Source organism: Eleutherodactylus coqui, chromosome 3 (assembly GCF_035609145.1).
Source record: "Eleutherodactylus coqui strain aEleCoq1 chromosome 3, aEleCoq1.hap1, whole genome shotgun sequence".
NCBI lineage: Eukaryota > Metazoa > Chordata > Amphibia > Anura > Eleutherodactylidae > Eleutherodactylus > Eleutherodactylus coqui.
In genome coordinates this window covers 25607995-25680083 of record NC_089839.1, presented here as the reverse complement: position 1 = coordinate 25680083, position 72089 = coordinate 25607995, and the positions used below count along the sequence as shown (strand labels likewise).

General features: G+C 46.7%; 1 protein-coding gene across 2 annotated transcripts; it reads right to left on the bottom strand.

Moving 5' to 3' along the window:
- Nucleotides 1-32317: 32317 nt before the first annotated feature.
- Nucleotides 32318-67975, bottom strand: LOC136620523 (class I histocompatibility antigen, F10 alpha chain-like). Of its 2 annotated transcripts, none has more exons than XM_066595358.1 (8): nt 67829-67975; nt 47912-48172; nt 45308-45586; nt 42255-42527; nt 39834-39926; nt 38200-38229; nt 37068-37113; nt 32318-36630 (listed from the first exon to the last, which is right to left on the bottom strand). In XM_066595358.1, exons 1-7 carry the CDS (start codon nt 67884-67886, stop codon nt 37070-37072), a joined length of 1038 nt encoding a protein of 345 aa, XP_066451455.1. In that variant the 5' UTR covers nt 67887-67975; the 3' UTR covers nt 32318-36630; nt 37068-37069. The 2 variants fall into 2 exon arrangements, with proteins under 2 accessions (XP_066451455.1, XP_066451456.1); XM_066595359.1 differs by lacking the exon at nt 67829-67975 and adding an exon at nt 52016-52137.
- Nucleotides 67976-72089: the final 4114 nt, after the last annotated feature.

Here is a 72089-nt window from a genome sequence, read left to right as displayed (position 1 = left end):
TCAACAGAACTTGCCTACCACGGTCCCTGTGCCCCATGATGGCCCAGCTGATGCACGGAAAGACACACCTATCAAAGCAGCAATGATGTCGGCGCTTAAACGAGGACGGGTGGCTCCTGGGTTTTCTGTAGCTGCTGCATCATTTGTCCAATTTTGCATGATCTTTGCCGTAAGCAACAGGGCAGAAGTAAAATTTGCCACATAACACTTGCCAGGGCCACTCTACCCATTTCAGGGATTGCAAATGGACTACACTCAGCTCCCACTTGTTGGGAAGTATGAATATGTGCTTGTTGTTGATTTCTTTTCAGGTTGGAGGCCGACCCTGTTACCAAAGTAAATAAGCAGGTAACCGCACGGAACCTCATGAATGAGGTAATCCGCAGATACAGGGTACCGGAAGTGATTGAGTCAAACAAAGGTACACACTTCATAGGTGAAATAATGCAACAAATCATGTCTGCTTTGGGTATACCTAAGTCCTTTCACACACTCTACCATCCACGGAGTAGTGGGAAAGTAGAAAGGATGAACGGTACCCTGAAATTAAAAATACGAAAGGCAATGGAGGAATTGGGCAAACCTTGGACTGAGTGCCTTCGATTAGTCCTTTTCTGAGTTAGGTACATACCTAATAGAAAGACAGGATTGTCTCCCTATGAAATTTTGCTTGGCAGTGTCCCAAGACTGGGCCGGTACTTTCCTCAACAACTGCAGGCACAGTTTGGGATACTGACTGAGTATGTACAGTCTATAAGCAAGCGTCTGAAAGTAACACACAACCAAGTGTTCTCTTACATTCCAGATCCTAATTCTCTAGAAGGCTCTAAATGCTACTTCTCAAGCACAACTGTTCGGGTCCTGGTTCAGCCTATCTTGGCCCCGACAGTTGTTTGGAATAGTATTTGGAGTAGTGGTTATCTGTATATTACTGAATTGCTGCATACAATGTATACCTTAATTAATATCTCTATGTATGGGATGTTTTGGGCACACCAGAAACAGTCTTGACAAAACCCTTAGCCTTATTGTACCCTGTGGTAATTTTGTTTTGTTTTTCTTTGTCATTTTATGTTGGATAAGCACTTTGGTTCTGCTGAGTATGGAGACAAGCAAGGAGACTTCAGACCGTCTACCTGTACATAAAACAGCCACTGAAGAGTCGGTGACAGTGGGAATCTAGCAGAGACACAGCTGAATGTACCTTTAGTGCAACGTCACCAAGAATCTTCAGATGATCTGTTTTAAATGGGGGAATGTTAAGAGTGAAGCTCTGTTGAACTCCATTTGTCTCGTGCAGCACTGACTATGAACTTTGGCCCAATTTTGTCTCTCACCTTGGATGAGGATTTATCAATGTATAGTCATTCCTTTGTTTTTCCAGAATCTCTCATGAAATATAGCTTGCTCAGTTATCTCAGCATTCCACAGTAGAAAATGTTGCATGTTTTTGTAGAAATGTATTGTCTGTTCGCTTCACAGTTAATAGTTTCCCACGAGACCTTATGTGAAACTTTGGCATAAACCCATGTATACTCCTTTCCTTTTTTTCTCTCTCTTTTTCTTGATAAAAACACTTGTTCGTAGTAATAAACGTAGAGTTCTTTGGTATACAGCGAACTGACTGTATCTTATTGATTCCATCCGGCCGGATGTACAATAATAATTTGGAACTTGGCAACATATCATTTGGGGTCCCTGGAATATCCCTAACAACACCATCAGAGATGATCAGTGTATCAAGAAATTGGATACTTTCTGAAGATGAATTCAATGTGAATTGAAGTTCTTCACAGTGGGAATTTAGAGACTCCTGAAATTTAATCAAATCATCACGGGAACCTCTATGTAGCGGAGCCATACTGTCAGAACCAGCAATTCTCGGGGGCCCCGTGCCCACACCACCGGTCCTGCCACCCGGGTTACAGGAGTGCGGCGTAGGGGAGCCCCGGTTCTTGTGATCTCCCCGGGCCGCTGTCAGACTGGTCGCCGCCGGGTTGCTAGGGAGGCAGCAGGTGCTTCTCTAGGCACTTGACTACCAGGCTGGCTTCCCTAGTAACTGTCTGTGCTGCAGACTGGGGGTGTGTCCCCAGCACCTCCCTGATTAGCCCTGCTGCTGTCAGGCTCCCCGCCCCAATCGGCTTCTGGGGCGGGAGCGCTGACAGCATTTAAAAAGGTGTGTTTTCCTTTCAGCCCTTGCCAGTGTTAGTTTGGTCTTCCAGCTGCACCCGCGTATTCTTTTGACTCCTGTTTGTGACCCCGGCTTTCCTGACCTCTGCTTTTGGACCTTGACTACGTTTTTGCCTGACCCCCCTGTACTGCGTACCCTCTTGTTGCCGACCCGGATTGTCTGACCATTCTACCGTTGTTTGTCTTCAGTGTCTGTTTGTCTTCCCGTGTCCCGCTTCCCTAGTGAGGGTAGGGACCGCCGCCCAGTTGTCGCCCTGGGGGTTAGCCCAGGGGGGCAAGTAGGCAGGGACAGGGGTTGCGGGATATCTCAGGGACCCCCATATCCCGGACACTGTCCTGACAGTAACACTGGCCGAACGAAGGTCAGACCCTTGCATCCGCCCGGCAACTCTGAACCCCTCGATGGAGGCCATGGCAGCTTTAGCGAACCAGGTCCAGTTCCTTACGAACCTTGCCCAGGACCTAACAGCCCGCTTGCAGCGACAGGAACAAGCGGCAGCTGCAGGTCCCATGCAGCCCCCTTCCGCTCCAGGAACAATGACAGAACCTCGAGCCACGCTTCCGGATTGTTTCTCCGGAGAGAGAAGTCAGTTTTTCGCATTTAGAGAGAGCTGCAAGCTCTACTTTGATCTCCGCCCCCACTCCTCTGGTACTGAATACCAGAAAGTGGGAATTGTAATTACCCGCCTGAGGGGAGAGCCCCAAAATTGGGCTTTCTCATTACCTGCTGGCTCTCCCGCCCGACTATCCCTTGACGCCTTTTTTTCCGCCTTGGGTCAAATTTATGACGAACCCGACCGTGCCGGCTACGCAGTCTCCAAGCTTCTGGCCCTGCGCCAGGGTTGCAAGATGGCGGAGGACTACTGTTCCCAATTCCGCCAGCACTGTACAGAATCCGGGTGGAATGATGCCGCCCTAAAAGACCTATTTTTGACCGGTCTGTCTGAGGGTCTTAAGGACCTACTCGTGGCCCACCCGGAGCCAAGAACCCTGGAGCAAGCCATGTCGCTGGCTATTCGGGCTGACCGACGTTTGAGGGCCAGACACGCCGCTCGGACCACTCCACTCCCCACGCCCACTTCTTCTACTGACCCGACTTTTCCACCTCCCACCACCGAGGCCATGGAGCTGGGAGCCATGAACCCCAAGCAACGACGGGAAAATCGCCTGAAGAAGAACCTCTGCTTCTACTGTGGGGAGCCGGGTCACCGCATTGCAACCTGCGCCAAGAAGCCATGGCAGGGAAAACGTCCGCTCCTAGGCAGTTGTCCGGAGGACTGTCTAGGAGCCAAGGTACTCCCTGTGTGGTCCAAAATGTTATTGCCTTGCACCCTAGAATTCCATTCTTTCCACCGTACTGGGCAAGCCTTCGTTGATTCTGGGGCTGCTGCTAATTTCGTTAACTTTAATTTCGTTGCTCAACTGTCCGGGGTTCTGTTACGTTTAGAGACTCCGATTCTTGTTTCAGGAGTGGACTCCACTCCACTGCAAGCAGGGGTAGTTAATCTGGTTACCCCTGAGGTAAGGTTTACTATAGGAGCCCTACATGTTGAAACCTGCACATTTCTGGTGATGAGAGATTTGTCTGTGGACGTCGTCCTAGGTCTCCCCTGGCTCCGGGAGCACAACCCGGTAGTAAATTGGGACACGTTGGAACTGGTAGAGTGGGGTCCCCGCTGTGCCAACCACCTATGTCCGGTGGAGGTGGGGATCTCCACCTGCGAGGGGATTCCCCTACCAGATTACCTCTCCGAGTTCTCGGATGTCTTCTCCAAGCAATTATCTGAAGCCCTGCCCCCTCATAGGGAATGGGACTGTAAAATCGATTTGATTCCTGGGGCCAAACTTCCTAAGGGCCGCATTTATAATGTTACGGTTCCAGAGAGAGAATCCATGAGGGACTATATCCAGGACAGCTTGGCCAAGGGGCACATCCGGCCCTCAGAATCCCCGGTGGGTGCCGGGTTTTTCTTCGTCGAGAAAAAGGATGGGGGTCTCCGGCCCTGTATTGACTATAGAGAGCTAAATAAGATCACAGTCAGAAACCAGTATGCCCTTCCGCTCATTCCTGACCTCCTCAACCAGGTCGCTGGTGCCCAATGGTTTTCTAAACTTGATCTCAGGGGGGCATACAACCTCATTCGCATTCGGGAGGGGGATGAGTGGAAAACTGCCTTCAATACGCCTCTCGGTCATTTTGAATACCTAGTAATGCCTTTTGGCTTGTGTAACGCCCCCGCCATTTTTCAGGGGTACATGAATTCTGTGTTTCAGGATATCATGGGGGTGTTTGTCGTTGTATATCTAGACGACATTCTGATTTTTTCCTCCGACTTGCCGAGTCACCGTACTCATGTTCAAACCGTGCTAGCTCGACTCAGACATAACAAGCTGTTTGCTAAGCTCGAGAAATGTGTTTTTGGGGTACAAAAGATATCATTCTTGGGGTATATTATCACGCCATGCGACTTCCAGATGGATCCTGGGAAGGTGAAAGCCATCACGGAGTGGGCTCGGCCAGGTACCTTGAAAGCTCTTCAACGCTTCCTCGGCTTCGCCAATTACTATCGCAAGTTCATCAAAGACTTCTCCGTGGTGGCTAAACCTCTAACGGACCTCACCAGAAAGGGAGCAGATGTGAGTACCTGGTCTTCTGAGGCTCTGAGGGCCTTCGATAACCTAAAGGCGGCGTTCTCTTCAGCGCCTGTCCTGGTACAACCGGATCTGTCCTGCCCATTTGTGGTGGAGGTAGATGCCTCAGAGTTTGGTGTGGGAGCGGTACTGTCCCAAGGGCCCTCCACACTCACTAACCTTAGACCGTGTGCCTATTTTTCTAGAAAGTTCTCTTCCACTGAACGGAACTACGATATAGGCAACCGGGAATTGCTGGCTATTAAGTGGGCTTTTGAGGAGTGGAGGCATTTTTTGGAAGGAGCTCGTCACCAGATCACGGTACTCACAGACCATAAAAACCTCACCTATTTAGATTCCGCTAAGAGGGTAAATGCTCGGCAAGCCCGCTGGGCCTTGTTTTTCTCTCGGTTCAATTTTGTTGTTACCTATAGACCCGGTTCTAAAAATGTCAAGGCAGACGCCCTGTCTAGGAGTTTTGGTTCTCCGGAACCTTCCGAGTCTGAGCCTGAGAGCATTCTCTCTCCTGGAGTGGTCCTCGCTGCTGTCTCCTCCGACCTTTCACCTCTCATACACGCTGCTCAACAATCCGCCCCTGAAGCCCTTCCGGAAGGCAAATTTTTTGTTCCGTTGTCACTGAGATTGAAAGTGTTAGAGGAGACACATGCTTCAGTCCTAGCTGGACACCCCGGTATCAGGGGTACACTAGAGTTAGTATCCAGACTCTATTGGTGGCCGCACATGGCCAGGGATGTACGGTTATTTGTGTCCGCGTGCCCGGTTTGCGCAAGGGGGAAGAATCTCAGGAGACGTCCTGAGGGTCCTCTTCTTCCCTTGCCCATTCCGTCCAGGCCATGGTCCCATTTGTCCATGGATTTTGTTACTGATCTGCCATCCTCGCTGGGGAATACGGTCATTTGGGTCATAGTTGACCGTTTTTCTAAAATGTCACATTTCGTTCCGCTTTGCAAGTTACCTAACGCCAAACTTCTGTCTGAAATGTTCATCAAGGAGATTGTTCGGCTACATGGGATCCCCGAGGATATTGTGTCAGATAGAGGGGTACAGTTCGTCGCTCGCTTCTGGCGAGCGTTTTGTAAAAACCTAAATGTCAATTTGTCTTTTTCCTCCGCCTTCCATCCCGAGAGTAACGGACAAACAGAACGGATGAATCAAGAACTTATCCAGTACCTGCGACTTTTTGTCTCTGATAACCAGTTTCAGTGGGCCAACTACCTGCCTCTCGCCGAATTTGCTATTAACAACCATGTTAACTCGTCATCTCAAGTGTCACCTTTTTTTTGTAACTATGGGTTCCATCCCCGATTCTCGCTTTCTACTCCCCTTGTCTCGAACAATCCGGCCGCTGACATATCCTCTGAGGAACTGTGCACAGTTTGGGCCCAGGTTCGTAAGAACCTTCAGGGCTCCCAAGAGAAGCTACGTAAATACTCTGAGAAAAGATGTACTATCTCAGCACCTTTTGTGGTCCGGGAAGCAGGTTTTATTGTCATCCAAAAATCTGAGACTTAAGGTTCCCTCCCTGAAACTTGCTCCTCGGTTCATTGGCCCATTTACTGTGTCGCAGGTTATCAACCCGATGTCATATAAGTTGTCACTTCCGGACTCCTGGAAGGTCCACAAGGTTTTTCATAAAAGCTTGCTTAAAAAATACGTGACTCCAGTTCTACCCACCCAGAACCCGCCCCCTCCTTCTTTGGTACAGGGGGAACTGGAGTATGAAGTAGAAAGGCTTGTTGACGCCCGACGGGTTAGAGGTGTACTGCAGTACCTGGTCCACTGGAGTGGATTTGGCCCTGAGGATAGGACGTGGGTCCCTGCCAGGGACGTTCATGCCCCACGCCTAGTCCGATCATTCCACAGGGCCTTCCCGCTCAAGCCCGCTCCTGGCCATGGGGGTCCGGTGTCCCCCCGTAGAAGGGGGGGTACTGTCAGAACCAGCAATTCTCGGGGGCCCCGTGCCCACACCACCGGTCCTGCCACCCGGGTTACAGGAGTGCGGCGTAGGGGAGCCCCGGTTCTTGTGATCTCCCCGGGCCGCTGTCAGACTGGTCGCCGCCGGGTTGCTAGGGAGGCAGCAGGTGCTTCTCTAGGCACTTGACTACCAGGCTGGCTTCCCTAGTAACTGTCTGTGCTGCAGACTGGGGGTGTGTCCCCAGCACCTCCCTGATTAGCCCTGCTGCTGTCAGGCTCCCCGCCCCAATCGGCTTCTGGGGCGGGAGCGCTGACAGCATTTAAAAAGGTGTGTTTTCCTTTCAGCCCTTGCCAGTGTTAGTTTGGTCTTCCAGCTGCACCCGCGTATTCTTTTGACTCCTGTTTGTGACCCCGGCTTTCCTGACCTCTGCTTTTGGACCTTGACTACGTTTTTGCCTGACCCCCCTGTACTGCGTACCCTCCTGTTGCCGACCCGGATTGTCTGACCATTCTACCGTTGTTTGTCTTCAGTGTCTGTTTGTCTTCCCGTGTCCCGCTTCCCTAGTGAGGGTAGGGACCGCCGCCCAGTTGTCGCCCTGGGGGTTAGCCCAGGGGGGCAAGTAGGCAGGGACAGGGGTTGCGGGATATCTCAGGGACCCCCATATCCCGGACACTGTCCTGACACATACCACCTCATTGGACCAATGCTCAGAGGTATAAACAAAAGGCTCTTCAAAATGACGCATGGATATGTTTGCATAAATGGGCGCGACATTGGACCCCATGGCAGTGCCCTGCTGCTGCTCGGAGTACACCCCCCCAAAGGAAAAATAGTTCCTTGTGGGAATGAACTCGAGCAGCGACAGGGCAAAATCAACACACCCCGGGGCCCAGTCGCATCTCACTATGTAATGCCTCACGGATGTCAAACCTTCCTGATGTTGTATTCAGGTGTATAAGGAGACAACGTCCCACGTGGCTAGTAACAAAGAACCTGATGTTTCAACATTTCTCAATTTCTTTAAAAAAAAAAAAAAAAAAATCGCTCGTATCCCGTACATAGGAGAAAGCCTCCTCAGCATATGGGCGAAATAACTTATCAAAGAACCTAGCCATGTTGCAGAAGACAGAATCACGGCCGGAAACAACTGGATGCCCTGGAGGGTTAATCAGAGCTTTATGTATCGTAGGCAAAAGATACAAGATCGGAACTCAAGGGTACAATACATCTCAAAAGCAAAGCAAATTAGAATCAATAACGCCTGCCAACATAGCATCCTTCAGCATCCCCCTTAGTTGGATTTGAAGTCTCAGAGTAGGGTCCCCCTTAAATCTGGTGTACACGTTTTCATCATTAAGATGCCTATATGCCTCATTATTGTATTGTGTGGTGTCAAGAATTACAATGGCACTGCCTGTGTCCGCCAGTTTTATTGTTATATCTCTGTCTTCAGAAAGGGCAATAAGCGTGGCAGGTTCCTCCTTGCTCAAATTATTAACACCATGAGTGCGGGCCACCCGAGACCTCAAATCCTTAATATCATTTTCAACAAAGTTGAACTGATGTCCACTGAAAGAAGCAAGTACAACCGAAATGAGCAAGCATAGCTGTGGGAGGGGGTCCAACCTAGGAGGCTTCTCTAGAGGGAAGTGTGGGCCCTCTGGGATGACAGTCACTAGGGGCCCTACCAATAAGGCCCCTGACGGGAAATTTCTTTGTGCAACTCTTGGAGGAGATGGGCATCTCTCCTCAATGGACAGCAGCTGCAGGCTGGGGCAGAGTGTCTACTTAATCTGCAATGCGCCAGGAAATGTCCCTAATTATAACCTTGCATACTCAGGTAGAGTGGACAGTGGCGGAAAGGAAGAGATTCGTTAGCCATATTGTTGCTTAATCTCTGTGAAAGTAACCCAGAATAATGTTGTATTATATCATTCCTTCCCATCACAAAGCAACACCTTATGATGAACTGTTCTTTTGAACTAGACAAATGTAATCATGTTATTTACTAAATGTTCTCTTTCAAGGCTTTTAGTTATTTTATGCTTCATCACTGATAAGAAATTCTCTATGAAATGCTTATTAATGTAAGGACTGTGGCTGCAGAGCACTCATCCTGATAAGGATGACCCCACGGTCTTCCTCTATGCGCTGACTTACAGCTATATAGGACGGTGATTAGAAAAGGAGCAGCAGCAGAACAGGAAACCAGAAGCTATAAACCCTAGGAGTGCTGGAAAAGAGTGAATATAAGCTCAGAGAACAGACAGAATGGGATTACGATGCCCATATTTGCCAGACCTAGAAGAAGAAGATTGTGTCTGAACAGTGCACCTAACAGTTAATGTGAAAACACCAAAACTTTACTATAATCGTCTATGAAATGCTTATTATATTTTGATCGGATGCTGATGGGGTGGGGCGAGCTCGTGATCAGCTCCTGGCAGTACTAAATTTACTATGTAAGATTTACTTAATAAATGTACTTCAGAAGAAAAGCCTGGTAACATTACTTACTCTATGTGTTTCTGATTGTTTTCTTCTCCAATGCATCGACTAATAATTAGGCATACCTGATTGATAAGGCTACTAATACCCCTAAATTAATTGATTACTCTAGCACTAAAACAATTTATCAAAGCTTTAATCTCTTCCGCTCTTCGGGGGTAAGTTAGTAAATGCTGGAACCATTGCAATGATAACAACAGGATAAACAGAGTCCAGACCTCATGGTGCTTGGCACTGGTGTGCACACGTGGTGCCAACTCGATCTCCATAGGACGGAGGGCTAGGTTAAAAGTAGTAGTCCTTTTTGGTTTAAATTCCTGAATCTGGGTCCTGCCAGTGAATCACAGCCACACCGTTGTTCATTGTGTCACAGTCTGTTACCCTCAGTCTGGGGGTTTTCTGGAGAGTGGTGGGAGGTACGTGGCAGGCTGGGTCGGAAAAGACAATGTGGACTTTTTGGGCTATATTAATACTTTGTATCTGGGTCTCCCATAGTAGTCGGGGAGACCTTCTGTGCTGAAAAGCAATTTTTCCACCTAGACTGTGGCTGAACTGGAGGCCCTGATACAGCCGCCAGTTTTACATCCGTACAACAAGGCCACCTGCACACGAACGGGTCAGATTCTGCATCCCGTAGCCCGCAGCTTAATCCGACCCAGGCAGCCGTCCATGTGTACCTATTTTTTTCTTCTTTGGTCTGTACTGCAAATGGCTATGGTGAGCCGCCGTCAGACATGTCCAGTACAGATTTTTAAAAAATGTTTACTTTCCCCATGCCATCACTAGGTGACGACACAGAATCTGCGACCTTTCCGCAATGTCAGTTACAAAAGGGCTGCGGGTTGGATGTCTTGAGTTGACTTCAACTAAAATAGAACATGCTGCAATTTTTCCTCCACTTACGGACATTGCAATTTGATTCCGCAAGTGTGCAGTGAGACTCGATTTTCCATAGCATGTAACAAACGGTATTTGTTCTGGACGCTGACCGCGGATTCCACAATGCAAATCTTTATGTGATTTCTGCTACTTAGATCCTACTTCGTGCCTTGGCCCAGACCGTCATGTGATCGCCACTGCCAATCAAAAAAATCATTGTACATCACATTAAAACTGCATTACCAGAATTGGCCAGAAGATGGCAGCAAATTACCAAAGATAGTAGAGCCACACCGGAACAAGCAATACATACAGTTTTGCCTCTTAGGAAAAATGCTAAATGACTTATTTTCAGACATCGGTAATTCGTTTTCACGTAGCATTTTGTCGCAAACCAATATCGTTAGCACTCTACACAGCCTAAACCCAAGTGAGCAAACCCACGCTGCCTAAACCATATCTAAACCTAGAATGTGTGATACGGCCTGCGGGGAAAATGTATCTAAGCCTATCCTGTGTGATACTGCCTGTGGAGAAAATGTATCTAAGCCTATCCTGTGTGATACTGCCTGTGGAGAAAATGTATCTAAGCCTATCCTGTGTGATACTGTCTGCAGAGAAAATATATCTAAGCCTATCCTGTGTGATACTGCCTGCATAGAAAATGTATCTAAGCCTATCCTGTGTGATACTGCCTGCGGAGAAAATGTATCTAAGCCTATCCTGTGTGATACTGCCTGCAGAGAAAATGTATCTAAGCCTATCCTGTGTGATACTGCCTACGGAGAAAATGTATCTAAGCCTATCCTGTGTGATACTGCCTGCGGAGAAAATGTATCTAAGCCTATCCTGTGTGATACTGCCTGCAGAGAAAATGTATCTAAGCCTATCCTGTGTGATCATTTCTGCTGAAAGCAGCAAACAGCCCAAGCCCAAACAAGAAAAGACATCTTAAAAGCAGCTGCACACGAGCGTAATCTACTGCATGCCGCTCGCATGTGACAGTCGTGCAGCACGCAGCGAGTACACAATGACATTGCATACTTACTGCGGGCCGCCGATCACCATGCACTATCCTGACATGTATGTGCGCCAAGATAGAACCTGCTGCGATCTTTATTGCCCGCGTATTCCGCGCAGTATGTGCGCTCTGCAGCAGGGGAGCCCATGGCGGATCGGTACAATGTATTCTACACGCAAAACCTGCACTGTAACAATACATTAGTGTGAAGGAGCCCTCAATCCAAAAAAGCAAAGCACAACCTAGGGGCGCCTTAGTGCATGGCGATCAGCGGTGCGCAAAAAGTACACAATGTCATTACGTACTTGCCACACATCTGTCTCATGCGGGGGGCGCACAGTGAATTACGCACATGTGAAGCTGCCCAAACACAGCTTAAACCCAAGTGAGGAAAAAACAGCCTAAGGCCGGTCGGGCGTATTGTCATTTCGTGTTGGGCGTACAATTTTCCTGCGCGCAGCAGGTGATGGCAGCAGCCCATTGGTTCGTATAGGGCCCCTCACACCTGAGATTTATTTTGCGCACGCCATCTTTTATCTCGACTCGTATTATGTTCAAATACCCACCGAGGTAGTGCATGGGGATTGACGGCACATAGCAAGTACACGTCATTGTGCACTCGCCGCGCACTTGTGGTGTGCAGCTACCTACAGATATGTGAGCCCGGCTTAGACCCAAGTAAACAAACATCCCAAACCATCTCTAAAGCTGTGTGATACTGCCCATTGGGATAATGTATCTAAGCCTATCCTGTGTGATACTGCTTGCTGAGCCACCGTATCTAAGCAGATCCTGTTTGATACTGCCTGTGGAGCCAGGGTATCTGAGCAGACCATGTGTGCTGACTGTGAGGACGCACATCACTGCACGCCATCGTCATGTTACCGGTCATTATTATATGGGTTACAGGGTGATCAGGCTGACATGCTCCTCTGTGCCGCTTATCTCTGCCGCCTGTTACATTGTATATTATGTAAATGCTCCTGTGCCTCACAGATTGGGGAGATCTCTGGAGACGAGAGGCGCCCTCTGGCCTCTTGTCCTCTTCTCTTCTAGAATCCAGGCGTAAGCGTCTTCCTTTCTTGGTTCTCGGCCAAGTCGGCCCGTGGAGATTGTTCTGTTCTTAAAGCTTCTATCTTGTGTCTTGTAAGAAGGAGGCATTCATCGTGATCAGAGCCGGGCCGGCAAGGACGGCTCCAACCTCACCGAGGCTTTACATGCTGATGGACAACTGCAATCTGCTGCAGATTACCTGTAGGGATCAGCTGATCCATCTGTCTATGTGGATGACCCCCAGTATAGCAGATCTGCTGCCAGCAGAACACAATGTGAACATGATCATTGAGGCTTTACTAACAGCAGAAGGGGCAACAGATCTCTAATCACCTTACATAACGAGGTATTACATGGGATCTGATACAGGCATGGGGACATTGTGAAGGGTGCAGTCATATGAAGGATGTGCAGAGGACACTGTTATGGGGGATCTGGGGATGACACACAGTTATGGGGGATCTGGGGATGACACACAGTTATGGGGGATCTGGGGATGACACACAGTTATGGGGGATCTGGGGATGATACTGTTATGGGGAGATCTGGGCATAACACATCATTATGGGGCAATCTAGGAATAACACACTGTTATATGGGGGATCGAGGGGTGACTTAGTATTAAGGGGGATCTGGGGATGATACTGTTATGGGGAGATCTAGGCATAACACATCATCATGGGGCAATCCAGGGATAACACACTGATATAGGGGGATCTAGGCATAACACACCAGTATGGGGGATCTAGGGATGACACACCATTATGGGGGGATCTAGGCATAACACACCAGTATGGGGGATCTAGGAATGACACATCGTTATGGGGGGATCTAGGAATAACACAGTGTTATGAGGGGGATCAAGGGATAATGCAATGTTATAGGGGATCTATGGATAATACCCCATTATAGAGGGGATCTAGGGGTGACACACCATTATGGGGGGGATCTAGGGATAACACACTGTTATGAGGGGGATCAAGGGATAATGTTATAGGAGCTCTATGGATAATACACAATTATAGGGGGGATCTAGGGATAACACACCATCATGGGGGATCTAGGGAGGACACACCATTATGGGGGATTAAGGGATGAGACAACATTATGGGGGATCTAGGGAAGACACACCGTTATGGGGGATCTAGGGATGACACCGTTATGGGGGATCTTCAGATGATACAGCATTATATGGAGATCTGCAGATAGCTAATTTTGATGTAGTAGATACTGAGTAACAATTATGAGGGACTAGAGATGAGCGAGCGTACTCGGTTCGGGTGTTTTTGCACTCGAGCACCGCTTTTTCCGAATAACTGACTACTCGGACGAAAAGATTTCAGGGAGCGCCGGGGGGCGGCGTGGTGGAGCGGGTGGTAGCAGTGGGGAACAGGGGGGAGCTCTCTCCCCCCCGCTCACCCCCGGCGCCCCTGAATCTTTTCGTCCGAGTAGTCAGTTGCTCGGAAAAAGCGGTGTTCGAGTGCAAAAACACCCGAACCGAGTACGCTCGCTCATCTGTATGGGGGACATTTTATACTGATCCTGAGTGACAGTCTGTATTACAGTCCACTACAGCATTGGTCTACAGTAGAGGCTGCAGTGCTGACATTTTCCAGCATCCCCTACTGGGGGTACAGGCTAATGACACGCTGACACTGGGGACAGATCATAGTTTTTTTCCCCATACACATCCAGTTTGGTCCACTTGCTGTGTCTGTTATGCTCTTGGATTGCGCTGAGTTGCAGTACCAGATGCAGCCTATGCACAGGAGTGGTGCTATCTAAGGTAAAAGAAAGCTATTTTTCTCTATCGCGGCAGCCTTATAGGAGATGGTTGAAGTCCCTGCAGATTCACATGAGTTACCAGCCAGTACAGACATAATGACCCTCTCTATGTCGTACCCGCCCTGCCTGGGGTCACCCCTTCTGGGTAGCATGCCTCCACACTGCAGCTCACCCCTGTGAAGTCCTGGGGTGTTTGTGCGCAGTTAACGAGGAGGTCCTGGCGGGCCGGTACCTGGCGCAGAGCTATCTCACCATCTGACAGGAAATCTATAAGAGATTTAGACTCCCGGCCCAGATCTGCTCTCGTATCACCTGGCACCGCAGAAACTTGTTAAGGCCGATCAATAATCACAAGATATCAGTGACCAAGTAGAGCGTTCCCGCTGTGACTCTCCGGCTATTATTTCATGCCGCTAATAGACTGACCCGACTTAAAGAAGGAATACAGAGGAGCCTGGCACCGCAGTAACCCCTTCAGGACTGGAGCAGGTGGCATCTTTAGGGTTATTTCTGCATTTTTAGCTCGAGGAGCAGGATAAACCTCAGCACTGCCCCCCCCCCTTCCCCCTTGATTGCCACAATTAGGTCTTGTAGTTACATGACCCAACTTAATTGTGTTGAATTGAATATTGACCCTGTTAGATCCCCCTACAATAGGCACAAGTGGTTCAAGCTGCTCAACCCATCAAGGTTTCCATTCATTTAAATTGAAGTGCAACTTTTGCCAAAAACGTTGCAGTCACCTATGGCCCCAGTGTGCAATACTTTGACCACCATATGGCGTCCAGTCCTAGCTACATTATGTAAGATATAACAATGGCGTCCTGAGTGTGGAACACAAAATACATAAATGGAGGAAAATGGGGGAAGTCCAACATCTTCTCAACTGAAGGCTTTGTCACACACTGGTTTACAAATAAGGGATGAAGAAGTACCTCCACAGCGCCACCTATTGAAGGTGACTCCCCTATAAGTCAATGTTGAACTGTTTAAAAGGCGTTGACAATATAACTAAACTATTGGGGGGTGTTTGTCCCTCATCAGTGCAGAGCATGGTTCTGGTTGGCAGGTGAGAGGCCTCTAATGTGGGTCTGGGGGGCTAAAGTCAGTGTAGGGAGTCTTTTTATAGGCCATGCAATGCTACCTGGTTAAACCTTTCCTTACTTTGAAGAGGTCCCTATCACAGTGAAGATGTCACTAAGGGGCATAACATTTGGCTTCACTAGACAGCAGCTTCTGGCAGCATTCCTGAGGAGTCTTACCCTTAGCTCACTAATATTCTTGGCTTTGTGTGCTGCAACCGTCTTCTTCACATCCCACCAAAGATTTTCTATGGGGTTCAAGTCAGATGATTCTGACACCACTCTACAGTCTTCCAGGACTTCTCCTAAAAAAACAAGCCTTGGTGGACTTTGAGGTTGACTTGTGATCATTGTCCTGTTGGAAGGTTGAATGATATCTATGCCTCAGCTTCCTCCATAGAAGACACAATGTTTTCTCCTAGGATTTGCTGATACCTGATTTAATTCATCTGGTCCTCCACACATTTCATGTTCCCAGTGCCAGAGGAGACAGAGCAGCTCCAGAGCCTCACCAAGCCACTGCCATGCTTCACTGTAGGTTCTTTCTAGCGCCTGCTTCATTGTTCCTCCACTGATCCAGAGGTCCGAAAAGTTCCAGTTTTGTTTCATTGCTCCACAGCACCGAATCTCAAAACCTCTGTGGCTCATTTATATGTCTCTGTGCATATCGGATCGACTTCTCTTGTGCTTTTGGGTCAGTAGAGATGGACATCTTGGAGTTCTGGTTGCACAAACGGTCTTTTGCAGTCACTGGATGGATTTTGACCTCCTGCTTCCTCAGGAATCTGGTGGCAGCCGGTGATAGCTTCCTCTTTCTCCCATGTCCAGGTAGTGTAGACAGTGTTCCTTTAAAGGGGTTCTGTCACTAAAAAAGAAAAATGCTCTACTTATCTATTCCTCCCCCATCAGTCTACTTACCAGATCTTCACCTCCCTTATCTTTTCCTGTCTCCTGCAGTCCAGACTCACTTTACCTCCAGCTGCCTGATTCTGCTCCTTCCTGTGAGGTTATGTACATTAGGTTGGCAGTCTGCCAATGTATGTTATGTCACAGCTCACAGGCCAGCAGGAGGACTGCCTATCTTCTTCTGAGATTGCTTAAGCAAGCTGTCTCTGAAATAGATTACAATTCCTTCCTAGGCAGTGACGCTACAGCACAGAGATGTGACCTTCACTGACCCAGCAGGAAGGAGTTTGTGATGAGCAGCCTTCATAAAAAGCTGGGCCCAGCCTGCAGTGAGCTGACCTGGGGCACTGGAGAAGCTCAACCAGGAGAAGATGTGATAAGGAGACAGAAAGGGAAGGAATAGGTAAGTTTAGATAATGTTTCTTTTAATGACAAAAATCCTTTAACTCTGTGCTTGTGAACTGCTTCCAGCTGGATCTCTAGGAACATTCAGTGCATTTGTATCTTTTTGTAACATTTTCATTGTTTGTACAAGGCAATAATCTCTTCTCTTTACTTTCTGGACCCGTCTCCTGGCTGACATGTTTGTAACATGCAATCAAGTATCACAGTCAAAGCTCTCGCCAGTCCAGGTATTTGATGTGTTTTATCTCAAGCACACCTGATGCAACTAATGAAGCCCTTGATTAGTTGCATCAGGTGTGCTCGAGACAACATGTAATTTGCAAATGTGTGTCCTTATGAGGGATTCTATTCAGGGGTGAACAACTCTGAGACTGCAGCTATCGGTAAAAGTGGCATTTTTGGTGTATTTGGAGAAAGCATGTCTTATATTAGTTGAGTTGACCTACTTACATTGTTCTTGTTTGACTGCTTTTTGCAGCTGAAATTTTGTAAGTTTGGCAAATAAACCTGCAGTAGGAGGTTGAGTAATTTTGATTGCAACTGTGAAATATATAATAGTGGATACATTAGGTCATCACACACACTGTATAACTTTGTTGGGCAGACATATATGCATCCACCTTGCCACGCAACAGTTTGACTGTGTGTTAACCAAGGGGGCAGCACCCGGGGATACTCAGGTTGAATCCTCAAGTTGCATACCGGCTTTACTACGGGGTCCCCAAGCCATTACATGCACCGATAGTCCTGATTGAGTGGCTGCTGACATTGCACAGGGACGAGGCGCAGTACCTGGAGGTCTGAACAGGCATGTAGTGGAGAATCAGGCTTGAGTCAAGGCCGGCAGCATAGGTGCATAAACAAGGACCAGGCTTTAAGTCAGGGCAGGCAGTAAGTCTGCAGCCTGTAATTGGCTGCTGGCTCCCCCCGTGTAACAGCCCTCCCCCAGCGTCACCCACAGCCGTCCCACAGGCCTCAGTTGTGTGACTGTATCTGGCAGGGGACCCGTGGGCCCCCGTTTGCTAAGGAGTCAGGTTGCAATTGCGACCCCCGCGACCCCTAGCGGTATCCCGCAGAATTTCCGCCCCTGCCCGCCTGCGTAGGATTGCATTACAATACGCACTCCTATGCAGACGGCCGCGATTTGTCCGCGTGAAAATGCACGCGGAAAACAAATCATGCTCTATTTCTGTGCGGGTCGCGCAGAGGCCCACACAGAAATGTCACTCCCGAACCACAGAGCTGGAGCCGTGGGAGAGGTGAGCACAGCACTGGTCCCTGCAGGGGCACGGGTCGGGTCCTGCTGCGAGAATTCTCGCAGTGGGATCCGACCCGGCTGTCTGCAGGCGGCCTAAGGGATGCACACAAACTGGGGCTTTGCCACAACGGCTGCATGATACCAATTACTTGGGCATGCACCATAGGGTGTGGATGCCTCATATAGCAGGTGCCGACTGGTCATTGCAGGAACATTAAAGGGGTTGTCCCGCGCCGAAAAGGTTTTTTTGTTTTTTTTCAACCCCCCCCCCCCCGTTCGGCGCGAGACAACCCCGATGCAGGGACCTAAAGAAAAATCCGCACAGCGCTTACCTGAATCCCCGCGCTCCGGTGACTTCTTACTTACCGGCTGAAGATGGCCGCCGGCATCTTCTCCCTCCGTGGACCGCAGGGCTTCTGTGCGGTCCATTGCCGATTCCAGCCCCCTGATTGGCTGGAATCGGCACGTGACGAGGCGGAGCTACACGGAGCTACACGGAGCCCCATTGAGAACAGAAGAAGACCCGGACTGCGCAAGCGCGGCTAATTTGGCCATTAGACGGCGAAAATTAGTCGGCTCCATGGGAACGAGGACGCTAGCAACGGAGCAGGTAAGTGAAAAACTTCTTATAACTTCTGTTTGGCTCATAATTAATGCACAATGTACATTACAAAGTGCATTAATATGGCCATACAGAAGTGTATAGACCCACTTGCTGCCGCGGGACAACCCCTTTAACTGTTAGTTTGCTGGTGCAGTGTTGTCGCAGAGCCGCCTGTAGAGGGTGCAGAGTCCATGACAGCCCGACACCCTGAAAACTGCTGCTCAGGACATTTTGGAATAACTAAATAATTTAATGCAAGAATCCGGATTGTTTACCTGTTTTGTGTTCTCTCAGCCCCCGTTATAAGGCTGCTCTCACACCAGTGATGTTAGGCCGGTTCCACACGGGCGATAGCGATTTATCCGTGAGAAAATCACAGCGAAATCGTTTTTTTTCCAGCAATTTTTGAGCATCAGCGCTGCTTTTCCTCACAAAATCATTTTCTCACGCAATAAAGACTTGTGATTTTGCCGCGATTTTTAGCGAAAGTCAATAGGACTTTCTAATGTTAAAATCGCATCGCAAGTTTTATGCATTGTGATGCAATAAAAAGGAGGCTCCATAGGGAAACAAGCAAATTGCAGAGAGATAGAGCATGCTGGGATTTTTTGCTCTCGCAACATCATATGAGTGAAGACATCGCTGTAGGAAAACATTGTAAATCATTGGTTTTATAATCTGTTTTTTTACTGACTCTCGCATAATGTGAAAATTGCGCGATTTTCTCGCCCGTGTGAAACCGCCCTTAGGACTTAGTTCAGGGTTTCTATCTCTCTGCTCCGTTTTTGGAGGAGAGACACTGGAGTCAAACTAAAACGGGGTTTCAAAAAATCGGAAAACAAACGGAAAGTCTTCAGTTCCGTCAGGTTTTTTACTTTTTGGACAGAAAAATGGCGCAGTCCGCAGCATTATTTTTCCATCCAAAAAAACTGAAACCTGACGGAATAGAAGACGTTCTTTTTTTTTTGAAAAATCTATTGAAATCAACGGGGAAAAAACGGATTCATTTAATTTCAGTTTGATTTCAGTTTCTCTCCTCCAAAAATGGAGCAGAGAGATGGAAACCCTGAGCTGAGCCCCGGACTGATGTCACACGGGCGAGTGCAATATAGGGTCATGAAACTCCGCCTGATATCGCGTTCGCCAACATCCGATGCCCCACGGATGGGAGGCATTTTTTTCGTTAAAACCGCCTTCCATCACTTCAGGAAAGTAGCGCTCCTTCCCCGCAGCTTTCAGCCCCAGCAGAGGGTGGCGGAGCGTTTCCTATTGTTTTCAATGGGTAAACCTCGCACACTATCGCACTCGGGTGCATCTTACACGCCGTGCGACACTGTGCTGGCCCTGCTCAAAACAACGGGCAATGCAAGGCGTTCTGAGGGAACGCCGCAAGGGCTTATTCAGACGACCGTATATCGGCCACATATTCACGCCGGCCGATATACAGCGTCCCTCTCTGCAGGGGGAGGAGGCTGGAAGAGCCGGGAGCAGTGCACTGAGCTCCCGCCCCCTCTCCGCCCCTCGGCACTATTTGCAATGGAAGGGGGCGGGATGGGGCAGAGCTAAGTCTCTGGACTTAGCTCCGCCTCCATTCATTGCAAATAGTTGAGGGGGCGGGAGCTCAGTGCACTGCTCCTGACTCTTCCCGCCCCGCCCCCCCCCCGGAATAAAGGGACGCCGTATGTCGGCCGGCTTAAATACCTGGCTGATATACGGTCGTCTGAATAAGCCCTAAGGCGAGGACATGCTGCGTTTTTTTTTTCTCATGATGTGGAAAAACAAATTGCTCCAGTGTATGACTCCATTCAAAAAATGGGGTTCATATTAACACATGATTTGCGTGCCTCACAACATACAATCTCGCATGATTTTCTCGGACATGTAAAAGCGGCCTAACGCAGGTATGAAAGTAGCCTAAAACTCATGATCATTTAGAACAGGGGTGTCAAACTCATTTTCACCAAGGGCCACTTCAGCCTTACGGCTGCCTTCAAAGGGCCGATTGTAATTGTAAGACAGTACAGTAAAAGTGAACCCTACAGTGGCCCAATTGGTAATAAGGTCCCCCACAGTGCCAGTGGCGCACACTATATATATATATATATATATATATATATATATATATATATAAATATGTATGTATACACAGTCGCACACTATTATTATACATATATATGTATACACAGTTGCACACTATTCTAAGTATATATGCACAGATGCACACTATTATACACATATACGCACACTATTATACATATATACACAGACGCATACTATTATACATATACACATATATACACACTGTTCTACATATATGCACAGACGCACACTGTTCTACACATATATGCACAGACACACACTATTATACATATATACACACACTATTATACATATATATGCACAGACGCACACTATTATACAAATTCACATATATGCGCACTGTTCTACACATATACGCACAGATGCACACTAATATACATATATACGCACATCATTCTACATATATACGCACAGACGCACACCATTCTACACATATACGTACAGATGCACACCATTCTGCACATATACGCACAGGAGCACACCATTCTGCATATATACGCACAGACGCACACCATTCTGCACATATAGCACAGACGCACACCATTCTACACATATATGCACACAATTCTGCACATATACGCACAGACGCACACCATTCTACACATATACGCACATCATTCTACATATATACGCACACCATTCTACACATATAGCACAGACGCATACCATTATGCACATATACGCACAAACACACACCATTCTGCACATATACGCACACCTTTCTGCACATATACGCACAGACGCACACCATTCTGCACATATAACACAGACGCACACCATTCTGCACATATAGCACAGACGCACACCATTCTGCGCTTATATACGCACAGACGCACACCATTCTGCACGCAGACGCACACCATTCTGCACATACGCGCACAGACGTACACTATTATACACATATAGCACCGATGCACACTATTATACACATACGTGCAGACGTACACTATTATACACTTACGCGCACAGACGCACACTATTATACACATATAGCAAAGACGCACACTATTATACACAGATAGCAAAGACGAACACTATTATACACAGACGCAGACTATTACACACATACATGCACAGACGCACACTATTAGACACATACATGCACAGATGCAGACTATTATACACATATAGCACAGACACACACAAATTATTCATATATCTATATATACATACACACACTCACAGGTGCACACATATAGCACAGCCGCACACCATTCTGCACATATAGCACAGACGAACACCATTCTGCGCATATATACGCACAGACGCACACTATTCGGCACATATACGCACAGACGCACACCATTCTGCGCATATAGCACAGACGCACACCATTCTGCACATATAGCACAGATGCACACCATTCTGCACATATACTCACAGACGCACACCATTCTGCACATATAGCACAGACGCACACCATTCTGCGCTTATATACGCACACCATTCTGCACATACGTGCACAGACGTACACTATTATACACATACGCGCACAGGCGCACACTATTATACACATATAGCACCGATGCACACTGTTATACACATATGTGCAGACGTACACTATTATACACATACGCGCACAGACGCACACTATTCTGCACATTTACGCACAGACGCACACCATTCTGCACATATAGCACAGACGCACACCATTCTGCGCTTATATACGCACAGACGCACACCATTCTGCACGCAGACGCACACCATTCTGCACATACGTGCACAGACGTACACTATTATACACATACGCGCACAGGCGCACACTATTATACACATATAGCACCGATGCACACTATTATACACATACGCGCACAGACGCACACTATTATACACATATAGCACCGATGCACACTATTATACACATACGTGCAGACGTACACTATTATACACTTACGCGCACAGACGCACACTATTCTGCACATTTACGCACAGACGCACACCATTCTGCACATGTACGCACAGACCCACACCATTCTGCACATGTACGCACAGACGCACACCATTCTGCACATATACGCACAGACGCACACCATTCTGCACATATACGCAGACGCACACCATTCTGCACATATATGCACAGACGCACAACATTCTGCACACATACGCAGACGCACACCATTCTACACATACGCGCACAGACGTACACTATAATACACATACACGCACAGACGCACACTATTATACACATACGCGCACAGACGCACACTATTATACACATATAACACAGACGTACACTATAATACACATACACGCAGAGACGCACACTATTATACACATACGCGCACAGATGCACACTATTACACACATATAGCACAGACACACAAACATTATTTATATATCTATATATACATACACACACTCACAGGTGCACACATATAGCACAGCCGCACACCATTCTACACATACGCGCACAGACGCACACTATTATACACATATAGCACAGACGCACACTATTATACACATACGCGCACAGACGCACACTATTATACACATATAGCACAGACGCACACTATTACACACATATACCACAGACACACACACATTATTCATATATCTATATATACATACACACACTCACAGGTGCACACATTATATATATATATATATATATATATATATATATATATATATACACACACACACAGACACATACATACATATGCACAAAAGGACACTTCTATATACACATTTTTATACTTACCTGCATCCAGTGTGGTCCCACTAGCAGGTATACTGGCTGCTCTCTTCTTGGGGCCCTCCTGCATACTTGGGCCCCTGATGTTTCCCAGGCCTGCAGCCATGCACAGAGGTAGGGCCGATGAGAGGAGGTCAGCGCTGACCAGGCTCTCACCCTGCAGCTGCTCCTCCTCCTCAGCGCCGCTCTCCTGGCACCAGAGATCATGTTCTCTGCACTCTTCTTCCCTCCTCCACGGTCGTTGTCAGTCTGCTATCGGCACTCCTCTATTACTGTCTGCACTAGACAGAACTAGTTGAAAGAAGATCGCATACTGATAACAGCACGGAGGGGAACTTACTGCACAGCCAGCGGACCACAGAAAATGAGGTGGTGGGCCAGATTCGGCCCGCGGGCCTTGTGTTTGACACCTGTGATTTAGAATATGCAGCTCACTGCCCCTCTCTCTGCAGTAATCCCCCACCCTAGATCCCATACATGGTGATTGGTCTTTGAAGGTTCATGTTTCCAAAAAATAAATAAATAATATGAATGTAAAGAAATGAAATATAATTTAATTGAGAAAATGCACTTAAAAAGACTGAACATGTATCATAGGTAAAGCAAGAGCGCCCCCTGGTGGAGAAGGCTGAAAATAACATTCTTCTATTCTCAATCGCGTTGTTCGGCCCCATCAATCTGATATGAAAAAGAGGTTAAACACTGACATATCAAAAGTCCTGGGACAGGAACTAATATCATGTAGGACCCCCTGTAGGCCAACAAAGTGCAGCAACTCGATATGGCATCGACTCCACAAGTGGATGGAAGGTATCTGGATGGACGTTGAGCTGTCTGGATACCCTTCCCCCCATCCCAACAGATCTGTGGTATTTGTAGGTGCAGGATCTCAGGTGTGAATCGACCTCTCCACCACATCCCATAAATGCTTGATTGGGTCCTATAGAGTGAACCTACAGGCCGCACCATTCATAGGAACTCTCCAGAATGCTCCTCCAACCACTGCTGGACATCTTGGTCCTGATGGCACGGTGCATTTTCTTGCTGGAATATCCCATTACTGTAGGGGGACATGAAGTCCAGGAAGGGCTGCAAATAGTCACCAAGTACTGAGACGTAGCGGCCACCGGTCAATGATGTGTTCAGGTGGACTAGTGGACTCAACCCATGCCATGAGAAGTGCCAACTGGGGTCCATGGGGGAACATGATCCCTACTTTATCCCAAAATTGTTATTGTGACTCATTGGACCACGTCACATGTGCTAGTCCTCTAGGGTCCAGTTACAACCTCACAAGCCCAGGTGAGGTTGTAAGCCCAGCAAAGTCACCCGATTTTGTCACGTTGCTACAATGCTACAAATCGCATGTATGAGAAGCCCATGCTTTGCTAGGGGTTCCTTCACACATGCGATATTTTGTAGCATGCAACAATCCGACACAAAAACCTCGCAGGTCCGGCGATATGCCCGTAACATGTGAGGTTTTGTAGCCCATGTTTCTCTGTGCAGCCTTCCTCTCTGCTGCATTGCATCGCAGGTGTCTGGCAAATATGGGCGTCGTCCCATTCTCTCTGTTCCCTGAGTTTATATTCACTCTCTTCCAGCACTCCCAGGGTTAATAGCTTCTGGTCTCCTGTTCAGCTGATGCTCCTTTTCCAATTGCCGTCCTATGTAGCTGCCCTGGGCCTTTCAGACCTTGCTGCGGTGTTGTTGAGTTTTGTTCCCATCACGCCCTGTCTAGCCACGGCTTCAGCTGTTACCGTGCTACCTTGTGTTCAGTGTTCGGGTACTCTGTTGTTCCCGTTGTCCGCTTCTCTGTTTATCCTTTTCCGCTTCTTCCTCCTGTTGTTTCTTTACTCCCCGGTGTTGTTCTATCTTTGTCCTATAGGTGTTCTGGCCTGCCAGGGTAAGTCAGCACCTAGAGGAAGACCGTGGGGTCGTCCTTATCGGGACGAGTGCTCCGCTTGTAGGCAGGAGTCTCCCTCTCCTGATTATCAGTTCAGGGCAAGATACATTCCCTAGTTTCCATCTATGTACGGGGCTGTTCATCTGGTATCTTACCCCCCACACTGGGGTTGGCTGTCAGCCATGCTGGATTGGATCTTCACCTACCCAGTAGGTTGACACAGTGGTTCCACATCCACAGTCCTTACACCTTTTAAACTTTTCTTTTTCATATTTTTACTTTACATGATCGCCGTTATCCATTAGACAACAGCGATCATGTGACCGGGAACCGCAACACCCCGATCCCTGGTGACATCTCCCTGCTGATCTCATAACAAAAGCAGTCATGTATGCCAAAGTAGGCTTAGAAAGTGACCTGGGCGTGGCAGGTGAACAGTTTGTGAAGACTGGCAAGAAGAAATCGCAGGGACCAATCATAGGCAGCGCTCAGCTGCCATTCAATGGCTGAGCGATGCTTCTGATTGGTTGCAGCATTCAGGAGAGAGAAGAACACTGCCGGGGATGGGAGCGAAGAACTAGTCAGCGCTTCTAGGTGAGTTACCATTTTTTTGACTTTTTTATTTTTACAGCTAGGGATGATTTTCAGGAAGGAATTATATTTAAAGCCCTTCTCTGAAAATCACTGCCGTGGTTGTCGGCAGCCCATTGCTTTCAATGGGGCTGCAGAAGCGCGGGGAGTCACAGTGTTCAGTGATGAGGGGACTCCCTGCGGAGATGAAGAAATCCTCTTCCCCAGCTGTGCCAGAGGATTGTAATCTTCTCTGTTTGTTGTCAAAGTGGCCGCCACCAGCCCCATTGGCCACAAAGTGAAAACCCTGGATGTGACAGGAAGGAATCCTCTGCTGCAGTTGTCACAGCCACAGCAGGGGATAGCGGTGGCACCGCACTTTATGCGCGGATTTTGAACGCACCCAAGTGTGATTTTCCAAACGTGATGCCCGCTTCGGGCACAAGTAAATGTGCAACAAAAAACGCTCATCTGACTGAGGCCTAAATAAAGTATATATAACATCCAAAAAATAGTCCAGCACCGCACAATGTAAAGGGGCTATATACTGTCCAAATAATTGTCATCCAGCGTCCAGATATATTCTGCATACATTATGTAGAGAGATGAAACCCTTTTCTCTAAAGCACATTTTCAGTCCCTTTATATCCTATGTATTGTATATATTGTCCTCTTCTTCCAGAAAATAACCCCTCTGGAAGAAGGTATTTCAATGCACTTTGGATAGTCACCTCAGAGGTATCACTGGGCTTAGAGAATATTTTGGGATTTAGTAACATGTTATGTAAGGCTAAAAAAGACACAATTTAACCATTTCAGCCTATTATCCTGCAATTTTGATCTACAGAAAGGCAACGCCCTCACACCCCTTCCATGAAGTAGAAGTCATTTTTCCTCATTTTAGGGGAAAACACATAGTTATTAGGTCGCCTCTCAGCTGTCTTTTTCTAAACGAAATAACTCCAATTTCGATAAGCATTGTAGTCCCGTTACAATCTTTGAACCCACTTATTATCTGGGTGGTGGTTGATCAATTCAGCAAGATGTGTCATTTTTCTGCTTTGCCTAATGCTAAAAGATTGGCCAAGCTGTTCATAGGTCATGTTGTTAGGTTACACAGGGCACCATCTAATATAGTCTTTGACCGGGGTGTTCAGTTTGTATCGGGGTTTTACCATTTTGTCTGTTCCCAGATAGGTATACAGCTGTCATTCTCTTCTGCTTACCATCCAGAGACCAATGGTCAGACAGAGAGGTGTAACCAGAGTCTCGAACAGTACTTGCGGTGATTTCTTTCTTATCAAGAATTCTGGTCAGGGTATTAACCTCTAGCAGAATTTGATCTGAACAGTAGATCTTTAGAGTCAACGGCCACATCTCCTTTTTTTGCAATTATGGTTTCCATTTGTTTTTTGGTTTATTTGCTAAATCAATATCAGAGGTGCCCAAAATAATGAATTCTCGTCCAGCCTCGAGGCAGTTTGGAAGGAAGTCCAGAGAAATCTTAAAAGATCGGTAAAACGTTATAAGAGGGTGGCAGATGATTGTCGGTCAGAGGGTGTTGGTCTTCAGGTAGGTAATTTGGTCTGGTTGTCTACCAAGAACATCAAGCTTACACAACAGTCCTTTAAACTGGGTCCGCGTTTTATTGGTCCTGTTAAGATCACGGAGAACATTAACCTGCTGTCTTACAGATTGGACATTCTTAGCTCATTAAAAATTATTGGTGTTCCACATATCTTTATTTAAGAGCTTTGCTAATTCAGTAATTGGGTCATCCCCTCCTTCTCCAGTGTTGGTAGATGGGAATCTTCAATTCTAGTCTTTCCTGTAGTATATATCCTGTATCTGGCTTCTTTTTCTGTGAGTTACTTCTTTGAGCATGTTTTCTCACCTCTGTGATTTTATGTAGTATTTTATGTTAGATAGCGTAGGTTCTGGTGTACGTACGGCGGCCTTGTCGCAGCACGCCAGCTTACGTGTCTTGGGCCTAAATTACTAACACCCCCATTTATCAGTGAGTGTTTTCGTCACGGAACCTGATACAGAGCAAGGTCACTGGCGGCCGTTCCCATCCCTCACCGTGTTAACCCCCCCACGGTCCCACCCTACCCTACCTTCCCCCTCCCGTCTCGTTCCCCATACCTTCCGCATCCACCCCAAATATACGTTACTAGTTGTGTTACTATAATGTTGCAAATCCAAACCACATAGCAGCAGCCCATTAACACGCCAGGAGTGGGCGTGAGTGCTGAAGGGGCGGGCAGGGAGATGCCTCTTGCCCTGTCCTCCAGCCGCTATACCGTGGTCATCAGGCTGCCTAATCTTACACTAACTGTTTTTTACTTTTCCCATTGCAACAGTATTGATATTTTTGTTGTTGATATCAACTTGTTTTATTATAAAATGAATAAACAAATTTTGAACCATATCAGTGAGTGTTTTCTATGTGTGCGGTTTGCTATAGATGCTGGAGGAGCCCAGGATGGCATGCCAGTGTGGCACAATTATTTATGCAGGGCAATCCGCTGTTTAGTCAGTTGTGGTTGTACGCCTGTATGTGTGGGGCACCTATCTATGGCGGTCATCGTGCGGACTGGGTTTGTTAGCAGTCACCCCTCACCTACCCTGGGTTGAGTTGAGTGGCTGCTCAAGCCTGTCCTGTAGGATATATCCTGTATCTGACTTCTTTTTCTGTAAGTTACGTCTTTCAGCATTATTTCTCACCTCTGTGATTTTATGGAATCTTCAATTCGAGATCAGCCGCATCATTGATTTTTGTCAAGTCAGGAACGCATTACAGTATCTGGTGCATTGGCAAGGCTATGGTCCCGAAGGGAGGACTAAGGTTCCAGATGCTGAAGTCAATGCAGATCGGTTAGATAGAAACTCCCATAAAGGGAATCCTAATAGACCAAGTCCTAAGGGTCCAGTGACCCCTGTTTGGAGGGAAGGTACTCTCGCAGTGGCATCGTGGCATGTTGGCCACGATGCAGGGACAGACCAGTCACTCTGCAGGTCACTGGTTAACACGTTTTGCTGGGGCTGCTATTAGTACCTGTATGCTGGTATTCTGCCCAAGAGTCCTACCTGTGAGAGGGTTTTGGGTGTAGTTCCTTCTCTGTGCTACCTATTAGCAGGTGAGGAGGGCTTTATATTCCTACTCCTCCCCTTGTCCATTGCTGTTTATTCAGTTCAGTTGGAGACAGTTGTTGGAGCCTCTATCCTGGGTGCAAGCTATCTACCTTCAGATAACTGCTGTCTTTCTTTCCTTTTGCTTTGTTAGTGTTTGCACAGTTTCTTTGTGGTGTTTAGTGCCTCCCTACAGGTGCCTGTTCAGGGATAATCAGCTCCTAGATGAAGACTGTTGGACCGTCTTTACCAGGATGCTAACTCTGTGTTTAGGCAGGGGTTCCCCATCTTGTTGACTAGTAAGGGGCAAGTTTCTCCGTCTTCTATTGCCTGGAGTGATGCAGCCTTTCTCAGCATTATATTGTGTGTGCTTTTGCGGTTGTGTCATCGCCACCCTGCGTCTGTGTATTTTCCTGTATAATCCCTATAAGGCCCATAGGATTGCATTAGTTTATCCAATCCTATGCTGACAGTGTTGATTTGACTGCGTGAAAACTCGTGCAGCATGTCCTATATCTGTGCGGGCCTCGCATGTGCGGCTGTGCGCCAGCCATCACATCGCAGAGCGGAGAGCGAAGACACTGGATGGGTAAGTATGAGGTCAATGCCAGAACTACGTGAATCTCAAAGCGGGATTCCGTCCCGGCCGTGGACATGAGGCCTAAAAGGTTGTTAATATATTCAAAAGAATAGAGCCCAATACTGCCCCCTCTGGTACCTTACTAGTAAAGGTGATCCAATCAGAGTATATGCCATTAATATCCACACTGCTTTTCAATCATTGAGCCAGTTACTTACCCACTTACACACATTCTCACCCAGACTAAGCATTCTCATTTTATATACCAACCTTCTGTATGGTACAGTATCAAATGCTTTGGAAAAATCAAGGCATATGACATCCAGAGACTCTCCTCGGTCCAGTCTAGAACTTACTTCCTTAGAGAAGCTGAGATTGGTTTGACAGGATTGACCACTCTTATACCCATAGTGATAGGGAGTTATACAGCTATTTTCCTTGAGGCATTCCAGGATAGCATCTCTTAGAAACCCTTCAAACATTTCACCCACAACAGAAATTAGTCTTACCAGCCTATAGCTTCCTGGTTCACTTTTTAACCCCCTTTGAATATCGACATCATATTTGCTATGCACCAATTCAGTGGAACAGACCCCATCGCTATACAGTCCTTAAAGGGGCTCTGTCACTAAAAAAGAAAAATGCTATACTTATCTATTCCTCCCATATCAGTCAACTTACCAGATCTTCACTTCCCCTATCTTCTCCTGTCTCCTGCAGTCCGGGGGGGGGGGGGGGTCACTTCATCTCCAGCTGCCTGATTCCTCTCCTTCCTGTGAGGTTACATACATTTGGCTGGCAGTCTTCTGCCTGCCAACCAATGAACGTTACGTCACAGCTCACAGGCCACTGCCTATCTTCTTCAGAGATTGCTCAAGAGAGCTATCTCTAAAATAGATTACAATTCCTTCCTAGGCAGTGAAGCTACAGCACAGGGATGTGACCTTCACTGACCCAGCCGGAAGGAATTTGAGATATGCAGCCCTCATGACAAGCTGGTCCCAGCCTGCAGTGAGCTGACCTGGGGCAGTGGAGAAGCTCAACCAGGAGAAGATGTGATAAGGAGACAGACAGGGAATGAACAGGTAAGTTTAGATAATTTTTTTTTAACTGACAAAACCCCTTTAACTATAAGAAACAATGGTCTATTACATTACTTAATTCTTTTAGAACCCAGGGGTGTATGCCATAAGAATCCCATATTTTCTCTTTTGATCTTTTTAAGGCTGCTCTGCACTTCTTGGGTTAGACTGGTGATATTTAACAGAGAGTATATTTTATCACTCTGCATTTCATCTGACACTTTATTTTCCTGAGTGATATACTGGCGAAAAAACTGTTTAATAGATTTGCTTTCTGCTCAACACCCTCTACAATTTTTCCTACATTATTTTTAAAGGGCCAACACTTTCAGTATTAATCTTTTTACTAGAACAGTTTAAGGTTAGTTTTACTCTCTCTGGCAAGATCTGTCTCCATCTTTGCTGCTTTTTACATAGATTATTTTTTCCTTATAGATTTTTATTGCTTCTTCACTGCCTTCTTGTTTTAGTGGTTTAAATCAGGGGTTCCCAACTCCAGTCCTCAGGGACCACCAACCGATCATGTTTCAGGATTTCCTATGGTAAGAACACCTGTGGCAATGTCTGAGGCACTGACAATAAGTACATCACCTGTGCAACACTGAGGAAATCCTGAAAACATGACCTGTTGGGGTCCCTGAGGACTGGAGTTGGGGAGCACTGGTTTAAATGCTTTCTTTTTGTTGTTTCTTGCTCCCTCTTACAACTTTATTTAGCCGCATTGGTTTTCTCCCACTACCAATCCTTTTCTTTCTGTATGAATCGCTCACACCGAGTATTTAAGATTCTTTTAAAAATTTCCCATTTATTATCTTCACTACTAATTTTGAGGACATCTTTCCAGTCAATAACATTAAGGGCATCTGTAAGCCGATCAAGCAAAATACCCTATTGAAAGACAAATTTATTATGATATGGTCACTCTTTCCCAGGAGCCCCCCCCCCCCCCCCCCCGACTCGTACGCCTGTTATTCTGTTAGGTCTGTTGGTTAATATTAATTGCAAAATGGACGCCCTCCTAGTTGGGTCCAGCAAAAGTTCGGAAAGGTACTTATCTTTTAGCTAGTGAAAGAAACTTGCTACCTTTATGTGATCCGCAGGTTTCGGTCTTCTAGTTTACTTGTACGTCCGGATAAAGTCCCCCATAATAATTACCTCATTTTGATTTGCAGCGTTATAATTTGTCTTAAGGTGCGTTTAGGCGTAACGACGATCGTTCAAAATGAAAGGGAATGATAATCATTCGGTTTAAATGCGAGCCAACGACTGAACAAGAATCATAAACTTTTCATTCGCTGTTCAGTTTCAGCCAGCATAAAAATCATTGTTCGCTCATTCACTTTTTGGGTTTAAACATTGTAATGAGTTAGCGGTGACATCGCTCCAACAAGAATCGAGGCATCAGTAATAGGGATTAAGTGGATTCTGTCATATTTGGTGAATTACAGCAAACCCCCATGAGGATTTTATTGTTTACCATCCACCCATGTATTTCCACACATAGAATAACAATTAACATAAAGACAAGCTCCTCCCCTTTTCAAGTCTTCAAAATAAATAAAATAACCTTGTTGTTTGTATAGCACCAACTTATTCACAGTGCTTTCAGGTTTATTTATTAATTACCCACCCCCCACCAAGCTGTGTCAAACTTGGGGCCGGCTACCTGAACCTCGTGATGATCGATCTTGCAACCTTCAGATCGTGAGCGAGAGCTTAGGACTGCATTTCTACTGCCTTAACACTCTGCACCACACGAGCTCTGAAAAAGTTTATTTGTGCAGCGCCAACTTATTCTGCAGTGCTTTAAGGTAATTTATACAATCTCATTTGAACAGACTAACCCTGTAAATTCATCGCCCAGCTTACACCCAACCAGGTCTCAGTTATTCCCACTATGTCGTAGTTTCTTAGATATTATTTACAAATTCATCAACTTTATGGGTCAGACTTCTATCATTAGTCACCATGCAGAGCCAGGAAGACAAGTGAGATCCTTGTATAAATGTACTTTATTGATAGATTTAATTAACAAAAGGTCAGTAAGCAGAAAATACTGTAAGATGGATTTATTTCAGACCCGCACAGTAGCAGCGCTTACATTGTCCTCCTGTTTACAGTTTTAGCAAGGTTTAATTTGACTGACATCGTTTTCTGCGACAAGTTAGATTACGTCATTCAAAAGTTATTTTGCTCTTCTCTTCACATAACAGAAGCCATTGTAAAGCAATTTAAAGTGCAAACAAACTGCAGCACAGAAAGTTATCATAACAGGTAAATCAAGTAAAGCTTTGCAGCATCTGTACTTGTTCACACAGTGATAATTATTCCCATTTTGTAGGCAAAACAACATCTCAGCAAGCCTATACATCCATACAATAAACTGGTTAGTGCATCTATATAGACACATGGGTGGCTGAGAGGACATCTAGGGGCATATGGAGACCGGATGGTATTCGTCCACTTTTTCTTTTCATTGAAGCGTATGGAGAATTCTGTGGCTGAGAATTTGCAAATGGTGATCAGGTATTATTAGGATGTGGCTGTACAGTGGTGATGAATTTTACTGGTCGGCCCTAGGCACTCCATTCCAGTACGGCATATAGTATGGGATATAATGGGGTTTGACTTCCATTAACCAGATCTATTGCTTCTGTCAAACAACCATTCCCAAAGATGGCAGCTACATGGGTGAATTTCTTTGCACTGATGTATGGAGTGACCCGAAAACATGGCGGCCGTCCATGAAAACTCTGTGTCCATGTTTGTAGAAGTCTTCATGCACTCCTGAACACGACTCACTGTTAGTGACCAGAGCTGCCCCCGTCCTGCCCAACCTGAGCTTGTTCCTTCACAGCAGACACATAATACAACTATATGTCGTGTACAACAAGCCGATGTGCAGCTTCCTATATAAAGATAATTCAGTACAATTCGCACATCCTTGATGTAAATATCTGCTGCACAATGATGGCTTACTGACCCCTCATTAGTCTCATGGTCTACTGGCATCACTATCAGGGGTCCCCAAGTAACCCAACCCCCACTCACCCTCTTCACGCAGGAACGTAAGGTGCAGGGAGCGTTGTTTCCCTGTATTGTAGATGTGACATGACTAATCCATGCAGAGCGGCCAGCGGGGGGCGCTTCTGAGCTGTATCTTGTATGGGGTCTGCAGTGTGAGGACTGGAGGGATGAAGAACTATTCTTTAGTCTATTTACAGCAGACATCTCCCTGTAATATGGAAGAACGGATAACTGTGCCTTACATCAGATACATCTGTTACCTGTGCGGTGTGACGTCTCCTGCGCTGATATCACGTTGTACAAACACAAAACAATCCACTAAATTACATCAAATCATGAAATACAATAAAATGTAACCGAAATCCTTACTGAAAATATGAAGAGCCTGAAATAAAGCGATATAATGTTATATAAGCCGATCCTGTCCTCCATGTTATAAGCTGTAAGGCACTTTTATTGTAAATTAGTGTAAGATAGTGAAAACTGTAAAGCCTGAACCCCGAAACCTTATTGTAATTATCAAGGAAATGTAAAGGAAACATCAGCAGAACGTGAGACGTCTGATCAGAAGAGAACCGGCCGGATAACAAATGTATCACAAATGTCACTTACTATTGGATCCTCTTAATAGTTCTCCCAGGAAAGCTGATCTCCCGGGTCCGACCACTGAAACTACCGCTGATCAGTCATTATCGCTGGGGACCGGCTGGTGGGCACACATTCCCCGCAGCGGCTCTTTCCAGCAGCTTTCCTTTATGGCTGATAAAGGGGCATCTCAAGTAAGAGCCGTGGAGTCAGTAAGCCGAACCTCTGACTCCTTCATAAATGGCTCATGTATAATAAATAGTAATACATGTCATGCAGTAAATGGTGACATCAGGATTATTGTACGCTAATATATAACATTTTTATTTGGAGTTGAAGCGGGCATATTTTTATTGACTTCACCAAAAACCTGACGTGTTCTCCACGGCCCTAAGGGGCCGCCTTCTATGACATCCATATGTTCTAGCAGAGCAGATGGTCAAAGGTTGTCAAGTTGGGACAACCCCTTTAAGTCAGCCTCTTTAAAAAGCTTTCCACACACAGAAATTACCCCTCCTTCTGATATGTCCTCACAGCGAAACAGATAAAGGTCCATTTACACACACAGATGATTGCTAAAAATTCGTCAGAAACTGACAGTTGTGAGCGATCATTTTGTATTAGCTACTAATGGGTTAATCAGTCCATTAGAGAACAAGTAGCTTCATTTGCATGTGTATGATAGAAGGTAAGGCTTGAGGGACAGTTAGGAGGGAAAGCCTCATGGGATGTGGGAGCTTTATGTACATGATGGATGGATGATATGTCACCTTCTATGGAGCCTCATGTGATCTGGGAGCTTTATGTACATGATGGATGGATGATATGTCACCTTCTATGGAGCCTCATGGGATCTGGGAGCTTTATGCACATGATGGATGGATGATAGGTCACCTTCTATGGAGCCTCATGGGATCTGGGAGCTTTATGCACATGATGGATGGATGATAGGTCACCTTCTATGGAGCCTCATGGGATCTGGGAGCTTTATGTACATGATGGATGGATGATATGTCACCTTCTATGGAGCCTCATGGGATCTGGGAGCTTTATGCACATGATGGATGGATGATAGGTCACCTTCTATGGAGCCTCATGGGATCTGGGAGCTTTATGTACATGATGGATGGATGATATGTCACCTTCTATGGAGCCTCATGGGATCTGGGAGCTTTATGCACATGATGGATGGATGATAGGTCACCTTCTATGGAGCCTCATGGGATCTGGGAGCTTTATGCACATGATGGATGGATGATATGTCACCTTCTATGTAGCCTCATGGGATCTGGGAGCTTTATGTACATGATGGATGGATGATATGCCACCTTCTATGGAGCCTCATGGGATCTGGGAGCTTTATGTACATGATGGATGTATGATATGCCACCTTCTATGGAGCCTCATGGGATCTGGGAGCTTTATGCACATGATGGATGGATGATAGGTCACCTTCTATGGAGCCTCATGGGATCTGGGAGCTTTATGTACATGATGGATGGATGATATGTCACCTTCTATGGAGGAGGTTTTCTGGTTAACCATGATATGTTACAAAGGTCATTACTGGGTCAGATGAGATGGCACAGAGTGAGTTCTGCCCAGTGATGGACTGGTTGGCAGCAGCTAATGATTGGCTGAAGAGAAATGGCGGGAAATGCCTGTGGTTGTCAGGCAGAATCTGGTGGCCTGACAGTGGCTGGTGATTGGTCCAGAGGAACAGGCTGAGAGGAGCAACAGTGAGATATGGAGGTGCAGAGATGTGGGCCATCATCATCTGGAAAGGAAGCAGCATCCCGCCCTCCCTCCTTTAGGTTTGTCGCGGTGTAGTTAATGGGGGATTGTCGCCTGCATTAGGCAGGTGGGCAGGTTAACTTGGGGAGAGTTTGGTGGTGGTAAACTGGTGTCTGTAAGACAGAGTTTACATGAACTGTTATGGTTATTGATTGGTTAATAAAGTTGGGTCTGTAAAACAGAGTTTACAGCAAGTGTTATGGTTATTATTGGTTACATTTCTCCCCAATGTTTGTAACCCCGTTAATAAACACCGCGGCCTTCTTTATCCAATATTGGTGTCTGTGTCGGTTATTTATAAGAGTTTGGGAAGGTTTTAATAAAGCGTAAGATCCCATGTTATCAGCACTGCCCACGAGAATTCAGCCTGCGATCCTATGATGAATTTTATGCTGAGCTGAGCTCAGCGATGGACGAAAATTGCACAATGGGCACAAATTTACACACAGCAATTATCGCTCAAAAGGTGTATTTTGAGTAAATTAGGAGCGATCATCATTGTGTATATATGTACCTTAAGACCCAGATAGTAGGGACCTCCGGTGACACCCTGATGGCACATAGTGATTATTAGGAAGTCATCAGATGAATATTTCCATCAGTGTCCCATCATATCAATGACCCGTCAGGCGCCGGCTGGACACTCAGTGAACACTACAAATCCCAGCAGTAGAGTAACCTCTATGGGGAACAGAAGTGGCAGAACTTAGGAACTTCAACTCTCTTCAGCTTTGGTAGATGTTCCTGTGGGTGATATTGCCGGAGAGGCTGTTATATACGAGGATTCGGCTGAACAGACTGAGATTCTTGTATCCGGCAGGATCCTCTTATATCACACAAGGAAATAATGACAGATTTATAGGGGAGAAGTGTTGGATCCCAGAAGAAAACTTGTCCGGTTCTGTAATGAGAGAATAGTAGAGAACATTCCCATCAGAGGTCATTGTACGGGGCTAATAATACCCTAAATGATCAATAACCTTCTAGAACAGGAGACGATACAGTATAATATTACATGAGTGTTATTACAGCAGGAAGTAAGAGCCAACATATTGTAAAGGACCCGACGGCTCGGAGCAGCGCTGTATATAGCTTATATATAATGGGCAGAGCTGTAGATAGAATTATATCACATGCTTCGCACCGGTCCTGAGCTGTTATCACACTAAGTTGGTTTTCATTGGAAACTGTGAACAAGCTTGTCAGCAGACGCCTCCAACAGCTGAACTTCTATACTTCAGTCACAAACATACAGCGCTTTCCTGGATATCCTACGCAGCAGCACATTCCACATCTCATTACATGGTGGCAGCGCTTATATAAGACATTATCACTCACCGTTAGGCTCTGGCGGTATTATTAGACTCAGATGATGTTTCTGAAGCTGCAAAAATAGGAAATGATGTAAAAGCGACATTCCACATTAATGTTTTAAGCTAAAATATAAAGTTTAGAAACTTTGTAAATTCTTTGCTTTACAGTTTTTGTACAGATTGTTTGTTATTTTTCCTCATTCATGGATGGCAGAAAATCCTTCTGGTTTAGTTTTGTCCAGACAGCGATTATCTCCGTTCTGCGGACGGTCATGTGACTTCACATGCTCAGTATTTTCCTGACATCGGTGGGGAAATATCTGGCCGGCCGTGACTTTACCCAACAAATCGGCCAAGGCGGCTCCCATATTACAGTGATGTCCAAGGTGGAACAATACCTTTGGGCTAATATCACATGGGCAAGTGCGATATCGAGCCGTGAGTCACAGCCGATATCGCACTCGCCAACATGCAAGTTCACCGCAGATACGAGGCGTTTTTATATAAAAACCACCTTGCATCACATTGGGGAAGTAGCAATCCTCCGCCGTGGCTGACAGCTGTGGAGGATCGTGGAGTTTCTCCCATTGTTTTTAATGGGGGAGACCTGTTAACGCACGTTGCACGAAGGTGCCATCGGCCCCATTGAAACAATAGGAAAATGTGATAGGATGTGCTGCGATTTATTTTTTTCCTGCACTGCGATGCGGAAAAAAAAAAGAAAAACCATTCATGTGTATAACCCCATTTAAAAGAATGGGCTTCATATTTGTGCGTCTCACAAAGCACAAATTTCACACATTTTTCTTGGCTGTGTGAAAATGGCCTTAAACTGAGGATTATGATAAAATTTCACTTAAAGGGGTATTGTCATCTCAGTCAGCCCTGGCGGATATGGGAATACCCATCTGTATGCCGCGGCCAGAGATTAATCAGATTACAGTAACAGGATGGATGTCCGATGTCTTTCTGTATCTCTCATAGACGTGAATGGAAGCCAACAATACACTTCACTGTCTCCACAACTTGGGAGCCGCAGTCACAGCCGCTCTCATATCCATCATATACTGTCCTCCATACTCCATCACTAACAGCACATTAGTCATCGTCACCAATAGTGAGACCCCCCAGCGGAGCCGCAGACACAGAATACTCACTGCTGGCCGTCTTGTAGCCGGCTCTATTTCCTAAAACAAGAAGAGGAGATGAAATTAGGAAACCTGAAGAGTCCATTATAATTGGTGACAGATGAGAGGAATGCTGGGAACTATCCGCCAACTCTTATGGAAATGCCCGGTCACCCCCCCCCCCCCATGTTGGGGGACAGATGGGGCTTTTATTCATTAAGGATATTTTGTTGATTATCTTGATCCCGAGGAATGAAGTACAAACTAAGCCTGATGTGCGCACCGGGGTCTGAGGAGGGCAGATTTATCACAGTGGCTCATGGGTGAGAAATCCAGCTCATCTTTAGACTCCTTTGACGGACCTTATAACACTTATTTTGGCTTAAAGGGGTTTTATCATAAAATCTATACTGACATATTCTTTCCCAACCAGACTGCTTACGCCATCTTCTCCTCGCTGATCTTCTCCGGTCCCCGGAGTCACCTCACCTCCAGCCGGACGGATTCTCTTCTCCTAGTTATGAAGCCTGCATTCCTTGCATTCCTCTTCCTGCAGGTCAGTGAAGGTCACATCTCTGTGACTCAGAATTCACTGGCTAGGAAGGAATGCTGATCTATTGCAGAGACAGTACGCATGCGCGGTATCTGCAACAGCTCGGCACTCCCTGCTAGGCTGTGTACTAGTGAAGTAGCATACATTGCCTGGGGGGACTGCAGGAGATCAGAGAAGTTAAGCGAAGAGAAGATCTGGTAAGAAGACTGATGGGGGAGGAATAGGCGAGTGTAGAATTTTCTTATTTTTTTTACTGACAGAACCCCTTTAGGCAGAATTCTAGAAGACTTGGAGCGGTTTCGCCATCGGCATTCCACTGCGGCTCTCTCTCCCCATGGAGAGGAAAGAGGCCACAGCAGAAACGAAAAAAGAATTGACATGACGCGGAACTGAATTCCGCACCCTTATGTCCGTGTCCGCCCGCCTTTGCCGCAATGCATTGGCCGCAGCGTGTGCATGAGATTTTTGCAAAATCTCGTCCACTCTGCTGAATAATCCCGGGTTTAGGAGCCGCGGGTGGAGATTCCGCCCCGTATGAACCCAGCCTTAGGGTGCGTTTAGACGGAACGACTATCATTAAAAATCATATAAACAAACAAAAGTGAATGAGAATTGTTCAGTTTAAACACCAATAATTGAACAAAAAATCAGAGTCGTGCGCTTCTCATTCATCATTCAGTGTTAGCCGACATAAAATCATCGTCAGCTCGTTGGCTTCTCGTTGCAGTTAAACACGATCATTCATTATGTTTCACAGGAATGAGAAAACACTGAATGATAAGTGAAGGAGAAGTCCACGATTCCCAACGGTAATTTGTCTAAACAGACTTCCTGAGTGTGAACTGATGACGTCACCGGCTCGTCCGCTCTTGTAAATGAGAATCCCCATAACAGTCCATGAGGCCATTCACTAGGCTGATGTTTCACACAGACTGATGATCTACGTGAAATCCATCTGCTTGTTGTATTCTCATCCATTCCCACAGACTTGAATAGCGCACAATGTGAGGGATCCGTGAACATCATGGGCTTCTAAAGGGTTCTGCTCCCGGTTTTTCTTCAGCACCACATGTATCCGGCGGTGTGAATATAGCGCTATACTGATACTTACTTCTATATAGGAGAAATCCAACAACCGCAGCAACAAGAAGAGCGACGACCACCACAGCGACGACCACCGGTGTCACCCAGGAACTCGGAGGTTCTGGTTAGAAAACAGAAGGGTAACGATGAGCTGCGGATTATACTGAGAGCTTCATGTATCAGAGATCCACACGAGAGTCTCCCCCGCTGTAGTAACGACATACGTGTAGTGTAATAGTATCACATACATGTGCAGGATCTAGATTTATATTTATTCACACAACTCCCTCTTATGGCCCATTCACATGACTGTATTTTCCGGGACGACGTGTGAGGGGCGCTCAGACACATTATTCTAGTCACGGACACAACATAGAATATATGCAAGTTATTATACTTAAAGGCAATTTCAAATTCCAACGTCATAGGAGAATTTGGGAGTACAAATTTATGACCATGTTTGATACTATCCAAAAAAAAATTAATCTCGGAGGGGAGGGGGGGTTTGCTTCAGTGGAGAATATGAGCAGAGGTAACACGCTGGCCTGGTGACCCCCTAACACCAATTTAGAGGCCAGGCAACTTTCACCGACCTTGTCACTGGACTAGGTATTTACTGTTCTGCTCATCCCTTTCTGGTATTTATCTAAGTGGTTATTAATCACACCATGTCTGTGCCCTCCCATGTGATCATGTGTATCTATTTATATAATTGCATCTTCAGATCTGTTCCATTTGCCTGAGGAAGAACCCTGAGTAGGTTCGAAAGCTCGCTGTAACATCATGTTAAAGTAGTGTCTGCGCTCCAAGGAGGAGAAGTAAGAATACGTAATGAATAGTTTAAATATAAAGTGCAGATGGACTCATCTGGTGTGGGGGCTGTTGGATGACCTCACCTATGGTCCATGTAGGCAATCACAGAACTTCACAGACATATAATCCTGTCAAGGAAGATGGCCGGGAGAGCGTCAATGGAAATACCCGGGTTGTGGGACCTCGGTTGTAGACAGCAGGATAATCACAGGGTGAACATAGTTATAATTCACAAAGTGAGAAAAGAGAATCCAGCGCTGCTGTACGCTGTGTGGATACGGGGAGGAGTGGTAGTAATGGGTAAAAACAGGGATTTATCAGGTTTATGATGCTATTCTTTGAGCACTACTGTACATGTATCTCATGGGGTGTGAGGGGTTAAACTGTGACTGGTTTACTAGATCCTGAGTCAATAACATGTTCAACAAGAACAGATTCATTGGGATATACATACAGACGGGTCGGTCTTTAGCTTCACTCTGAATGTAACTTTGAATTACTTTACAATTGACTTTTCTTGTGTTCAGATAAGAGATCAGCCCTGTTTACACGTAAAGAGGATTGGCCAAAATTCGTTTAAAAAAACAGTTTTGAGCGATCATTTTGCATAACTACTAATAGGCACTAATGTCCATTAGCAGCTAATTAACATCATTTGCATGTTACTGAGCATTTGGGAGATGTATTTACAGAACAGCAGGCGGTCTGTTCTTCAATTACATGTCCTTTGCTCTGCTGAGAGCTGCCAGTTAATAACAATGTTATCAGCGCTGCCCGCGGAGAACACAGCCTGCGGTCCCTGCTATAAGCAGGTCTTCATGCTGAACTAAAAATCATTGTTTGGCTGAAAAGCAAAGGATGGTCGCATTTACACGCAACGATTATCACTCAAAAGGCATCATTTGAACGAATTTTGAGCGATAATCGTTACGTGTAAATGGGCCTTAGTGGGTTAAGATAAGATAACTTTCTGAATGATCTCACAATCAGGGTACAATGTGTCACATCTGTATGTCTAGAACTCAGGGGATTATCGGACCCCTAAAATGGGGGAGGGATCAGTAGTGGGACTATTTAGATGATTCACATTAATTGGGATGTCTGACCGCTGCATTGTCTCCTCGCAGGTCCTTCTCCCCCAACACCAGTCCTATCCTCCACATGTCATTACACACTGCTGCTGGTACCGTAACCATCAGTGCTGCTCTAGAAACATCCTTACTAATGATCAAAGCAGCCACAACAGATCCAGATAACATGTGCGGCAATACGACTGCTATGTCACAAAGCAGCCGGGGCGAGACGGAGGGTGACCCATGGGGCGAAGAGCAGGAAGTGATGCATTCTTCTGGCCATGTGACCAAGGGACAGAGCGGACCTCGGGGTATCTTTTAGATTTCGCCTCCAGTGGGTAATTTGTTTCTCTCCTGCCCATATAAAAAAGAATCTTTTTAGGTGACCAGACGGTCCTTTAAAGGGAACCCATCACCTCCGATCACCACAAATTAAGTTATTCCCTTTACTAAGATGCCGGCGATCGATCAATAGATTCTACAATTATATATCACAGTAGTGATCGCCAATCATGACATATTCCATAGTCTTCTGTCATCCAGCCAGTAAGGATACAACTCACCCCACACAATGTTCAGTGGCGCCCCCAGGCTGCTGTGATCCACATAACAGGAGTAACTGTCGTCCTCGCCGGGCATCACGTCCGCACTGACCCTGATCTGATAGGTGCCGTCAGGATTGGGGAGGACATGTGTGGTCTCATATGTGGGAACGTCGTCCACCCCGTTCTTCATCCACTTCACATCCACACGTCTGGGATGGAATCCGTACACCTGACAGTGAAGCATCAAGGTGCCATCTTTATGCTGACCGGATACCTTCACCGTTGGCCGAACTGAGAGGGAAATGAAGAATATAAGATGACAAGAATTAAGACGACGCATCTAAACATCTTCACTCGGTAAGAACGAGAGCCGACCCTCCAGTAGCCGGGCATATGAATAACATGCATGGGGGCAGTACTGAGTCACTTACATTCTGGGGACTCTTTCTTGTGTCAGGCCACATAGTACGTGTAGTGCACCAGACCTGTGTATGCTATATCTGTGTGCAGGTATAGTACTCAGCAGCGCCCCCCTCAGTATAAGGAGGGGTGTGAGTGGTTGTCCATCAGTACCTTCACCTGTGCGGTGGCTCCTCCATATAGCAGTCTGGCTGTCTGCATGTTGAGGGATGTGGTGCTTCTACCTGCCCTCTTGTATTAGTACATTGGTAATTATATGGCCGCTTCCTGTGATTGTGTTTGTTAATATATTCAGTGCCTATTAGACTGATGGACTTAATGCCGGCCCTGATAATCAGCCAGGACCTCATTAATACACTTGTGCTGCCGGCCCTGATGTTCAGCCCGGACCTCGTTAATACACTTGTGCTGCCGACCCTGATGTTCAGCCCAGACCTCGTTAATACACTTGTGCTGCTGGCTCTGATGTTCAGCCCGGACCTCGTTAATACACTTGTGCTGCCGGCCCTGATGTTCAGCCTGGACCTCGTTAATACACTTGTGCTGCCGGCCCTGATGTTCAGCCTGGACCTCGTTAATACACTTGTGCTGCCGGCCCTGATTGTAGCCTGTATTACTGCAAGACTCCTGTTCAGACTGTTGGGTACTGCGACTTGGCCCAGTGCAGCGTCAGCAGCCAGACTACCAGGACTATCTGGATGAGTAACGGCTTGGAGACCCTGCAGCAAGCACTGGATCCAGCTTGGAGGTGTCAGGGGTGCCGGACATAAACCACCAGTGGATGCAATTACCGAAAATATTAATTGCCAATAAAAAATAATTATGCCGAGGTGGGGCACGGGGCTGAATGGTGCCACCCTACCACCAAACTGCCAAGACCGACTCCCGAATGTCCAGCCAATGCTATTACAAGCAGCTTCTTCTCCCACACTGTCAGTAGTACCGGACACAAGGCGCTCTATGAAGAGGATAACGTCCTCCCCTCCCCCGTCTCCTGCACTAATACATGGGGGAAGAGTCGGGTTATCCTCTGCATAGATCGCACTGCGTCCTGCACTACTGACAGTGAGAAAGAAGTGGCTTGTAAGAATGGTGATGTCCAACCAGAGGTTTGGGGGTGGGACAATTACTAAATGGGGCCACAGAGGGGGCACTTATTTAGTGGGGGTGCTATTACTATGATGGATACTGAGAGGAGGGAGTAGCGACACAACAAGAAGAGTCTACAGAGAAATCTTCATGGCGATCTGAGCTCATATATAGGAAAGAAAAACTAAACCAGACGTCACCTATAACCACTGGAGGTAACCGCACTGTAATCACTATCACTGTGTAGAGCTGGGATCTGACTGGGTCTACTAGAGCTGAGCTGCTATGTCTGCTGGGTTCTACAACTTGTTTTCTAGAATAACATATAAAGTTTTATTTGGTAATGATTCAGAGTTCTGTAATGGGGCCCCATGAGTTCTGTAATACCCCTGACTATAGTAGGTCATGAGGGGCCCCATGAGTTCTGTAATACCCCTGACTACAGCAGGTCATGAGGGGCTCCTGGACTACCTGTACATTATTATGAAGGTGTCAGCAGCTAGAGCCCCAATATGAGGGGCGTCTGTTGGCTGTGCCTCACAACAAGGTGAACTGGTGACACAATACAGGAGGCAGCTGGCACTTTAATACAAGGGGCCTCAGAGTACAGCGCCGGAATATAAGAATGGTGACAGGTATTTTGTGGGGCGTCATTTCACCTTTTTGCCTAGAACAGAAGAAAAGTCAGAATGTGTCCCGGTCTTACAGCGACATCAGTTACAGTAAAGAGAGCATGGAGACGGTTCTGTTACTACCATAAAAGTAGAATAGCAGAATATCACATAATGCACCACCAGATGGCGCTATGATAGAGTCCGGCTGTATTCTGTTCTGATTGCGGGGAGGGGGGGGTCCGGACTGTAATATCGCTATATAATAAATACGCTACTAAACTAATATATAAATCACGCTGCAGCTCCATATCTAAGCCACAAGAGGCAGAAAAGAGCCTCATATCATAATCCACATTATCACACAGAGGACGGGCGGCTTATCCGGAGATCAGCGGTGCAGGAACAGGACGATGTCAGCACAGGAGGAATATTCTAAAGTTCATTGGAGGACATTTATAATGACAGTTCCTGGCATAAAAAAACTTGCAAATTTCTGCGCAAGTGGCGACTTTTTAGCTTTCGTGGAAAACCCCTTTAATAAGTTATACCAAATGTGTATCCATATGTATCCAAAATGGCGCTGTTACGGGGAAAAAAACATCTTGCTAAAACAAAGTCCTCGTACGGCGGCGTCCGTCGGGGAATACAAGTTATGGGTCTAGGAAGGTGGGAAGGAAAAGATCTGTGACTGTACCGAAGCTGAAAACCCGCTGCGTACAAAGACGTATGATGGCCGGAGCGCCACACATCACACATATATCACACACACACATATATCACACACACACATATATATCACACACATATCATATGTCACACACACATATATCACACATCACACATATATCACACAGATATACCCTATATCACACACACATATATCACACATCACACACATATATATCATATATCACACACACACATACGTCACATGATGATGAGCCTCACCTCTCCTCTCCAGCTCTTCTCTCCCGTTCTCCACATATTTCTTCAGCCAGTCTATACATTCATTTTCCAGATAATTCCTGTATATCTCCCCCTGTCGTACTTCCGGACTGTTCAGTCTCTGTGTGGTGATCAGCGCCTGGCTCATGGTGGCCGTGTATGTCCAGGTCTGTGTGTCCAGCGCCATGAACTCTCCTCCATCATATCTGTACTGATCATATCCTCTGATGCTGCCGTCATCATCCAGCTCACAGCCGTACATCAACTGAAAGGTATGGAAACCTGCAGACATCACAGAACATGTTATACAGAACACGTATGTAATGTACCGGTCATGTGTGCAGTGTATGTGTGTGACATGTAATATACAGGTGTATGACACATACTGTACATATTATATTCACAGGTCACTCATGTGATGTTATACGTGTCCTTCACATGTACTATATATAGTCTATAACACGGCTTATTAGCAGCCTGGTGCGAACACTTGTGTGCGAACTACAGTTCCCAGCATGCCCGCCAGCTACCTGTTGTTGTTCAGTGGGCTGAACACAGTATGTACCGCTACATCATCCCTAGTCATGTGACTGACAGACCAGCGTAATGGTGGACGGCTCCGCCCACATACAGCACCTGGGCAGGTAACCGTCATGTTCCCTATAACTGATAGATGTAATAGAGAAACAGAGGGAGGAAGGGGTTAATGCCCCCATATTTGCACCTCTCTGTACATTATTATATAACTGCCTCACCGGCTCCTTGTAGTCTGAGGTGGAGCGTAATACTGTAAGGAGACTTATTACATGCCCCGTCTCCTCACACCTATCACTGCGCATCGTACGCAGGAAATCTGCAGAATCATGGCGGCGATCACTAACTATAAGGGCCCGGAACTCGCTGCGGACGATCTGCGGTCACCACATACGGATCTGCGCTGCGCCTGGACCTACCGACTGATACAATAATGGTGGATCACATGTAGCGTCAGCGCCCGTCCTCACCGCCATATGGGCATCTGGGAAACGCACACGGTTTAGTCCAAAAAGTGGCTGATTACGTAGCGTCTCACTGACCCGCAGGCTATAAGGAGTTAAATGTAGTGAAGCCGTGCGAACGTTTCCGTGCGTTCCTTATTTTGTGGGATTGAAGCGCCGCGTTCTGTCCGTAAATACAGCGGATAATAACTGATACAATTATGTGTTTACGTTGCAGCCAATGGGTTTAGTTTCCGCTCGTCTCGCGGCGCGTTTATCTGGGATTTCCGTTTTTCTGTATTTAGTTCCAGAACTTTCCTGACATTTTATAAGGATTGCAGTAAATACAGACGCTGCTCATTTATAGCGTATTCTACCGTATATCACACATACGATGTAATAATGAGAATGTATCCTATAAAATGTGTTGTTTACACTTTCTGTGCGTTTTCCGCATACAAGAAATCTACCTGACAACGCCGGTGTGGGGGCGGGGCCTAAAAACAGCGCAAAATCCACAACACAAGCAGAGAACGGTGTGGGGGGTATTCTCACTGCGGAGATGCTTCCACGGACGTGTTGTGGGTTTTGTTATCCCGACACAAATACACGTTTACATTCTATTAAATGTCCCCGCAGGGTGACATCACTTGTGATGTCATCATACTCCCACCTTCTAGTTAGCGGCGATACGGACACATGACATGAGGCGGCTCGCGCAGAGCACCGCTGGGAACTGTTCTTGTTTAGCCACGACTCCAAAACAGCTGAATTTCTGCCCGAACACAAACCCCAGGAGGTCCTGACGGAGGGGAGCGTCATCACATAGCGCCATCCTTCTGTAGTGGTGAGGAATACATGTCCTTCTGCTCCAGGAGGTTTCTGTCCTCCCTCGGCTCACATTAGGACCCCCGCGTTACGGTTACCGCTGGGAATGTCATGTGACTATACCAGGCGGCTGCGGCTCACCGCCATTCACACTCAGGAAACGGGGAAAACTGTTGTAAACCAGAGTCACAGAGGCGCTCGGAGGTCGCACCCCACAGGGCGATGTTATCACGGGAACTTTGTCCAGCTGTGATATGGACGGGACGCACACAGTGAGAGGAGCCGTTATTTACTATCAATGTATTCACATGAGTAATATTTTTTCATTCTGCATTTCTGTGTGCATTGTATATATTAGTGTGTGTACAGTGTAGTATAGAGTGTATATATAAGTGTATATACAGCGCAGTATATATTAGTGTGTATATATATATATATATATATATATATACAATGTAGTATATATCTATTGTGTATATATTAGTGTGTATACAGTGTAGTATATATCTATTGTGTATATATTAGTGTGTATACAGTGTAGTATATGTATTGTGTATATTAGTGTGTATGCAGTATAGTATATATTGTGTATACAGTATATTGTATATATTAGTGTGTATACAGTGTAATGTGTGTATTGTATATATCAGTGAGCATGGAGTATAAAATGTGTATATTGTGTATATATTAGTGTGTATACAGTGTAGTGTATATATTGTATATATATGTGAACATTGAGTATGCCATGTGTGTATATGAATGTGTATATACAGTAGGGTATATAAGTATATATGTCTCTCACCTCCGGTCTGGTTGAAGCGCTCCATCGCTGTCTTCACATTATATCTGAATATAGCCTCAGCTCCCTTACCAATCTGTGTACCGTCCTCCCAGTATTCGGGTTCCTCCTTCTTCATCCACTCCGCTCGCGGTAACATCCTCCGGCTGACTGAGTTATAATTCACAATCTCCTGATCATCCACATATCCAGATGAAGAGTACTCCGGTATCCCGGACCCCGAAGCCGAGACCGCCGTGTAATAATAGCGCAGAGAGTGACTGTCTGAGAGAGATACAGAGTGTTACATATCACACACGGGGCGGAGTCACACCAGCGTGTTCATACACAATACAGAGGATAGAACCCACTGAGCTCAATAACGTCATTCCCATTAATCGTTTTTGCGTGTGCGAAAAAAAAAAGCGCCACGCTGTATTTTTGTGCACATTTGCTTACTGAAAGTCCCATATAAGTCTGAGAGGAGCGCAAATTCGTGATTGCACATACTTTTGAGGGAGAAAGAACACCTCTGGAGCTCATTAGGCTAAATAGCCATGTGAATCAGGGAGGGGCTGTGACCCGTGTGCATGTGGTATGACACAGCGAATACACTGCGCTTACACTGATGTGAAGCCGCCATATACTACAATCACAGGAAGAGTTATCATGTATATATGTATGGTATGTAGGGCGAGAGAGTCTCGGTCATGTATGTATGTACAGCTTGTAGGGGGACAGGGTCTCGGTCATGTATGTATGTACAGCGTGTAGCAGACAGGGTCTCGGTCATGTATGTATGTACAGCGTGTAGGTGACAGGGTAACTGATCCCCTCCATACTACCCAGAATACACTGCAGATAAGTGATATAATAACTGATCCCCTCCATACTACCCAGAATACACTGCAGATAAGTGATATAATAACTGATCCCCTCCACACTATCCAGAATACACCGCAGATAAGTAATATAATAACTGATCTCCTCCATACTACCCAGAATACACTGCAGATAAGTGATATAATAACTGATCCCCTCCATACTCCCCAGAATACACTGCAGATAAGTGATAAAATAACTGATCCCCTCCATACTCCCCAGAATACACTGCAGATAAGTGATATAATAACTGATCCTCCTCCATACTCACCAGAATACACTGCAGATAAGTGATATAATAACTGATCCTCCTCCATACTCACCAGAATACACTGCAGATAAGTGATATAATAACTGATCCTCCTCCATACTGACCAGAATACACTGCAGATAAGTGATATAATAACTGACCCCCCCCCCCATACTCCCCAGAATACACTGCAGATAAGTGATATAATAACTGATCCCCCTCCATACTCCCCAGAATACACTGCAGATAAGTGATATAATAACTGATCCCCTCCATACTACCCAGAATACACTGCAGATAAGTGATATAACTGATCCCCTCCATACTACCCAGAATACACTGCAGATAAGTAATATAATAACTGATCCCCTCCACACTATCCAGAATACACCGCAGATAAGTAATATAATAACTGATCTCCTCCATACTACCCAGAATACACTGCCGATAAGTAATATAATAACTGATCCCTTCCATATTACCCAGAACACACTGCAGATAAGTGATATAATAACTGATCCCCTCCATACTCCCCAGAATACACTGCAGATAAGTGATAAAATAACTGATCCCCTCCATACTGACCAGAATACACTGCAGATAAGTAATATAATAACTGATCCCCTCCATACTCCCCAGAATACACTGCAGATAAGTGATAAAATAACTGATCCATCTCCATACTACACAGAATACACTGCAGATAAGTGATATAATAACTGATCCCCTCCATACTCACCAGAATACACTGCAGATAAGTGATAAAATAACTGACTCCCTCCATACTTCCAGAATACACTGCAGATAAGTGATATAATAACTGATCCTCTCCATACTACACAGAATACACTGCAGATAAGTGATAAAATAACTAACTCCCTTCATACTTCCAGAATACACTGCAGATAAGTGATATAATAACTGATCCATCTCCATACTACCCAGAATACACTGCAGATAAGTGATATAATAACTGATCCCCTCCATACTCCTCAGAATACACCGCAGATAAGTGATATAATAACTGATCCCCTCCATACTCACCGGAATACACTGCAGATAAGTGATATAATAACTGATCCCCCCTTACTCCTCAGAATACACTGCAGATAAGTGATATAATAACTGATCCCCTCCATACTCCTCAGAATACACTGCAGATAAGTGATATAATAACTGAGCCCCCTCCATACTACCCAAAATACACTGCAGATAAGTGATATAATAACTGATTCCCTCCATACTCACCAGAATACACTGCAGATAAGTGATATAATAACTGCTTCCCTCCATACTGCCCAGAATACACTATAGATAAGGGATATAATAACTGATCCCCTCCATACTGCCCAGAATACACCACAGATAAGTGATATGATAACTGATCCGCTCCATACTCCCCAGAATACACCACAGATAAGTGATATAATAACTGATCCTCCCTCCATACTCCCAGAATACACTGCAGATAAGTGATATAATAACTGATCCCCCTCCATACTACCCAGAATACACCGCAGATAAATGATATAATAACTGATCCCCTCCATACTCCCCAGAATACACCGCAGATAAATGATATAATAACTGATCCCCTCCATACTTACCAGAATACACTGCAGATAAGTGATATAATAACTGATCTCCCTCTATACTCCCCAGAATACACTGCAGATAAGTGATATAATAACTGATCCCCCTTCATACTCACCAGAATACACTGCAGATAAGTGATATAATAACTGATGCCCTCCATACTCCCCAGAATACACTGCAGATAAGTGATATAATAACTGATCCCCTCCATACTACCCAGAATACACCACAGATAAGTGATATAATAACTGATCCCCTCCATACTATCCAGAATACACCGCAGATAAGTGATATAATAACTGATCCACTCCATACTTACCAGAATACACTGCAGATAAGTGATATAATAACTGATCCACTCCATACTTACCAGAATACACTGCAGATAAGTGATATAATAACTGATCTCCCTCTATACTCCCCAGAATACACTGCAGATAAGTGATATAATAACTGATCTCCCTCTATACTCCCCAGAATACACTGCAGATAAGTGATATAATAACTGATCCATCTCCATGCTACCCAGAATACACTGCAGATTAATGATATAATAACTGATCCACTCCATACTCCCCAGAATACACCGCAGATAAGTGATATAATTACAGATCCACTCCATACTTACCAGAATACACTGCAGATAAGTGATATAATAACTGATCTCCCTCTATACTCCCCAGAATACACCGCAGATAAGTGATATAATAACTGACCCCCTCCATACTGACCAGAATACACTGCAGATAAGTGATATAATAACTGATCCATCTCCATACTACCCAGAATACACTGCAGATAAGTGATATAATAACTGATCCCCCTCTATACTCCCCAGAATACACCACAGATAAGTGATATAATAACTGATCCCCTCCATACTACCCAGAATACACTGCTGATAAGTGATATAATAACTGATCCCCCTCCATACTCACCAGAATACACCGCAGATAAGTGATATAATAACTGATCCCCCTCCATACTCACCAGAATACACCACAGATAAGTGATATAATAACTGATCTCCTCCATACTCACCAGAATACATGGCAGATAAGTGATATAATAACTGATCCCCCTCCATACTCACCAGAATACACCGCAGATAAGTGATATAATAACTGATCTCCTCCATACTCACCAGAATACATTGCAGATAAGTGATATAATAACTGATCCCCCTCCATACTCACCAGAATACACCGCAGATAAGTGATATAATAACTGATGCCCTCCATACTCCCCAGAATACACTGCAGATAAGTGATATAATAACTGATCCCCTCCATACTACCCAGAATACACTGCAGATAAGTGATATAATAACTGATCTCCTCCATACTCACCAGAATACATTGCAGATAAGTCATATAATAACTGATCCCCTCCATACTCACCAGAATACACTGTAGATAAGTGAAGGAGAAGCACAATGAGGGGGAACATCTTCCTCATCCTGATACATTGTAGACCCCGAGTGACGAGAACATAAAGAACTTCTTCAAATAACTGGAGCCGTCAGTCAGTGACTCCGCAGACTGGAGACGGAGCTCAGCTCTGATTGGACGGAAGGTATCCTCTCCACCAATAGTAAAATAAATCTGCGGCTGGTCATCAGTTGCCGGGCAGAGTGAGGCCGGAGAGGTTAGAAGGCGGAGAAAGTGAAAGTAAAATGTTGGGATTTTCCAGAAATAATGGAGATTTGTAGAGAAGTGTGAGGAGCTGATAATGAGGAGTAAGCCGGGCAGGGAGGTCTGCTGGGTCTGTGAGGTGTGAGGAGCTGATAATGAGGAGTAAGCCGGGCAGGGAGGTCTGCTGGGGCTGTGGGGGCCGCTGTGATCACCATGGGGATGTGTAATAATAACGCCTCTGTCCACCATTGTGTCGCTCTCCTCATCAGCTTCTCATTGCTCTGTGGAGGACAGAATGGCGCGGCGAGCTCCGCGGTTCCATCCGGCGACAACAAGCGATATCTGACCGATGATAAAGGGGAATGATGATGAATGTGACGTATCTGTGAGGACAGAAGCCTGACAGCGGTGTGACCAGAGCCGGACGGACACCGCCGTCACCACGGAGATATATTCATCGCTGGAGACGCCATTTACTGTATAATCACCGCTGACATCCATGTAATGTCCTGTACAGAGAGCAGCGGCCGTAGGAGGAGATGTCACTGCACCGCAGTACCCAAGTACTGCAGCTAACTGCTGCTATAGAGACAGACATTATAGCAGAGCGTGTAAGAACTGCAGAATGGCGCCCCCCTCAGGGAGCGTCCATACAGGGCGGGATATACAGAATATCCCCCAGAAATCTGCAGCAGCGGGAAAACATCACAAACGGCTTTGGTGAGACAAAACCCCCAGCAGACCCGACCCGTATAGACGGACCCCCAGCAGACCCGACCCGTATAGACGGACCCCCAGCAGACCTGACCCGTATAGACGGACCCCCAGCAGACCTGACCCGTATAGACGGACCCCCAGCAGACCCGACCCGTATAGACGGACCCCCAGCAGACCCGACCCGTATAGACGGACCCCTAGCAGACCCGACCCGTATAGACGGACCCCCAGGCCGGCATCACACGGCAGGATTTGTGAATCTTGCGATTCGCCATCCGTACAGTGGATCTGCGGTAAAACGCAGGCATTGAAATGCGTGTATTTCTACATGTTCCTTCACACTCGCGGGTCTGAATTGAGTATTCTGCGATCGTAAGAAAAATCGCCATATGCTGTATTGTAATACGGATTTTGCGCAGACGGCCTCCATTGAAGTCACTGGATGCATGCGCCCCCCAGCCGGTACACAATAAACATGGCGCATGAACAGCGTAATCGCTTGTAACGCCGTATGAGAATATATAGAATAGGAGAGAATCTCCCCTGAGGGATGTGCTACTACTTTCTGGTGTCGTTTCCATATCTGCAATCTATTTTCCGCGTGCACAATATGCTGTGCATACACATGGAAAACCGCACGCATCCGCGATCTTCTGTCACCATTCACAATTACTATTCGCGATGGATCGCTGGTCTTACGCTGCATTTATCCGCATGCGGAATCCGACCCATCCGAGTGAGCCCGGCCTAAGGGTGCGTTCACACGAGCGCATAAACGGCGCGTTTTGCGACCAAACGTATATACGTGACCATCTGAGGCAATGGTTTCGAATGTATTCGTTCACATGGGCGATTTTACGGTGCGTAAAAACGGCAACCCGCGGAAAAACAGACATACGCGACCGAAATACGTGCCAGCGAATATTCCCTGGCCGAAAAGACCGTTTTAAAAGTAGGAACAAACGAAAATACGCTTTCTAGCGCTGGTCGTGAATCGGCGAAAAACGTTCTTTCCGGGGATTATAGGCTGCGCTCGTGCGAACGTAAAAACGCCTACGCTCGTGTGAACGCACCCTGAGGGTGTATTTACACTGATTACATTGTGCATATTTAAGGCCTGTTTCACATGGGCAATGCACGATAATTGGAGTGATATTGCATCCGTGGTCTGTACGATATCGCTGCGTTTTATTGCAGTGATACCATGATCTTGTGGCGCTACAAAATCACACGTCGTGCTACAAAGTCGCGTGACTTTATAGCACCACCTACGAGGATTTTCCTAAGGGGAGGGAGAGGAGGCGCCTTGAAATATAAGCCCTTTCCCGAAAATAAGCCCTAGTTGCAGTAACAAATAAAATAAAATCACGTAGGAAGCGCTGTCATCTCCTGCACGGGTCTCCTCTTCACCACCGACACTTGTCTTTAGTCTTCTGCCAGTCCTTCTTGGATTGGGGGATTAAAATCCCCGCTCAAGGAAGGGCTGGCTGTGATTGGTTAATGAGCTCAGCCAATCAGAGCCAGCACTCGATGATCCAATCACAGCCATTCAATCATTGTACTCTATAGCTTATTTAGGTGTATATAGAAACTAAATGATAATTAATCTCTCACCCTTGCAGACACAAATGGTATAGTCTCAGCCAATGCAGTGCTGATGCATCATGGGATTGATTGAAAGTAAAAAAGGCTGCGCCGCAGGGCTCCTTCATGCGTGCATATGCGTTTTTACATTTGCTCGTATGCGACATTAATTTGCATGAATGGATGATTTTCTGCAATCAAGTCCTGAGTTAATTAGCGTTCTCTCATCCTTTCACACGGCTGGGCATGACGTTATAGCGAAAAAATACATCGTAGCTCAGGAATCCCTCGCTGGCATAAATCCTCAGAATGACTTCACAAGCCTGAATAGAGGCACCTGTAAGCCTTTTCCTGCGTTCGACGCTACTAAACTGCCTGCCCTCCTTTTTTTCCAGCTCCCATAGGAGTCTATGGGAGCCGCCAGCGTATATCAGTCGAAAGTCAGAACCAGAATTATCTTATCCAGATGTGCGTAAAAGCCCCTGCCGATTTCGGCATAGGTTCCATTTTTATGCGGTGCAACGTTTTTACATGCCGCAATTTCGCCCATGTGAACGAATGCATTGGAATCCAATGCCTCAGAGGGTCGCGCTTCAAGGCCGGGTGTGAAAACATGGCTGCACAGCTGCGTAAAAACGCTTGTGTGAATGAAGTCTCAAGATGATACATGATAATAAGTATCAGACAGGAGGCTGCACTGCAGGGAAGTGACTGGAATACACAGAGGAGACCTCCAGAGTGTGGCAGGCAATCAGGTGAGGGGGGCCAGGATGGAAAAAGGTGTTTTATCCAGAAATGCCCTAAAACGTTTGTGTCAAGCTCATGGAAACCATAGCCACCTGCAGGGCATCCACCAATGTTATGAGGACACTGCAGCCATAGGCCTGTAATTGTTAAAAAAACAAACCGCAAAATATAAATGCATCCATCAGTAGCGGCATATACTTACAGCATATACCGTTACATCCCTGATTTAGACCAGTTTGACACAATGCATACTACCGTGTTTCCCAGAAAATAAGACACTGTCTTATATTAAATTTTGCCCCCAAACAGGCACAGTGTCTTATTTTCTGGCTGGGTGGGAGGGGCTTATACTCACCTCTCAGCTGGTGTCTGTGTCCCCCGCTATGGTCTCTCCGGCCGTGTGCAGGCTGCTGTGTAATCCTCCCTGCTGTCAGATGATTCTCTCTCTGGCGCAAATATCTGAACATCTTCACACACGATGATCCGCTTCTACATACACAGCGGCACACAACAGCGCCTCCTAAGGGCTTAAACACACGGGCGCGATTGTGTCCAGTTACACTTCCGTGATCCAGCTCCATACTCCCCAGAATACACAGCAGATAAGTGATGTAATAACTGATCTCCTCCATATTCACCAGAATACACCGCAGATAAGTGATATAATAATTGATCTGGCTCCATACTCCCCAGAATACACCACAGATAAGTGTTATAATAACTGACCCCCTCCATACTCACCAGAATACATAGCAGATGAGTGATATAATAACTGATCCCCTCCATACTGACCAGAATACACCGCAGATAAGTGATATAATAACTGATCCACTCCATACTCCATAGAATACACCGCAGATAAGTGATATAATAACTGATCCCCTCCATACTCCCCAGAATACACCGCAGACAAGTGATATAATAACATCCCCCTCCATACTCCCCAGAATACACCGCAGATAAGTGATATAATAACTGATCCCCCTCCATACTCCCCAGAATACACCGCAGATAAGTGATATAATAATTGATTTGCCTCCAAACTCCCAAGAATACAATGCAGATAAGTGATACAATAACTGATCCTCTCCATACCCCCCAGAATACACTGCAGATATGTGATATAAGAACTGATCCCCTCCATACTCCCCAGAATACACCGCAGACAAGTGATATAATAACATCCCCCTCCATACTCCCCAGAATACACCGCAGATAAGTGATATAATAACTGATCCCCCTCCATACTCCCCAGAATACACCGCAGATAAGTGATATAATAATTGATTTGCCTCCAAACTCCCAAGAATACAATGCAGATAAGTGATACAATAACTGATCCTCTCCATACCCCCCAGAATACACTGCAGATATGTGATATAATAACTGATCCCCTCCATACTGATCAAAATACACCGCAGATAAGTGATAGAATAACAGTTCCCCTCCATACTCACCAGAATACACTGCAGATAAGTGATATATTAAAGGAGATGTCTCGAGGAAGCAGTTAATTTTTTTTTTTTGCCCAGTCCCCCCCATTAAACATACATTACTAAGCCCCCCTGTAAATGACATTTCTAGCTGGTTCGTACTTACCGTTCCAGCGTTTCAGCAACTTATAAAAGTTTCCTCAAGATGGCCGCCGGCTCTTTCCCCGTCGCTCGCTGCAGCCCGACGTGCGCGCTCCCGAGACGCCGCCAGCTGTGTCTCCATGGCAACCGGACGCCCCGCAGCCGCCGACCAGACGCCCACCGCCAGGCAGCAGGTAACCGGCGCTAGCCCCCGGCTCCCCAGCGCTAGACCCTCAGCCCAGGTGAAGGCCCCGGAGCCCAGCGCTAGGTTCCGGAGCCCAGCGCTAGTTCCCCCGGCCTAGCGGCAGCCCCCCCCGGCCTAGCGACAGCCCCCCCATCGCAGCGACAGCCCCCCCGGCCTAGCGACAGCCCCCCCATCGCAGCGACATCCCCCCCGGCCTAGCGACAGCCCCCCCATCGCAGCGACAGCCCCCCCATCGCAGCGGCAGCCCCCCCCCGGCCTAGCGACAGCCCCACCATCGCAGCGACAGCCCCCCCGGCCTAGCGCTAGTTCCCCCATCACAGCGGCAGCCCCCCCCCGGCGCAGCGGCAGCCCGGCGCAGCGGCAGCCCCCCCCGGCGCAGCAACAGCCCCCCCGGCGCAGCCCGGCGCAGCGGCAGCCCCCCCCCGACCCATCACTTACCTGGGAGGCTTCTCGGGGCTGCTGGGCTGGGCTGGGCTTCTCCGCTGGGCAGCTCCAGTTTCTGCACCTTCCTCTAACAGAGGATGGTGCAGAATGGCCGCTCCAGCGCGCTCCTGAGCAGTGACAACTCGTCTGCGCATGCGCAGAAGAGCTGTAGCGGGGAGCACACTGAAGCGGCTCGTGCTGAAAGGAGAAGACCGGACTGCGCAAGCGCGTCTAAAAAAGCAAGCTGCCAGCGAATTTAGACGGAACCATGGAGACGAGGACGCTAGCAACGGAGCAGGTAAGTGGAATAACTTCTGTATGGCTCATATTTAATGCACAATGTACATTACAAAGTGCATTAATATGGCCATACGGAAGTGTATAACCCCACTTGGTTTCGCGAGACCACCCCTTTAACTGATCCCCCTCCATACTCACCAGAATACACTGCAGACAAGTGATATAATAACTGATCCTCTCCATACTCCCCAGAATACACTGCAGACAAGTGATATAATAACTGATCCTCTCCATACTCCCCAGAATACACTGCAGACAAGTGATATAATAACTGATCCCCTCCATACTCCCCAGAATACACTGCAGACAAGTGATATAATAATTGATCCCCCTCCATACTCCCCAGAATACACCGCAGATAAGTGATATAATAATTGATTCGCCTCCATACTCCCTAGAATACAATGCAGATAAGTGATAGAATAACCGTTCCCCTCCATACTGACCAGAATACACCGCAGATAAGTGATATATTAACTGATCCCCCTCCATACTCCCCAGAATACACTGCAAACAAGTGATATAATAACTGATCCCCTCCATACTCCCCAGAATACACTGCATATAAATGATATAACTGATCCCCTCCATACTCACCAGAATACACTGCAGATAAGTGATGTAATAACTTATCTCCCTCCATACTACACAGAATACACTGCAGATAAGTGATATAATACCTGACCCCCTCCATACTCCCCAGAATACACTGCAGATAAGTGATATAATACCTGATCCCCTCCATACTCCCCAGAATACACTGCAGATAAGTGATATAATAACTGATCCCCCTCCATACTACGCAGAATACACTGCAGACTAGCGATATAATAACTGATCCCCTCCATACTACCCAGAATACACCGCAGATAAGTGATATAATAACTGATCCCCTCCATACTACCCAGAATACACTGCTGATAAGTGAAATAATAACTGATCCCCTCCATACTACCCAGAATACACCGCAGATAAGTGATATAATAACTGATCCCCTCCATACTACTGATAGGGGCTAAAAGGGTTAATATATGTTGCTTAGCAAGCCATTTGAGAATTTTATGTGTAAAAGAGCTGATGACTACCTGTGGTTTCCTGTCTTGAGTTCTACGCCTGACCTGAGTGGAATCAGGAAGGTCACCAGAGCAGATGTCCTTTAGTTTAGCAAGAAATGGCTTAACCACAGAGAGTTATCAGTTTTTTAAAAAGAATGTGCTTGTCCAAGTCATATGTGAAATCACGAGTTTTTCCCTGTTTAACCACAAGTCGCATCCCTGCGAGGGCGACTGGCTATAAAAACCAAGATATACAGAGAATAAACAGAGTTCATTGCTTCAACCATATACCGTGTGTAATGGTCAATGCTTTGTCTCAAGGAGCGCTCCTACCTAGGTCAATTTGGAAACGGACTACATCACTGACCAGTCTGTTTGAGCAGACTAACCCCCAACAGTTCTTGGCGCCCAACTAGGGGGCGGGGCTTATCTTTACGGGACATCGCAACCAGTAGACTGAAACAAACTCCTGGCCCGTTGACGTGGACACTGGATCCTGAGACCCCAGACTGAAAACACCGGTGTAAAGGTAAGAGATTGTCTTACTATTATACAGTCTGGATTCTTTAGATCTGTGTCTCTAACGGACTAGAGGTTAGTTGTTGCCTGTTTCAATATATTTTCTGCCCCGCCCATATTTTAGAGTGAATAAGTTAATTTAACTGTCCTAGACGGAAGAACTCACTCATTGGGACTTAAAGAGTCATGTTGTCTGTATTGGAGATTGAAATAATTGTTATTATTATAGTCTTATTTCTGGCAGTCATATTGTTACTCTGGATCTGTTATAATATTACTAAAAGTTCCCTAAGAGGCGAAGTCTGGTCTCCCCTGAATCCTAGTGTTTGAAGTTGACCACGTTTTAGTTCTGTAAATCTATTCCGGGACAGGGAACTGTGTGTTCCCAGATAATCTCAGTGATTATCTTAGTTTACTGTGTGAAATATACGTCCTGCATACTTAGTGAAGAATAGTTGAAACTGGTCAAACATGGGGTCTGAACAATCTAAGACATATCAGACTCCTATTGAAATAATTAAAGATAGAGAAGGGGAGGACATTTGCAGACAAGCCTATAAAGTTTACAAACGTATAGGCCTCAAGAAGGCGGGAACATTCAATTATGAATTTTGGTCACAATATGAGGATAAGCATAGAAAGGAAATAAGAAATAAGGGTTTGGAAAAGGGCATGAAGGCCATCCTGGACTGCTCTAAAACAGCAGAGGACGAACACTGGGACTCCGAGTCCCGAGGCGAGGGCATTTTAGTTTATTGTCCTATGGCCCGGCCACCAATAGACGTTCCCATGGAAACCCCTACGGTTCCATTGGCCCCTCCTGTCGTCCCGGTCGCTCCACCAATGTCTCCAAATAATCCCTTTAATTCTCTGTATCCCAATTTGCCGCCCTTGCCCCCTACATATCCACAGGCTACTGCCCAGATGGATACACCTCCCTACAGCCCTCAATCAGGACCCCCGGGCCCTATAGTAAATAGGGGGCCGGCTTGGGACTGTCCACGTTGTGGTCAACAGAATGCCTGTTTTAAAGAACTCTGTACGGTATGTGGGACTCCACGTCCCAGGGACCAGTGTAGACAACCGGTTCCCTTGTTCCCTGTTACAACCTCCACTACCCATTATAGAGAAACAAACAGACCGAGTCCACCATTGGGCACGGTCAGACAAGAGGGCACCGACGGACCATCGTCTTCTAATGACAGACCCACGGACGCAAATAGACCAACTCCCGGGTCTACAGTCACTACATGGCGACCCTGGAGCGCTACAGACCAGATGGCACTGTGTCAGCAACTGCCCGATCCCCAGACAGAGCCAGCAGCTTTCCATAGAAGGTTGGAAGTCATACAGAAAAACTACTCTGCCACTTAGACAGACATGGAATGTCTTATGAATGTAAAATGTCCTCTGGGCCTTTACAATAGTATTGCCCAATTTTGTGGTCTTGAAGAACACCCAGATGACCCTCAGACATTACTTAGTGGTACTCAATATGTGGACAAGGTTAAGGCCTGGTTTAAGGATAAAGCCCAAGAGAGACGTACAGCCCTAACCCAGTGTAGACAGAACAAGGGCGAGTCTATCAAATGTTACTTTGGCCGTTTAGAGGAAGTAGGCAGAGATCTGGGTTTGTATGATTGTCCAAAGGCCATACGTAATGCTGCTTTTTGTGAAGCCTTTATGCAAGGAATAGATAAGCGCCTGTCCGACCGCGTTAAAGCATGTACCCCCGATTGGCGACAGGCCAAACCGCGTGATCTATATAAGAAAGCTGTAGGATTTGTCATGGACACAGAAGACCACGCAAAGGGTGTTATGGTTAAACATTACACCATGGAGGGGGACACAGTCCGACTTAAAGACCCCAGGCGGGAGACCCATAAGTGTTATAACTGCGGGAAGACTGGACACTTGGCCCGTAATTGTCGGGCCCCTAAACGCCCCAGACAGAACATGTCAGACGAAAGGGGGCAACAGGGAAGTACGGCCAATACCACATCATCCCGCCCACAGGGAAACAACGGGTATACCAATTACCAATGAAGGTCTGGCACTCCTTCCCCCGTGTCCCTTATAGTTACTGACACATGTGGACCACAAATTTTTCAGCCTCTAAAAATCCAGGGGAAGGAGGTGCCCTTTTTAATTGACACAGGGGCCACTAAATCATGTGTCAGTACCTCACAAGTCAATGACCTTAGTATTCCCCTCTCAGACTCCATAGCCATAGCCGTTGGAGTGTCCGGTGAACCAACACCCATGCGTGAGACCGAACCCATAGAAGTCTCCTTTCAAGGGTCACGAGTCCTCACTCGCTTCCTGGTGTCACCCGCTGGGGATTGCATCATGGGAACCGATGTGATGGGACCCCAGAGGTGCTGTATTCAGCTCCATCCTTCCGGTGAGGCTCATGTCAGTACCTCCGCGGCCGACCACCAGGTATTCTGTCTCATGGCAGCAGACTTGGTCACTCCGCCTCCTTCTTGTACTGTATATGTGTTGACCCCAGAAGATACACAGGTTCTCTCAGCAGTACCAGAGACCCTATGGGCAAAAGGGAAGACAGACTTGGGGCGTCTCCACGTACCCCCAGTCATGGTATATCTCAAAGATGGGGAAAAAGCCCCCATGATTTGCCAGTATCCCCTGGCCATGGCACAGGAAGATGCAATAGCCTCCACTATTGCAGAGTTATGTGCCTTGAATGCTTTAAAACCTTGCGTCTCACCCGCCAACACGCCACTCTTCCCGGTTAAAAAGAAAGGGAAGAAAGGCGAACCTTATACCTACCGGATGGTTCACGATCTAAGAGAAATTAATAAGGTGACCATCCTAGAGACACCTCTGGTTCCCAATCCATACACTCTGTTGTCCACCATACCCTCCGGAACCTGTTGGTACACTCTGGTCGATCTTGCCAATGCATTCATGTCAGTCCCCCTACACCCCGATTGCCAGTATCTGTTTGCCTTCACGTTCCGAGGAAAACAGTACTGCTGGACTGTCCTACCACAAGGGGCACAAAACAGCCCAACTCAATTCACCCGATGTATGATGCTTGTACTTGATGCATGGACGGTCCCACCGGGTGTGGCCCTGCTTCAGTATGTTGATGATCTCCTACTCTGTGCACCGGACAGACCTACCTGCGTTGCGGCCTCACTCAGCCTCCTTTGTTTTCTTGCAGACAGCGGGTGTAAAGCCAGTAAAGACAAATTACAGTTTTGCAAATCTCATGTTGTGTTTCTTGGTCACTGCCTAGGTCCTGGTACAAAACACCTCACGCCAGAACGTACCAAGGTGGTGGAGGACATGCCACTCCCCGCCTCCCATGCTCAGTTGCGGACATTCCTGGGACTAGTGTCATACTGTCGGCCGTGGATTCACTCTGCCTCCATGACCATGCAGCCTCTGTACGACTGCCTGAGTTCTAAGCCATTTGCTTTGTCTCCGGAAGCCGAGTCAGCTTTTCACCAGCTGAAAATACAGATCACCAGCGCTCCGGCACTGGGTCTGCCTGACTATGACAAGCCGTTCCAAATGTACGTTACAGAGATGGCGGGACATGCTACTGCCGTCCTCACACAAGAGCATGGTGACAAAAAGCGCCCTGTAGCATACTACAGTGCACATCTTGATGCAGTAGCCAGGGGTTCACCCTCCTGTGTACGAGCAGTTCTGGCCGTACAAGCACTGCTTGAGAAAGCTTCTGAGGTGGTCCTAGACTACCCACTTGATGTCCTCACGCCCCATGACGTACATGGAATTCTGACACAGGTGAGCCGTAGACATCTGTCTCTTGCTAGACAGATCAAAATGGAACTTGCAGTACACTCTTCATCCAATGTCTCATTTCAACGTTGCACAACTTTGAATCCGGCCACCTTACTGCCATTAGGTGACACTGAATCAAATGGGGGAGTAAGTACAGGGGACCAGCTTTTCGCGAATTCCCTGACTGATGAGGAGGAGGCCTTTGACGCGGAACACCAGCACGACTGTGCAGCGCTCATGGAGCAGGAGACAGCTGGGTTCGCACATGTCACTGATAAACCTCTCCTAAACCCCCACCTTGAAATGTTTGTGGATGGATCACGATACCAGAATGAGATGGGCAGATTTGTGACTGGGTTTGCTGTAGTATCAATGAATGAAGTACTGATAGGCCGCGCCTTGCCCCCACATATGTCAGCACAGGAAGCGGAGCTGTGCGCTCTGACCGAGGCCTGCAAATTAGCCCGGGGAGTCACTGCTAATATCTACACGGACTCCAGGTACGCGTTTGGCGTTGCGCATGACTATGGGCCGATTTGGCGCGCGCGGAGCTTCCTTACAGCTCAGGGTAAGCCAATCAAGAATGGTGATGCAGTAAGTCAGTTGATGTCAGCTATCATGCTCCCAAAGCAGGTAGCCATAATAAAGGTAAAAGCACACACCCAAGGGGACTCCTTGGAAAGCAGAGGCAATGAGAAGGCAGACGGAGCAGCTAAGGCTGCAGCCCTGCTGGACTGGAGGACACCCGTGTGCAGAGTTGAGACCAGGTCCTGCCCAGCGGAGGAGGATCCTGAACCCCCTGCCAAGGACCAGACTCTCTCTGTCCCACCACAGAAGGAGGTGGACCTACTCCCCTCAGGGCAAGAGCAGGAGCACTGGGCAAGTGCAGGGGCAGTAAAAGGAAATGAAGGTTGGATGATGGGTTCCCGTATGTGTTTACCTGCGGCTGCCTATCCTAGTATGGCCCTTTTGGCTCATGGAAAGGTGCACGCCTCGCGCAATGCTATGGTAGCCCTGGTGGAGAAAATGTGGTACGCTCCGGGATTTGACAGGATGGCAAAGGCATATGTCAAGGCTTGTGAAATCTGTGCACTACACAACCCCGGTCAAGTAGTAAAGACCCCTCAGAAGTGCACTCCGCGACCTTTGTACCCCTTCCAGAGACTACAGATAGACTACATCCAGTTGCCCAGATCAGGAAGGTACGAGTATGTCCTAGTGTGCGTTGATCTGTTTTCTGGGTGGGCTGAGGCATAGATGTGTAGATTTGGGGTACCAGAAACCATAGAGAGCGACCGTGGTACTCACTTCACTGGAGAGGTAATGAAGGAAGTTATGTCCGCCTTAGGAGTAGAGCAGGCGTTCCACACCCCCTATCATCCACAAAGTTCAGGAAAGGTGGAACGCATGAACGGCACACTAAAACTAAAAATTCAAAAAGCCATGGTTGAAACAGGAAAACCCTGGCCCGAGTGCCTACCTTTGGCCCTCTACTCAGTACGGACCACGCCAAATAGGAAAACAGGACTGTCCCCATATGAGATTCTCTTTGGCTCCGTGCCTAGGCTAGGACTGTACCATCCCCAGGTCTTGTCCCTGGGTCATGATAAAGTTACTTCCTTTGTGCAGGACTTATGCCAAAAACTAAAAATAACGCACGACCTAGTTTTCTCTTCTATTCCAGACCCTGATAGTTTGGAAGGATCCCACTCTCTGCAACCTGGAGATTGGGTGGTGGTAAAAAGACACATCAGGAAATCACTGGAACCTCGCTTTGACGGACCATACCAGGTACTGTTAACCACTCCCACCTCGGTCAAGTTAGAAGGCAAACCCACTTGGATTCATGCCTCACACTGCAAGAAAGTTTCAACGCCTCAGCACCACGAGGGGGGTGGAGAATAAGCCCAACCCAGGGTAGTGGGGGGGGATGGCAACCTGGACACCAGCACTGATAGTCTGGATAGGTGTATTATTTACCCTTTGTCTTCTTGGACTACTCTCTTTTCGGGACAACTCCTCACCAACGGTCAATGTAAGAAGAAGATGGACTGGTTGGGCGGAAGGACACCCCAACATGTGGGAATACCTTGCAAAAGACGTACTGAATATCTCCCACATGTGCATGCCCAACCTTCGGAGTGGGGAAGATATTTTACGGACTTGCTTACTGTCTATCCCCACCCCAATAAAGACTCTTCGCGATATATATTCAATAGTGCATAACGATAGTGATGTGGAGGAGAGCTATGTTGTCCAGGAAAATACCTTTCTTAATGTATATGAATATTGTCCCTATTGTGATGCGGTCGAACATACACTTTGGTCAAATATGACTCGTTTCCGGGTCAGGAATGTCGCTCCGGCTGAGGTATGCTATAACTTCACGTGTAATAAAGAACATATGAGAGGTTGTGCGCAGAGAACCAGGGTGACTAGTGATCCCCAGAGACTCTGTAATCGCACAGTCGAGCAATGTAGAAAGGTACAGACTCCTATGCTCTGTAACCACACAGTCCGAAGCCCCAGCCATTTTAGGCACGTCAAATTACCATTAGGCTGGGTCCTGTCCTGCGGTAACCTGACTTACACATACATCCCTGGTAATATCTCTGGTGGGCCGTGTGCACTGGCCAGATTAAGTATACTAATGTACCAAAAACCTAACAGCCCACAACTCACCAAAAGACAAAAGAGGGAGGTAGAAGGACTGGATAGCAAATGTGAAGGACCACCCACTCTGCTTAGCTACACAGAACATACGGCACTGGCGGTCAGTATTGTGGGTGTTCCCGGGTTGGCACAATATAACGCAAGAGTAATCAATGGATTGGCATGCGATATGGTAAAGGGCCTGAATGCCACATCACAGGCCCTGGACCTTCTCCTACTAGACATACAAGGAGTCAGGAAAGCAGCTTTACAAAATAGAGCCGCCATAGATTACCTGTTGCTCGCGGTAAACCACGGATGTGAGGAATTTGAGGGGATGTGTTGTTTCAACCTCTCTGATCACTCAGAATCCATTCACCAAAAGATCAATACCTTGGGAAAAATAGCTACTAGCATAAAACAGGATAAAGACCAGGGATGGTTTAGTTTTCTTAACCCTGCAAATTGGTTTTCTGGTCTGGGAGGATGGTTCATGGGAATCCTACAAAGTATAGTACAGATAATTGTCATGCTGTTGTGTATATATATAGTAATCAAAGTCATAATCTCTTGTGTGGGCAAATGTACGGCAAAAGCCTTTTCGGCCCCTGTGTAGGCCGACCCTTGCTGGATGAAGGTTAGACATACTGTCCAGGGACCTGACTAGGCCGTCAGCGCCATCGGGCGATAGAACTGGACCCTGCGTGTGTCTCCCTGATTCCAAAATGGGGGAATGATAGGGGCTAAAAGGGTTAATATATGTTGCTTAGCAAGCCATTTGAGAATTTTATGTGTAAAAGAGCTGATGACTACCTGTGGTTTCCTGTCTTGAGTTCTACGCCTGACCTGAGTGGAATCAGGAAGGTCACCAGAGCAGATGTCCTTTAGTTTAGCAAGAAATGGCTTAACCACAGAGAGTTATCAGTTCTTTAAAAAGAATGTGCTTGTCCAAGTCATATGTGAAATCACAAGTCCAAGTCATATGTGAAATCACGAGTTTTTCCCTGTTTAACCACAAGTCGCATCCCTGCGAGAGCGACTGGCTATAAAAACCAAGACATACAGAGAATAAACAGAGTTCATTGCTTCAACCATATACCGTGTGTAATGGTCAATGCTTTGTCTCAAGGAGCGCTCCTACCTAGGTCAATTTGGAAACGGACAACATCACTGACCAGTCTGTTTGAGCAGACTAACCCCCGACACTACCCAGAATACACTGCTGATAAGTGATATAATAACTGATCCCCTCCATACTACCCAGAATACACCACAGATAAGTGATATAATAACTGATCCCCTCCATACTACCCAGAATACACTGCTGATAAGTGATATAATAACTGATCCCCTCCATACTACCCAGAATACACCGCAGATAAGTGATATAATAACTGATCCCCTCCATACTTCCCAGAATACACTGCTGATAAGTGATATAATAACTGATCCCCTCCATACTACCCAGAATACACCGCAGATAAGTGATATAATAACTGATCCCCTCCATACTACCCAGAATACACTGCTGATAAGTGATATAATAACTGATCCCCTCCATACTACCCAGAATACACTGCTGATAAGTGATATAATAACTGATCCCCTCCATACTACCCAGAATACACTGCAGATAAGTGATATAATAACTGACCCCCTCCATACTACCTAGAATACACCGCAGATAAGTGATATAATAACTGATCCCCTCCATACTATCCAGAATACACTGCAGATAAGTGATATAATAACTGATCCCCTCCATACTCCCCAGAATACACTGCAGATAAGTGATATAATAACTGATCCCCTCCATACTTCCCAGAATACACTGCTGATAAGTGATATAATAACTGATCCCCTCCATACTACCCAGAATACACTGCTGATAAGTGATATAATAACTGATCCCCTCCATGCGCCCCAGAATACACTACAGATAAGTGATATAATAACTGATCCCCTCCATACTCCCCAGAATACACTGCAGATAAGTGATATAATAACTGATCCCCTCCATACTCACCAGAATACACTGCAGATAAGTGAAGGAGAAGCACAATGAGGGGGAACATCTTCCTCATCCTGATACATTGGAGACCCCGAGTGACGAGAACATAAAGAACTTCTCCTACAAACAACTGGAGCCGTCAGTCAGTGACTCCGCAGACTGGAGGCGGAGCTCAGCCCTGATTGGATGGAAGGTACCCTCTCCACCAATAGTAAAATAAATCTGCGGCTGGTCATCAGTTGCCGGGCAGAGTGAAGCCGGAGAGGTTAGAAGGCGGAGAAAGTGAAAGTAAGATGTTGGGATTTTCCAGAAATAATGGAGATTTGTAGAGAAGTGTGAGGAGCTGATAATGAGGAGTAAGCCGGGCAGGGAGGTCTGCTGGGTCTGTGAGGTGTGAGGAGCTGATAATGAGGAGTAAGCCGGGCAGGGAGGTCTGCTGGGTCTGTGGGGTGTGAGGAGCTGATAATGAGGAGTAAGCCGGGCAGGGAGGTCTGCTGGGTCTGTGGGGTGTGAGGAGCTGATAATGAGGAGTAAGCCGGGCAGGGAGGTTTGCTGGGTCTGTGGGGGCCGCTGTGATCACCATGGTGATGTGTAATAATAACGCCTCTGTCCACCATTGTGTCGCTCTCCTCATCAGCTTCTCATTGCTCTGTGGAGGACAGAATGGCGCGGCGAGCTCCGCGGTTCCATCCGGTGACAACAAGCGATATCTGACCGATGATAAAGGGGAATGATGATGGATGTGACGTATCTGTGAGGACAGAAGCCTGACAGCGGTGTGACCAGAGCCGGACGGACACCGCCGTCACCACGGAGATATATTCATCGCTGGAGACGCCATTTACTGTATAATCACCGCTGACATCCATGTAATGTCCTGTACAGAGAGCAGCGGCCGTAGGAGGAGATGTCACCGCACCGCAGTACCCAAGTACTGCAGCTAACTGCTGCTATAGAGACGGACAGTGCAGCAGAGCGTGTAAGAACTGCAGAATGGCGCCCTCCTCAGTGAGCGTCCATACAGGGCGGGATATACAGAATATCCCCCAGAAATCTGCAGCAGCGGGAAAACATCACAAACACCTTTGGTGAGACAAAACCCCCAGCAGACCCGACCCGTATAGACGGACTCCCAGCAGACCCGACCCGTATAGACGGACCCCCAGCAGACCCGACCCGTATAGACGGACCCCCAGCAGACCCGACCCGTATAGACGGACCCCCAGCAGTCCCGACCCGTATAGACGGACCCCAACGCCGGTCTCACGCGGCAGGATTTCAATTGCGGATGTCACAATCGCCGTCCGCACGGAGGATCCGTGGTAAAACGCAGGCACACTCGCGGTTACGAATTGTGTATTTTGCAAACAGAGGAAAAATCGCAGTATTCTCTATTTTAACACAGATTCCGCACGGACGGCCTCCATGGAAGTCAGTGGACGCACCCCGCCGCCGGTACACAATAAACATGGCGTATAAGCGGTGTAATTGCTTGGAACTCGGTATGAGAATATATAGAAAAGGAGGGAACCTCACCTATGGAATGTGCTACTACTCTCTGGTGTCGTTTCCATGTCTGCGATCTCTCTTCCGAATGGACAATACGCTGTGCATACGTGTACATCCGCATGGAAAACCGCACGCATCCGTGCTTTGCTGCGACCATTCACAATTACTTTTCGCGATGCATCTCTGGTCTGCCGCTGCAGATATCCACATGTGGTATCCGCCCCATCGCAGTGAGCCCGGCCTGAGGGTGTATTTACACGGCTGATTACATTGCGCACGTTTTACGCGCTGCGAGACGCTCATTAACAGCCCCCATTATTTACAATGTGGCTCCTTACAAGGTTGATGTTTCTCTTGCAGACTGAACAATCCCATCCCCCCCCCTATTGTCTTGTGAGTCTCGTATGATAATAATAGGTGTGACTGTGCCGTCTACCACATATGGCGCAGCACAGAGACGGGGTGTCCGTGTGCCGTGTGATGTGACTGTGCCGTCTACCGCATATGGCGCAGCACAGAGACGGGGTGTCCGTGTGCCGTGTGATGCGAGTCGCGTACAAGAATCCCGGACACAACTCGCTATCGGCGGTGTATATACGGCCCTGGTGATGCTGACAGAAGTGAGGGATTAGCTGATGGGAACCAACTGCCAGAATATATGTGGATCCGAGCTGAGCTGAGCGAGCGCCACTACTCCTCGCTGCCAGAATATATGTGGATCCGAGCTGAGCTGAGCGCCACTACTCCGCGCTGCCAGAATATATGTGGATCCGAGCTGAGCTGAGCGAGCGCCACTACTCCTCGCTGCCAGAATATATGTGGATCCGAGCTGAGCTGAGCGAGCGCCACTACTCCTCGCTGCCAGAATATATGTGGATCCAAGCTGAGCTGAGCGAGCGCCACTACTCCTCGCTGCCAGAATATATGTGGATCCGAGCTGAGCTGAGCGAGCGCCACTACTCCTCGCTGCCAGAATATATGTGGATCCGAGCTGAGCTGAGCGAGCGCCACTACTCCTCGCTGCCAGAATATATGTGGATCCGAGCTGAGCTGAGCGAGCGCCACTACTCCTCGCTGCCAGAATATATGTGGATCCGAGCTGAGCTGAGCGAGCGCCACTACTCCTCGCTACCAGAATATATGTGGATCCGAGCTGAGCTGTTAACCCCTTCCCTGCTGTGATCTATATAGATCGCAGCAGGGAAAGAGTTCATAGAGGGAGCACGCTCCCTCTGTGTCTTCGGCTGGCTCTTGCGATGTTATAGCAAGAGCCCGGCCTGTCGCCATGGCAACAGGACGCCAGACACCGTGTTGCCAGTGCCTGAGATCGCTGTATAAGCGATAAGGCACGGCAGGGCGCCATGCCTTGTCACAGCAATCATCAGGGCTGTGGTGAAAGTCCCCCAGAGGGACACAAATGTTGTAAAAAAAAAAAGAAAAAAGATTAAAAAAATGAATTTAAAAAAATGTTAAAAAAGTTTAAAAAAAAACATTTTTTATGCTTTTTTTCAGATTAGCATAAAAAAAGGTAAAAAAAAATTAAAACCCCACAAATTTGGTATTGTCGCGTCCGTAACGACGCGTACAATAAGTTGCACGTGCTTTTGACTGTGCACGGAAAAAAGCTTTTAAAAAAAAAACTAAAAACTGAGGCAAAATGCTAATTTGTAGCATTTTGCCTCACTAAAAACGCAATAAAAGTGATCAAAAAAGCAGTATGTACCCCAAAATGGTACCAATAAAAACTACAGCTCGTCTCATTAATAATAAGCCCTCATAGAGCTCCGTACATCAAAAAGTAAAAAAGTTACAGGACTTTGAATGCAGCGATTTAGAAAAAAATAAGATTTCCAAAAAAAAGGGTTTTTATTGCAGAAAAGTGGAAAAACCTAAAAAAATGTAAGAATTTTGGTATCGTTGTAACCGTACGGACCCGCAGAAAAAATGGATTGTCTTATTTATGCTGCATGATTAACACTGTAAAAAAAAAAATCTATGGCAGAATTGATGCGTTTTCTCTCCCTGCTATCATAAAAAAAAAAAAAAAGTTTTTCAATATACCCCAAAATGACGCCGATAAAAACTACAGTTCGCCACGCAAAAAACAAGCCCTTATACGGCCGCGTCGACGGAAAAATAAAAAAGTTATGGCTTTTGATAAATGGAGAAAGAAATCCGCCAAAAATTGTTGCGTCCTTGAGCGGAAAACAGGCCATGTCATTAAGGGGTTAATTCTGCAGGGTTATTTCTATCCCCCAGTATATATATATATATATATATATATATATATACTGGGGGTACTATTACTGCGTGGGGGCACTATTAGTAATAAGGTCCCCACTGAGTAATAGTACCCCCACATTCCCCACTCAGTAATAATGCCCCTAGTCAATGAGTGGGGCATGTGGGGGTACTATTACCGAGAGGGGGCATTTTACCTGAGAGGGGGCATCATTACTGAGTGGGGCATGTGGGGGTACTATTACTGAGTGGAGGCCATATTATTGAGAGGGGGCATTATAACTGAGAGGGGGCATTATAACTGAGAGGGGGCATTATAACTGAGAGGTGGCATGTGGGGGTACTATTACTGAGTGGGCGCATTACTACTGAGTGGGGCATGTGGGGGCACTATTACTGAGTGGGGGCATTATTACTGAGTGGGGCATGTGGGGGTAGCATTACTGAGTGGGGAATGTGGGGCACTATTACTGAGAGGGGGCATTATTACTGAGTGGGGTATGTGGGGGCATTATTACTGAGTGGA

What these genes read in the sequence shown, in the direction of transcription:
- LOC136620523 (XM_066595358.1), bottom strand. Translation starts at nt 67,886, where the DNA reads ATGAGGAAGATGTTCCCCCTCATTGTGCTTCTCCTTCACTTATCTGCA. An exon ending in CTTATCTGCAGTGTATTCTG is followed by an intron (nt 48,173 to 67,828) that starts GTGAGTATGGAG and finishes TATCTCTCTCAG; the next exon opens with ACAGTCACTCTCTGCGCTAT. An exon ending in GCCACTGAACATTGTGTGGG is followed by an intron (nt 39,927 to 42,254) that starts GTGAGTTGTATC and finishes TTTTCTAACCAG; the next exon opens with AACCTCCGAGTTCCTGGGTG.